The sequence below is a fragment of the Podarcis vaucheri genome (genome assembly GCF_965113315.1).
Source record: "Podarcis vaucheri genome assembly, chromosome: 15".
Classification (NCBI taxonomy): domain Eukaryota; kingdom Metazoa; phylum Chordata; class Lepidosauria; order Squamata; family Lacertidae; genus Podarcis; species Podarcis vaucheri.
In genome coordinates, this window is record NC_138753.1 from 11703836 (window position 1) to 11775924 (window position 72089).

The 72089-nt window shown below is 46.8% G+C and overlaps 1 long non-coding RNA gene across 1 annotated transcript; it reads left to right on the plus strand.

Annotated features, from left to right (window-relative positions):
• The first annotated feature begins 38205 nt into the window (after positions 1 to 38205).
• Positions 38206 to 57959, plus strand: LOC309519986. The gene is made up of 2 exons (XR_014214107.1): positions 38206 to 39172; positions 57889 to 57959. It is a non-coding gene; the product is annotated as an uncharacterized lncRNA (long non-coding RNA).
• The last annotated feature ends 14130 nt before the right edge of the window (positions 57960 to 72089 follow it).

Genomic DNA, 72089 nt, shown 5'->3' on the forward strand with positions numbered 1-72089 from the left:
CAGCCTCTCTCTCTTGACTCCTACAGCAGCAACCTATAATGCAAGAAAGTTAGAGGAGGATGCCCTTCCCCCTTTAAAAGGCGAATGAATATAAAGCCTGCTTTTGTGAAGAGCAGAGCCTTTTTTTAAAACGCAAGCCCATTTACAATTAAGATCTAACTGCTTCCAGACTGTGACGCCAGTTGCCAAATTGCAGCATGGTTCAACTTTCGTTATTAGCCCTGGGGGATCTTTAGAGAGAGAAATTCTTTGGGATACAGGCATTTGGCAGGATTTCTGCCTTCCCTTTCTGCAAAGGGGTCAGAGCATATGCTTTTATCATGAGTTTGAAGCAAATCCTTGATGGACTAGCCTTTGTTCATCTGACATTTATTACTGATAGGCCGATGCTGGCACATAAAGGGGGAGAGGGATGTGTCTGCAAAAGGAGGCTGTATATCAAGACCTGACACGTTAAAATTAGCAGGGCTGCACCAAACCCTATTTTACTTCTAGAAAATCAGAGGCATCACTGCCTTTCTTTCTCATGTTCCTCCCCAAAGAGTAAGTGAGAGGTGTTATAGGAATTCTAAGGTCTCAAATGTAGAATAAAGGTTGATAATTGCACGAGGTAAACACACATACATAAGTATATAAACTACATGTCTAAAATAGTATAGGAGAGCAATCCAAGAGCCATCTTGGCTTTCCTAAAGACTCTAAATATTTCCTCTGCCTCCTTAGTCCTCCTTGCCTGAGAACACATAGGCAGATAGCAATCAGGGGAAGTTCCTAAAGGGATTCCTCTCCTATATCTATGAACCTCCTTTGTATTAATTGCTATTGTTTGCCCGATGCTCTGCATTGAGGGATGTCTGACGGGCATCCAGATTGTCTTATCAAATGCTAATGTTTTGTGTAAACTGTGTCTGGAACTATGTAAAACTTGCTAAATCCTCAGGAATATCACACCTTGGCCTGCCTGAGCCACAGTAACGCCATCTTATGTGTGATGTAATTTCTGACGGTTTGTAGAGGGGATGTCCTCCTTCTCCATGCCAAAATGTAAATCCCTAAAAGAGATGTTGCTTCTTGGTTTGGGGTCTCACTTGCCTCCTTGCTAGGAGGGGAGGGAACTCTGTTGCAACAGAAAAATAAAGATCTGCCTTGCTTTCCACTGCATCCTGCCTCCATCCATTCATCTCTGACGGATCATGGACTTAGGGGACTCAGTCCCTTGGGGAGTTGGGCAGCAAAAGCCAACCACCCCTATTTTTTCTGTAGCAGAGGGGAACCCAAAACTAGTCCAATGAGAGGCTAATGGGGAATGAGCATGCTCAGTTGCATGGAATGCTGGCAAAGTGTGGCGAGAAGAACATGGGAAATGATGGTGGGAAGGTGAATGGAACGGGATAGCTCATTCAGTAAAGCCTAAGACTCTTAATCTCAGGGTTGTGGGTTTGAGCCCCACGTTGGGCAAAAGATTCCTGCAGAAACAGAAGCAGGAGAGGAGGGAGGCCAAGAGGCAGAGATGAATCAGGCTGCTGAAGAGTCATGGACACCTCCCCCCCCCCTGCTGTAACAAGCTCCCCTCCCCCCCCCCATGTCTCTCAGAACCAGGAGAGGCATGAAAATTGCAGAGGAGAAGTTAGCTCTATGTAGGCGCAGTCTCAGATTGCTTTGGGGAAATCCTGGAGCAGAAGGAACTTAGGCAGTTGTGGGGAGGTGGGGGCCTTCAGTCTCAGCAACTGCTTCATGGGGACAAGACCTGCTGGAGATGAGCTGCGTGCTCAGCAGGCCTGACACTTCTGTGCAGATCCTGCTTTTGCTAATCAAGAGTTAACTCCACTCGCTCAGTGTGATTTACTGTGGCCTCCTGGCATCACATGGCTCCTTTGCCAAATGTCCACACAGGGAAGGTGTGTCAACAAGGACGCCCAGCCTCCTCACACCTTAAGTAGCCCTCCCATTACCAGGTGCGGCCACAGGTGTGGTCCACCTTTTGCCCTCCGACCTGTGAACAGCCATACAGGGCTAAGTCCACCTGCTTGTCACGAGGTGCCCCATCTTGCAAGCCTTCTCCCACTTGCCTCCATGTCTGTCTTTCCCTGACTGCTGGGACTCTCCCCAGCTTCCTCCTCCTCAGACCAAGAATGGAGTGTGGGGGCATTCCATGACCCTTCTTAATTTACACAATAACTACTTAAAAAAATAGATGAGGGTGGGGCAAATGACATGGAGTGGGGTGGAATTTTGCAGCTCAACCATGGCACAAAATTTATTTTAATAAGGGGGTGCAGAAGATGACCCCCCCAAACCTATTAAACATTTAGTCAGCCTCCATTTCAAGTTGTAATAATGTGAGAGGGAATAATAAATTCAACAGACCTTGATCTCTGAGTGCTTTTCTTCATTCGTATCACTATTAATCGTCATTTATTCATGCGCCTCACCCCTCAGAGGGGTTTAAATGTTTCACTGCCTCCGTGTAAACGGACATGACTCTATTAAAGCTATCTGGATTGTGGAGAGATGCATAAGGGGCAAAAAGATACACTGCTTAGGTGAAGCCTTTTTGTGTGTGTGTTCTGGTGCTCTAGTAACCTCTAAACTGGACTGATGCAATGTGTTATATGTCGGAAACTTCAGCTAGTGCAAAATTTGGCAGCCAGGTTGCTCGCTGGTGCAAGATGGTTTGAGCATGTTACACCAATCCTGGCCCTGACTGCATCGACTGCCAATTAGCTTCCAGGCCCAATTCAAAGTGCTGGTTTTGACCTATAAAGCCTTAAATGACTCAGGGCCATCTCTCCCCATATAAGTCATCCTGAACTCTGTGTTCATCATCTGAGGCCATTCTTCATGTGCCTCCTCCACAAGAGGCCTGGAGAATGGCAACACAAGAATCTTTCCCCACTGATAATGCTGTTACAAGCATTACTGTTTGTTAATTGTTCGCCTTTTTCTGAAACTCAAGCACAATTCACAGACACATAAAACCTGCCAGTTGGCACCTACTTCAATTGCATCATGTTTTGTGGATTTGATTTTCCATAACTAAAATAAGCATCCTGCCCCTGCCCCCATGAACGAGGTTAGATGGAAGCTTTGCAGTGGGCATGGCAGAAACTGAGTAAGCCCTGGATCTGTTAACAGTCTTAATTCTATTTTTTCCTCGGATACAACATCTGGCGGCTTTCTGTCACCTTCACTTGATGTTTCCTTCCAGCTTTGCATTGTTATGCGTGCCACGCTGACACAAGCAACTGACAACACATCTGCCTCAGCGACCCCAAAGTGCTGTGTTGTTGCCTCCCTTCAAAGCGCCATCGTGTGGTTTCGGTTGTGATCTTAAGCTCATCTATTAGCACAACCTACCTGGCAGTTTCAGTGGGACTTGCCTGTAGAATTCGAAACAGCTACATTCAGACATCTTTCTTATTCTGAACTTAAGAAGAGTGTAGGGAAGACCTCGGCCGTAATTGGCTTCTGTCTAAATCAACACAGCCAAAAGACTTAAAAACCAGGGATGGAAACGCCGCCTCGTTGAACCTCATATCGCACAGGGGAACCGCTGGTCCTCTGTCCTTTCCCAACCGCACATGCCCTCATATTGAAAACCCGCAAGTGGTCATGCCAGAACATGAGACTGGGGAGCAGGTGCCTCATATCAATGATGTGAGTGGAGCAAATAGATCCAGATGACTCAAGGAGGAAGAGCCAAATGATGCATTTGAAAGAGAATAAAAAGCAAAAAACAACAACTTCAGAACAGCAAAGGCTGATCCATGAGGGTGAATGGAGCATTGCCCCCAACTAAGCTCAGCCTTCCCTCAGCCACATCCTGCCAGCCTGTCTGCTTACAAACCAGCCCAGAAGATGGCCCTGCCTGCCAGCTTCTTCTTCCTTGATGTTGTTCTTGTAAAACTCATCTGGGAGGCGAATGAGGCCAAAATGTTGGTCTCCCTCTCATTGGCTTGACCAGCCCCAATGGGCACCAGCCACCACTGCTTTCAGATCAGAGCTCTGCTATCTGTTTCAATTTCTAGACTGTAATCCCACCGGAGCAGAGACTTGTCCTCTCCGCCTTTAGTAGAACACCCTATACTTTATGATTCTTGGCTTGTGGCAACATGGAGGTGGGCTTTTCCACTGACGGCGCAAGTGTTGTGGAAATCTCTCCCTGCAGAAATGCAAGAGGCTGTTCAAGACACTCATTCTGGCAAGCATCCCCCTGATTCCCTGATTCAAACCTCTTGTATTAATTGTTTTCAATTGCTGCATTAACTGTTTCGATGGTGTTGTTTTGAATGGGCTCGTTTTTATTGCGGATGTTTGTTTTAGTGATTCAGTGGAATTCTTTTATTGTGCATTTTAATTGTGCATTTTTGCAGTTGGTTTTACACTTGTAAACAGTGCTTTTTCTGGGGGGATACAGGGGTACGCATACCCCTAATCATTTTGTGACTCTAACAGGAGAAGAAACTTTTAAAAATTAAAAAAAAAAGGTTTCTTCTCTAGCATGGTGAATCATCAGTTCCGTTGCTACCCCTGATAGCGGCCTCATTTCCTGTCACGGTGTTTCCTGATTTTCAGACGGAAGCGGGCGTTTAATGTGTGAAGTAGGAGTTGGAATCTAGCATGGTGATTGGTCAGTTTCGTTGTTACCACCTCCAATGGCGGCTTCATTTCCTTCCCCTGTGCAATGCATGTTCTTTGTACTTTTGTCCTTTTGCTGTGTTTATTTTTTGCGATTTGAACTATAAAATGGTGATTTTTTTTATTAATCAAAATGAGAGTACCCCTAAACATTTTTTTAGGAGAAAAAAGAACTGCTTGTAAACACCACTTAGAAGCTGCATTGGCAACTGAGTGGCATATAAACAAATCGCTAATCACTGTGACCCACGGATGGCGGAATAAAAGAAATGTAATTTTAACAAGGGCAAGTTTTAACCTCCGAATTATCCTCCCTGTATTTCCATCTCCACCCATCTCCAGGTCCTCCACTCAATCTTAATTGCAGCAAATCTTCTTTTCCTCCTGCTCTGGAGCACATGAGTGCCGCTGTATCTCTCTGCCACTCTTCCTGGAATTGATGAGCCGCTAGGCCAACCCTGCACTCTCCTGGCTTCAAAAGCAATTTGTCCCGAGCCTGAAATTTAAACAATAGAGATTCATTTAAAGCTAGATAATATACCACCTCTCTTACCGATTTAACATGCTCTCGCGGCAGACAAAGATGGAAATTGAGAGTGACACGCCGTGAATAAACTATCCCCAAACGTACAGTTGGCAGCTGTAATTTTATCAAAAGGCTTTGCGGTGAATATAAACAGTGTTTCTAAAAAATGCGAGCTCTAATAACTGTTGTCCTTTATGCCTACAGCAGGCTGTGTTTTACTAGCAGTTATCATACTATCGGCTCAGCAGCACCGATGCAGGACAATTGCTTTAACCACGCAGGGACTTATTGACTGATACTTCTCCCGAGTCGGGCTCATTTGCATGGAGGAGAGCAAGAAATTGCCTGCCCATCTTCAACATCTCAAGATGCCCACAGGGGGTTGTGACCAGTGGAGGCTGGTGCCTTAGGGCACAGGGGGCACTGCTCCACCCAAAATCAGGCTGCCCTCAGCCAGCCTCCGCCTACCTGCCTTCTTGTTTATATCCGGTCCAGGGGGGCTGCCCTAGCTGTCAGCTTCTTCTTCCTCCTCCTCCTCAGCCTCAGTGTTGCCCTTGTAGACTCAGCAATGAGGAAGAGGATGAGTCCAAAAATATAATTAGTTGACTCTGTCCAGGCACACAAGCTACAGGGGACCAAAGGGTCTTCAGCCCCTTCAATATCTGGGGGCAAGGGGCCGGGCCCCTGAATATTGAGGGTACACAGGAGGGCAAGTGCAGAGGATCCTGCCAACAGTTGGCCTTCCCAATGCGCCAGGATCCAAGGGTCACACTGGAGGGCTGGATCTTCGGCATCCTGGCACAACCCTGCTGACGAGAGCACCGGTGCTACACGTTGTGTGTGTGTCATCATGCAACGGGCCCCCTCAATGTTGGGCACAACTTGGTGCCTTGGACTGAAGCGATGATCCCCCTTTCACACAGTCCCTTCAGACATTATTTTGTTTTATGCACATTCAAGACTTTCAAAGTGTCCACCTAAAGTGCAAACGTAATAAATCTTCTTCTTCTTCTTCTTCTTCCTCCTCCTCCTCCTCCTCCTCCTCCTCCTCTTCCTCTTCCTTTTCTTCTTCGGCGATTACTTGTAGCCGAGTAAGATTGTCTTCCATGAACATGATCTTAACGGTGAGTCCGTAAGTGACTGTGGAGGCCAATTCTGGAACCACACGTCCTTCCACAGTGGGGACATTGGTTTCCAAGCGGGAGTTGATCATGGTGTGGATTTGCCAAGTGTGTCTTCCTCTTAGCACGTTTCTCCCTTGCATCCTGAGTTTGAGTGTCTTCAAAGCCCATGACACCTTTGGTCAAGGCTGTTCTCCAACTGGAGCGCTCGCAGGCCAGTGTTTCCCAGTTGTCAGTGTTTATACTACATTTTTTTACATTTGCCTTGAGAGAGTCTTTAAACCTCTTTTGTTGACCACCAGCATTATGCTTTCCATTTTTAAGTTTGGAATAGAGTAGTTGCTTTGGAAGACGATAATCAGGCATCCGCACAACATGACCAGTCCAATGAAGTTGATGTTGAAGAATCTGAACAGTTTGCAAGCACATGCAGACATCAGAGTTTCAGGTCTGGCAAAATTCTCTGGGTCATAACGAAGATCACTACCTGGGCCTTGGTCCTTTGGAAAGGCTGCAGTTCCATGGTATTGATCTTGCATTGCATGAGGAAGGGCCCAGGTTCCATCCCTGGTGTTGCCAGGTATGTAAGGCTGAGAAAGACTGCTTGCTGAGACCCTGGAGCAGAGGTGCCATCTTCCAAAGTGTGTTGAGGGAGCCCAATGCAACGTCCAAACATCACGCATGCAATGTCTCATGATGCCCTGACGTTGCTTCACACCCGGCTCAGCATTCGGCGTCAACAATGGGTGGGGGGACCCCTAAAAAAATAAAAGATTGAGAGTGCCCAAAGAGCATTAGCCCCCTGGAGCTGGCTTCAATTTAGGGAGTTAAGAAGGCATTGGCTTCCGCTCCACCTTGTGTTCATCACATGCAGTGCTGTTTCCATTCTGCTGCAGTTCATCGTCCGCCCAATCATACATTATTTGTCACACTGTCCACTGTAGCAAAGTTATGTGACCACAGAATCAGTTACGTAAAATTAGATAAGTTAGGTTGTCATTACAAACATTAATCCACCCCATTTGTTGCAATGGGAAACACCTTGCAAATGGGGGTATGTAATCAATTGTGTCTCCTATGTGCACTGAAAGCAGCAGCGACAGCAAATACCTATTGCAGTGTTTCCCAACCTTTTTTGGGCAAAGGCACACTTGTTTTATGAAAAAAATCTCGAGGCACACCACCATGTGGGGCACGTTACAGCCCCGTGACGTCAGCACGCAGCGTCACGCCGGGAGGGACGCACGAAAGTGTAAGTTTCAATTTTTTTTCCTCCCCCTTGCCTTCCTTCTGTGCCAACCGCCAAAAAGCCAAGAATCGCGGGACCGCCGGCAGAGGGAGGGAGGGCAAGCGGAGGCAGCGGCGAGCCCCGTTCCTCCCCATCCACCCCTTTCCGTGCAAGGAGTGCGAACAGGTGTGAGAAGGGGGTCAAACCTGCGGTTCGGCGCCGGGGAACCTCCAAGCTTTGGGGGTGGGGGGGGAGGAGGCAGCAAAGCGAGGCAGGAAGGAGAGCGCGGCTTGGCTGGGTGAGCTTTGGCAGGGGCAGGGAATGAGAGCCGCGAGGCGGGCGCTGCGGACGGAGGCGCTGCCCGCCGAGCTCGCAGGCAGCCAGGCAGGCAGACGGCGAGAGCCCCGCGCTGGGCGGCCTCTCCTCGCCGCCGCCGCCGCCCCGCCTCTCGCCGCCCGACTCGCCCGCCTCCCTCCGGGGACGGCGCCCCAATCGAAAATTTGACTTAAAAAAAAAAATCTTTCGAATTTTTTACTTTTTCCCACGGCACACCAGGCAACATCTAGTGTACCGCGGAACAGTGGTTGAAAAACACTGACCTATTGGAATGATTTCCATTCTAGACACTGGAGGAATATGAGAACATCAGCTGTTTCTGCTCCCGCTTCTGTTTTCATTGGAATTTTTCAGCATTGCAACCTCTGTTGCAATCTAATGTATACGTACCAAGGCATAACTATTGACTTACTTCTGAGTAAATGTGCTTACATTGAATTTTAATCCGCTCTTCCTCAAAGAGCTCAGAGCAGTTTGCAAGGCAGAGCAAGGGAACCGGCCTAAAAGAAGCCAATTTCTCCAGGGCAAGAATCCCATTTGCATTGTCTATAGGGATGGGTTACGTTTTTTATCTCTCCCTTTGTCCAGAGGTGTACCGTGACACCTTGATTTATCCTAGCAATAACTCTGTAAGGTATTTTGGAGAGACTGCCCCAGTAAATCTGAATTTGAATTCTAACCTGGATGTCCCAGGTTTTAATCCAGAGCTCTAACCACTACAGCACACTGCCTTAGGACAAAGCTGTTAATCAGCAATCAGGCAGATCTCTGATTTACAAAAGCACACAAGGAAGAAGAAAGAAAGGGAACAGCAGCTCACTGAATATGCATACAAATAATATGTGACATGAATATAGAATACCTGGTTAAGTCATTTCTCCGACAATTAAATAAGGCCCATGGGTTACATCTATTTCAATAGCTTTGATCAGAAACTTAAGGAGAAGAAAAAAGCCCTCCAAAGCAGCATTTAATGCAGTTTGTACCTGACAGCTCTGATGTGAACGAACCAAAAGAGCCACATTTAATCCTGCTCAGCCACTGATGCAGGATGTGTCAGGTGGGCTGCAGTCCGTGGGGAAATGGCCAGGGGGGAGGAGATGGTTTTAGCCAAATAGACCAGTTACTCAGGATCCCAAGGGGAAGAGGACTATGGCGCTCATGCTGTGCTTCCAGGTTTCTGAGGAGCATCTATTTCAGGCATAAGCCTCCAGATATTTGGGGACTACAACTCCCATCATCCCTAGCTACCAGGACCAGTGGTCAGGGATGATGGAAGTTGTAGTCCCAAAACATCTGGAGGGCTGAGTTTGCCTATGCCTGATCTATTTGACAACGTGAGAAACAGGACACTGGACTAGATGAGACTTTGTTCTGATCCAGCAGAGGTCACTTTATATCAGGGGTCAGCAAACTTTTTCAGCAGGGGGCCAGTCCACTGTCCCTCAGACCTTGTGGGGGGCCAGATTATATTTTTTTGGGGGGGGGGAATTCCTATGCCCCACAAATAACCCAGAGATGCATTTTAAATAAAATGACACATTCTACTCATGTAAAAACACGCTGATTCCCAGACTGTCCGCAGGCCAGATTTAGGTGGTGAGTGAGCCGGATCCGGCCCCCGGGCCTTAGTTTGCCAACCATGCTTTATATGTTTACGAAGGGGAGGCATGCAAGAAAGGTAGTATGGCGCAGTCACTGGCAAAGGAAGGGGGTGCGGTGGGTGCGGCCCACCCCGGGTGTCATCCCTGAAGGGGGTGACGTCACCACGCCGCCTCCCTGGAACGCTTGCCATGGACAGCACCCCTCCAGGACGCTTGACGCGGGCAGCACCCCCATGGGCACAGCATGTGCGCCGCTCCGGGTGCCAGCGCAGCTAGCTCTGCCTCTGGACACAGTCACTTCAGGGATCTGAACAAGAAACAAATGGCCCCATCTGCATTATACATTTAAAGCAGTATCATGCCACTTTAAGCAGTCGTGCCTTTCTCCCAAGGAACCCTGGGAAGTGTAGTTTGTTTGGTCTTTTCCCAAATTTGTTTATTTGATTTTCCATATTAGTATTTACACTCATACCACAACATATTATATAAAAACAAGATTCCCACGAATCTCCTAGACTTCCCTCCTCCCCTTGGTGGGTCTTATTTTCCTGCTGCATCTTTATCCATTTTTTTATATCTCCAATGTATCCATAGTCCTCGATACATTACAAGTGTTATTGCAATCCCGCCAATGATTTTAACTGTTTACAGTGGTTTTTAAGATGAATTATAAATTTCCCTCATTCCTTATTAAAGTTCTGGTGTTCCTGAGTTCTGAGTTTTCCGGTCATTTTTGCCATTTCAGCATAGTCCATCAAGTGTACTTTGTTGAGGGTGCTCAGAGTTGCTAGAAGACCCCTATATTCCCCTCCCAGAGCTACAATTCCAAGAGTTTTCAGTGAAGAGGGATTGGTTCTTAAGTAGCTCTGGAAATAAGGGTCTCCTGGCAACACTCTAAACAAACTACATTTCCCAGGATTCTTGGGGGTGAAGCCATGGCTTTTGAAAGTAGTAAGATGCTGCTTTATATTCATTGGTTTTATCAAGAACTGTGCACATAGACAGATACCTCACACTGAACTGCTGCAAAGGAGAGGAATTGCAGGAGCTGAATTTTTTCCCAGGGGGAGGGGGCAGCGAGGAAGAACAGTAAAGTTTTATATATTAAAAACTCTCCTTCAATATCTTGTCAACAATTCAGTGTTGCAAGGCCTGTCACAGTGATCTATAGCCCTCGGCTAGCACTGTAATATAGGCTAAATTGCCCAAGTCAGAGGCAGCGACAGAGTCGTTCCACAGGAAATTGGAAATCAATTCCTGTCATCAATGTACATTAACTTCTTTATCAGTTTCCAGAACATCCTTGTAACACAAGGGACTGAAGCTGTGGGCTGGCAAATCATGACGAGGGCAATTCGCGGTGGTGAAGAAATGGGCACGAAACACACAAAGGAGTCATCCTGGAGATATATAGTATCTGAGTGGATCGCAGGCTAGGGAAGTTATCTCACACCTCGTTGTCACTGAAGGGTGCCAATTCCCTGTGCCAATTCAGACTGCAGGTAAGAGCTCAAGATCAAGGGAAGTCACAGTACCGCTCCTCTGTTCTGCCTTGGCCAGACCCCACCTGGAGTCCTGTTTCCAGTTCTGAGCACCACAGTTGAAGAGGGATATTGACAAGCTGGGAGGTGCACAGAGGAGGGCGACCAAGGTGATCCAGAAACCGAGCCTTATGAGGAACGGTTGAAGGAGCTGGGTATGTTTAGCTTGGGGGAAGAGGAGATATGATCACAACCTTCCAATATTCTCAAGGATTGTCCCACGAAACATGAAGCAAGGTTGTTTTCTCCTGCTCCAGAGGGGACGACTTCAACCAATGGATTCAAATGACAAGAAAGTTCAATCCGACGAGACATAAGGGAGAACGTTCGGACGGTGATTTCTGTTCAACATGGAACTGACTACCTTGGAAGGTGGTGGTTTCTCCTTCAATGTAGGTTTCTAAACAGAGGTAGGATGGCTGTCTGTTGTGGGGGTTCACTGTGATTCCTGTATTGCAGAGAGTTGAATTAGATGATGCTTGGGGTCGCTTCTAAATCTACCATTCCTGGTCCTATGATCCTATGCGTCCAGGGCTTGACAGTGGTACCTCGGGTTAAGTACTTAATTCGTTCAGGAGGTCCGTTCTAAACCTGAAACTGTTCTTAACCTGAAGCACCACTTTAACTAATGGGGCCTCCTGCTGCCACTGCACCACCAGAGCACGATTTCTGTTCTCATCCTGAAGCAAAGTTCTTAACCCGAGGTACTATTTCTGGGTTAGCAGAGTCTGTAACCTGAAGTGTCTGTAACCTGAAGCGTCTGTAACCCAAGATACCAGTGGCGTAGCGTGGGGGTGCAGGGGGGCCAGACGCACCGGGCGCAACATCTGGGGGGCGCACTTGCACTCGCAGCTCTCTGCCCCTACTAAAATCCACGGGTTAGGGGGTGCAAATTACTTGCCTTGCCCCGGGTGCTGACAACCCACGCTACGCCACTGCAAGGTACCACTGTATTTGGTAGGCTGCTGTTTTGACAGTTGGGCAGGTGATTGGCTGCTGGGACATGGGCGGGGCTTATTTGAGCAGGAGATTGTCTGCGGTGGCGCTGTTAGTGTGGGTGATTGGTGGCGTCCATGGCTTTATCCAGCTGCTGCTGTGGCAATTGGACCTTAGTTTGGTGGCTGCCCCCTCCCCCCCAAAATCTCAATAAGTGAGGAGGCTATCCTACGCAATAAAAAATAGCTGAACAACTCTTGGGTTGGCGTTGGAACAGTATTTTGGCATGTGTGCAGTAGCGGAGGTCAGATGGGTGAGCGTATTTGGCAACATTTCCCCTAAAAAAGTCTCAACAACTCAGGTCCACCACCCAAAAAAGCTCAACAGCTCTGGGCAATTATCCCCCCTTTTTCTTAAGTTGGAGTCCCCAAAGATAGGGAGCATTTTATACATGGGGGTGTGTTATACATGGAAAAATACAGTAAATTAAAACAGGCCACAGAAATCCACAGAAGAGGCTATCATGCTTCTAAAGAAAAGATCCCCCCCCCCCCGCAAGGCATATCCTGGTGCTCTCCGTCGCCACAAAGCAAATTTCCTTTCCACATCTCTGGAAGCCACAGCTGGGAGTTCCCCCAGGTGATGAAACCCATGCTGGACTCACATTTGCCAACGTTTCTGTCTAGCTCGAATGAAGGTTCAGCGGCAATTGAATGCCGGGGAGAGAGTGTCAGTAGAATTGAACATTACAGTTAGCAATGAGGATTTATGTAAAGCAACAGCACCATCACCTGGTGGAAAACAGGTTGCGACAGTGGCAGTTTAACAGCATTTTATTGCCACAGTGAGGAGCAAGGGAGTGTGGTGTCTTTTTTGTTATCTGTTTTTACAAGTGTAGAAGCATTGCTTAAATAATGGGGGCAACCTGGAGCATCGTTTCACTACATGCCGTATTTTCAAAAGAAATAAACAATCAGGCTTTTATATTCATTCATTTCATTTCACTGATGCAATGCACAATAAAATGACTGAAATACAATAGCACCCGGCTGAGGGAGAGGATTAAAATATTCTAGGGACAGTCCTGGATTTACAGAAGCCATCCTGGTTTCTGATTTGATCCCAGAATCCCTATTTTCATTCAAGAAATGTTGGAGAGTATGGAGTTATGCACACCAGACAAAGCATTGCCAACTGATGACCAGCTGTGTAAGAAGCAGCCAAAGACATGGGAGCCTGGCCAAACCAAAAAGCTGGCTGACTCTAATGAATTCCTGATGCACTCCCTTTTCTCCAGGACATTGTCAGGCTTCAGGGAATCCCTCCCACGGTGGCAGCCAAGAAGTAGATAAACAAAAAGAGTTCTTACCAATTCTTTTATTCAATATTCACAGAGAGAGAATGTAGAAATACCGTCTCTCTTAGATAATGGTGTTGTTCCGAGTAAATTCCCACCCCCTCAGCCCCTCCTATTCTATGTCACCCTTGAGCCGGCTGGTCTGTGTTTTCTGCCTCTGAGCTTTCTGTTCTTCTACCCTCAATCAATGGCGTCACAATGGGGGAGGCAGTGCGCCCCAGGTGCCATGTCTGGGGGGGTGACAAGAAGGCACCCCGCAGGGGCGCAAGCAGCCATCACGCCACCGCAGCCGCAGCTGCATGTGGAGGATCCTCTGTTGCGGCTGCAGCCGCAAGCAGAGGATCCAGGTGCTGGCGGCAAACCGCTATGTACAGTGCATGTGCAGCGTTGCACACATGCGCTGTACATAATGATGCTGCACATGCACTGTGCATAGCAGTTTGCCCCCGGCGCCACTCAAGTGCTATACGGACGGCAGTGGGATCCCTCTGTCGCCACTACAGCCACATGTAGAGATCCTCCATTCACGGTTGTAGCAGCGACGGAGGGATCCTGGTACCATCCATACGGTGCTGGAGCAGCGTCACCGGCAAACCGCTGTGTGCAGCACATGTGTGGTGTCACTATGTACTGCACATGCGTCGTACGTAGTGCTGCCGCACGTGCGCTCTATGTAGCAATGCCCCGCCCTGGGTGTCATGACGCCTTCATTTGCCCCTGCTCTCAATGCCCGCCTGGTCCTGGGAGAGGGGGGTCAGTAATGCTTTCTAAAGACACTGAGACTGTCAGTTGTCTCTCCCCTAGTGCTTCTTCTTCTTCCTGCTCCTCTTCCAATATTTCCCAGCTTCTCCCCTCTGCAGCCTCTGAACTATGACCTTCCACAAACCACTATTCTAAATCTATACTGTCCTCTTCTCGGGAGGAGGGGGCCGGTCCCCACCATTCCTCCTCAGTCCGGCCCCTGACAGACATTTCCTCTCACACCTTTCGCTTGAAATATGAAGGAAGGATTATTCTCTTTCTCCTGGGGTCATTAAAGCTCTTGCTATGATATACAGGCCATGCCCTGAATTTGCAGAGGCCATCGAACCTTCGCGTAGCTGGAGTTTAATATGTATCAATCATCTGCTTTTAGAGGTACTTAAATTTTAGTGATCCCAAGCCAGCGCTGCCGTTTTGCTGTCTCCATTCGTTTCCACCTGGGCTGTTAATACAAATTTAAACAGGTAGCTCAGAGATCAATACTGCCCGACAGATCGGGGATTGAACTAAGCTATAGATCAATACTGTAGAGCCTAGTCGGCCGGCGGGAGAACCTGCGTTCCCCAACAGGCTGTGGATTTATACACAACAACCTTGTCCCATTTGTAATGCACAGAAACGTTCGCGGCTTCTATTACGGCCCAGGGTCCCCTCCCCAGCCCCCCAGCCCGCAAAAGCAATGACAGATAGACATAATAACACAAGGCCAATTAGTCATTGTGACGAACAGCCCCTGCTTGCAGTTCGGCGCAAACTTAAGTCAGGTGGGGAGCTCGATGACTAATGGGCCACTGGGAAGAAGATGGCAGGTCCTGGTAGGCTTGCAAAAATAGTCGTGCCGGCGAATAATTCTCTCTCCTACCTAGGACAAAGAAGGACAGAGAATCTGAAAACACCTCCTCAAGGACTCCGGAAGAGGGGACAAACTTGTTTTCTCCTGCTCCGGGGGGTAGGGCTCAAACCCAAGGCTTCAAGGAGATTCCGACTAAACATACGAAAAAACTTTCTGATAGTCAGAGCTGTTTGACAGTGGAACAGTCTCCCTCCGGAGGTTGTGGACTCTTCTTCCTTGGAGGTTTCTAAGCAGAGGCTGGGTGGCCATCTGTCATGGATGCTCTAGCTGAGATTCCTGCATTGCAGGGGGTTGGACTAGATGACCATTGGGGTACCTTCCTACTCTACAATTCTATGATTCTTTGTTAAGGGCTTTAGATACTAACACCTAGAAGACGTTTATGGATTCCAGCTTGGAGTTTCAAAACTCTCCCTGAATTTAGAGTTCCAAATTATCTGGTTCCTGACTCCAAAGTGGACCGACCTTCCTTCCTTCCTTCCTTCCTTCCTTCCTTCCTTCCTTTATAGCCCACATTTTCTCCAAGGAGCTCAATGTGACACGCATAGTTCCCCCTCACCCTGTTTCATCCTCACAAGAACCCTCAAAGGTAGGTTAGTAGTGACCGGGCCCTGGCAGCTCAGCTTGTCTCTTGGCCAAGTGGTGGCTTGGAACTCTGGTCTCCCCCCAGTCCATGTCCAACACTCTAACCACTAGGCTGCAGCCGTTCACATCAAGAATCCGAGACCAGGGGCATCATCAGTGGTTGGCAGCACTGGACTTCGCCAGAGGCCCGTGCCCCTGTCATGGGTCTTGGTACTGCTCATTCTTCCTGCTGCCACCTGTTCACCTACCCAGTGGTGGCTGCTGCCCATTTGAGCTGGTGGGGTGCAAGATAGGGAGATCAACAGTAGGTGGAGCTAGAGGCAATGGAAGGCAGAGCCACCCTCTGATTGATTGATTGATTGATTGATTGATTGATTGATTGCAAGTAAGTGGAGATTGGTTGTGTCAGGGTCAGCCCAGGATGTTTTCCCATTTGAGGCGACATCTTGCTGCCTCTGCTGCTCCTGCCTCCTCTACCCTGCCCCCATACTTCAGGCCATGTACAGAGCAGGGTGGCATTCAGTTAAACATACAGCAGGAAAACTCCCTCAGAACTACACAGCCAATCAGAGCACTCTGCCTGGTTCCTAAGCAATGCCTCCCCACACACACACACACCCTCCTAGCCAGTTGATTTCAACGCCAACAGAAGTAACACCAAAGTTACTAACGGAATGAGCTCTGCTGTTGAACTTTGAACATGCACACACAGCTACAAGACAGAGAAACACACACACTCACAAAGAATTCAGGCAAAGATACCTGACTTGTTTCTGATTTTAAAAAACAACATGCGGAGATTTGATTACAGGTTAAATCTGAAGCCACATCTAGTTTTACCCAAAGCAAATAGGCCAGCTTAGAATGCGGGCAGGAGTTGCTGGCATAGTAACCTAAACTGGGGTGAAGGCCACATTTCCCTCAAATTTTGGCCACTCCCTTGAAACAACAGAGGCTCCTTTTTCTGCCAAGGCCCTGTTAGATGAGCTTCCAAGTTGGCACCCGCCTCAACCTTCCACACTGCTGCAACAGACCAATCTGGATCAGCAACCTCTTCCAAAATTATGCTGTCCATGCCTGGTGTTGTTTTCTGTGGAGAAGCCCATTGAAGAACTGGAGTTTTCAGACACACTCCCTGCCTTTGGGAGCAGGTTCGAGAGCTCCGACCAAACACACACACACAAACGTCGTGACACTACTCTGGCCCACTTTCATGCTCCTGACAAATGCATTTAATGCTCTACATAGCCACCTGGCTGCCATTCGCTTCCGTTGCCAGCTGTTGGGATGGCACCTTCCCAGCTCTGTCCATGGGCACTGCCTTGTGTACCTCATGCCCGGAACGGCAAAAGCAACATTCCATGGGTAGCAAAATGACATATGGGTTGCAATCTTACAAGCAAGCGGCATACAAAGAATGCAAGGTGAAGACAGACAAGACCTGCTCAGAGGACACATATGGGGCCAAAGGGAGACAGAAGAGCAAGGCAACTAAACCAACACTGCCACCACCCTGGAAGATCCCCACCCAATCTGTTTGCAGAACCAAGAGGCCTCTTGTACCCTGACCCAGCCAGAACCCTCCAGGACCAGGGATGGAAGTGTTTTGTTTCTTTTGGTTTGTGTCTGGCAGTGAAAACGTTCCATCTTGTAGCCCTCTGGGTGTCAGGCTTCAGGGAATCTGATCCCCCTCCCTCGCGGCAGTAATGGAAAGACAAGAAGCTCTTACCAAAGTATTTTATTCAATATTCACAGAGTGAGATGTAGAATGCCATCTCTTGGATAATGGCGTTGCTCTGAGTTATCTCCTCCCCCCCCCTTCCCTTCTCAGTCATCAACAACCCCACCTCCCTTACGGTGTCTGCTTAGGGACAATTGCCTCTGGGCTCTCGGCTCTCCTACTTTCATTGCTCGCCATGTTCTGGGAGAATGGGGGTCTGGAATACTCTCTAGTGATAATGTGTCAGCCAGCTGTTCCTGCTCTGCTTCTCCCATTATCTCCCAGCTTTGCCCCTCTTCTATCTCTGAGCTGTGACCCTCTGCAAACCACCGTTGTTAATCTATACAGTGGTACCTCAGGTACGAACTTAATTCGTTCGGGAGGTCCGTTGTTAACCCAAAACCGTTCTTAACCTGAGGCGAGCTTTTGCTAACAGGGGCTCCCACAGCCGCCGCGCCGCCGCTGCACAATTTCCGTTCTCATCCTGGGGCAAAGTTCTCAACCCGAGGTACTACTTCCAGGTTAGCAGAGTTTGTAACCCGAAGTGTTTGTAACCCAAGGTGTTTGTAACCTGAGGTACCACTGTACTGTCCTCCTCTTCTCAGGAAGGTTCAGGAGAAAAGGGAGGCCATCTCCACCATTCCTCCTCTGATGTCCAGTCCCTGGCACTGGGAGGAGCCACCCTAAACCAAAGAGTTCTATCTACATGACCCTTTATTGTTTCTGCAGCAACCTCTTGTCCTGCTCAGCATCTAGGTCTGCAGGAATCCTCAGCTGGAGAGCTGAGATTGGCTCCTTGCCATGTTAACAGCTCCACATATTCATTATGAGCAAGAAATAAGGCTAAGTGGTGTCTAGCAACCCCCCCTCTAGGGCCCGGAGGGGGGGAGAGTGCAATCTCCAAAGGCTGATCAATTGCCAAATGACTAATATTTGTGGAATACAGTTTATCTGCATTGCAATATTGCAAACAGTTTTGCCTAACAATTTAATAATAATAATAATAATAATAATAATAATAATAATAATAATAATAACAATAACAATAAATTTTATTTATATCCCGCCCTCCCCAGCCGAAGCCGGGCTCAGGGCGGCTAACAACAATAAAACAGTACAAAAGTACAGCACAAACAACACTCTAAAATCATTCATTATAAAATTAATTCGTATCAAGCCACTGGCAACCATTGGGCCAGAGCTCCGCGAAGATTGCCAAGGGAGGGAGTCAGGCTGTGCCCTGGCCAAAGGCCTGGTGGAACAGCTCTGTCTTGCAGGCCCTGCGGAAAGATGTCAGGTCCCACAGGGCCCTAGTCTCTTGTGACAGAGTGTTCCACCAGATCGGAGCCACAGCTAAAAAATCCCTGGCTCTAGTTGAGGCCAGCCTAACTATTCTGTGGCCTGGGACCTTCAAGATGTTTTTATTTGAAGACTGTAAGTTTCTCTGTGGGGCATACCAGGAGAGGCGGCCCCGTAGGTACGAGGGTCCTAGGCCGTATATGGCTTTAAAGGTTAAAACCACCACCTTAAACCTGATCCTGTACTCCACTGGGAGCCAGTGCAGCTGGTATAGCACCGGGTGAATGTGATCTCGCAACGAAGACCCCGTAAGGAGTCTCACTGCAGCATTCTGCACCCGCTGAAGTTTCTGGGTCAGTCTCAAGGGCAGCGCCACATAGTGCGAGTTACAATAATCCAGTCTGGAGGGGACCGTCGCGTGGATCACAGTGGCTAGGTCAGGGCGAGAGAGGTAAGGAGCCAACTGCTTAGCTTGGCGGAGATGGAAAAATGCCACCTTTGTTATAGCTGCAATCTGCGCCTCCATGGAAAGGGAGGTGTCAAAGATTACACCCAAACTCTTAACGGATGGTGCTGGCACTAATTGCGCCCCCACAAGAGATGGGAGTTGCCCCCCCAATCCCATATCGTCTCGTCCCAGCCACAGGACCTCTGTCTTCGAAGGATTTAGCTTCAACCGGCTCCCACGTAACCATCCAGCCACAGCTTCCAGACATCTGGTCAGTGTGTCTGGGGCCGAGTTAGGATGGCCATCCATCAACAGATAGAGTTGGGTGTCATCGGCATACTGATGGCAACACAGCCCAAAACTCCGGACAAGCTGGGGGAGGGGGCGCATAAAGATGTTGAACCTTAACTTGGAAGGTACAGTGGTACCTCGGTTTACATACTCTTCAAGTTACATACGCTTCAGGTTACATACGCTTCAGGTTACAGACTTCGCTAACCCAGAAATAGTACCTCGGGTTAAGAACTTTGCTTCAGGATAAGAACAGAAATCGCACAGCGGCAGCGGGAGGCCCCATTAGCTAAAGTGGTCTTCAGGTTAAGAACAGTTTCAGGTTAAGAACGGACCTCCGGAACGAATTAAGTACTTAACTCGAGGTACCACTGTACTGGTTTAATAAAGCTGAAAAGGAAGGTTTGGACAATTAATGATTGGGAGTTGCTGCACCATTAAACTTCAGATAACAGACTTGGACAACATCCCAGATTTGAATGGAGTCAGAGGAAGCTGAGCTGATAAAAAGGCAGTTGGAAAAATCTATACTAATAAAATTGTATTCGGCGGATGAAAGTATATGATGTTTGACATGATTGAGAATCGTGGACTCAGGGATGGAGAATTATAAAGCGTCAAAATCGAGATGTGGAAAATATGGAAACAACAAGGAGAGGCAGGACTGAGATGTGGAGATACGCTTCAGAGATCCAGACTGTGGGGAGCTCTGAAAAATTAATAATTATAATTTGGACTATAATTTGGTCTTTTTTATTTTAGTTTTTTATGATAATTGGAGTGTTATGATTTGATGTATTAATTGGATGTTTTTGATTGGAAAATCAATAAAAATGGTTTTTTAAAAAACAGCTCCACAACCATGCCGATAAGATGGTGAATCCAAGCCAGCAGGCACAAGATACCACCAGAGGTTCTTTAAAATAAAATAACCTGAGTTGGCAGACGAGGATGGGGATGATGGGGATTTCCTTTTCCCCTCTTGTATTTTGAAATGGACGGACCTTATTTGCATTTCCTGTACTGATGCAAATCGCAACACAATTTTCCTCCCCCAGTTTGCACGATCTACACCTTGAATCAAACCTGGCGTTCAACAAATGCATAAACATTAAACATAATTTTCGTGCTTTAAAAAAAATAAAATGCAGCAAATGGGATGGAACAGACTTGCAACCAGACACATGTGGCTAAGCTCTGCTTCCCTGGTCAGAGGAAGCAATACTTCTCAATACCACTTGCCAGAAACCACAAAGGTGAGAGGGCTCTGGGATTTATGCCCTGCTTATGAGCTTCCCACAGGAATCTGCTTGGCCACTGTGAAAACAGGATGATGGACTGGATTGCCTTATGTTCTTGAAATATACTCGGAGTCCTGTAGTGATTTCATGCTCTTTATTGCAGCTCTTAGAAACGGTAATTGAATTGCCCCCTCCCCAAACCTCAGGCTTTTATATACATTATTTACACAATGAGTCCCGTCTGATTGGCTGATTCTGCTTCCCTCCTGGAGTCCGATTGGTCTTTTCCTGCAGGCCAATCAGTTGTTGCATTCTACAACCCTACCAGCCTAACAGGCTGATCAACTTCCTCCTGGACCCTGATTGGTCTTTTCCTGCAAGCCAATCAGTTGCTTCATTCTAGGATCCTACTTGCCTATTGTTCTAGGATCCAAGCTCAGTACATAACAGTTCTTGAGCTAGCAAGAGCCAGAAATCAATGAATCCATCCATCCTTTACTGCAGCCAGGAGTTTTGCAGCACTTCCGATCACCCCAAGCATCTTTCTTTTAAGATACTTCAGAGTCAACGCACAAAGAAGGGGAAGACTTTGGCAAGAAACTCCTGCACCCCAATTAGTTCGGCTGGCAAACTTGCCAATGCCGCCACCGCCCCCTGCCCCCCCTTGGAAGCATGGGAGTGACTTTTTTAAAAAGAAAAAAGAAAGAATGAACTTTACAGCCATTCCCTTCCCAAAGGCACATTATGGCCAGATCAATGGACACAAACTGAGATCATTATGTGTGACTTACCTTGCCCGTTTCTTCCTCGTTTCTGCCTCAGAGGTTCTTTTGAATGCATTCATTGGCTTCCCGGGGAATTTCATTTAATATCTTGGCAGCACACTCAATTCTTCCTGTCATATCCTTGAGGCAATCCTATAAATAAAGGCCAGCGCATCTCATTACGCGACTCAGCAAAAGAGCTCTGTGAACAAGCTGCCTGGACGCTTTGGCCCCATCGAGGACGCAAAGTATTGTCTGGGGTGTATCGCTGAAGGTTTCAGTGGGGAAAACACAATTTGGGTGAAGTCTCCTCCTTGCACAACACTCCCCGCACCTAGAAAAGCAGCACATCAAGAAGAGCTTTGAGTCTAGCTTTCTCTCGGGCACATTTGTTGCCCACTCTGCACAAAACCGTTCCCTGCACTTAGAAGATTAGTGGGGCAAAAAAAGAAGCGTTTGGATCTAGCTTTCTCATAAACTTGGTCAGTTGCTCCTACATATGGAATCATAGAAAACTAGCTGGTCAAGGCAAAAGATTGAAGCCCAGCCTTCTCCCTTGGCCTCCTAGATTTAGCTTTAATACGCTAAGGTTATAATTGCACATTGTCTGAAAACGCCGCCCAGGGGAGGAGGTGTTTGTTAATTGAGCGGTAACAATTATCATTCCCCGCAGGGAATGCAGAAAATAAATAAATAAATCCTAGTGAAATGAGGGTTTTTTAGTGGGGAGGTAGTATTAAGAAAATGAGCATTTTGGCCCTCTGTGGAAATTGTCCTTTGGGAACAGTATACCCTCCAACATTTCTCTGATGGAAATACAGGCATCCTATCAATAATAATAATAATAGTAATAGTAATAATTATACCCTGCCTGTCTGACTGGGTTGCCCCAGCCACTGTGAGCAGCTTCCAACATATACAAAAAGATAAGAAAACATTAAACATTTTTTTAAAAAAACCCTTCCCTATACAGGGCTGCCTTCAGATGGCGGGGGGGGCAGTCTGAAAACTCCACACCCTCCAACATTTCTCCAATGAAAACAGGGGCATCCTAAGGAAAAGCTAAGGGACGCGGGTGGCGCTGTGGGTTAAACCACAGAGCCTAGGACTTGCCGATCAGAAGGTCAGCAGTTCGAATCCCCACAAGGTGGTGAGCTCCCGTTGCTCAGTCCCTGCTCCTGCCAACCTAGCAGTTCGAAAGCATGTCAAAGTGCAAGTAAATAAATAGGTACTGCTCCGGCGGGAAGGTAAACGGTATTTCCGTCTGCTGCTTTGGTTTGCCAGAAGCGGCTTAGTCATGCTGGCCACATGACCCGGAAGCTGTACGCCGGCTCCCTCGGCCAATAAAGCGAGATGAGCACCATAAGCCCAGAGTCGGCCACGACTGGACCTAATGGTCAGGGGTCCCTTTACCTTTAAGGAAAAGCTGGACATTTTGGGATAAAATCAGAAACCAGGACGGCTTCAATGGTGTTTTATAGAAGGTGATTGTTTGACTGATTATTTGCATTTTATTTTTTTTACTGATGGTTTGTTAATTATTTTGTAAGTTGTAATTGTGTGATGTTCTACTATGTTATTATTTATTGTATGTGAGCCGCTTTGTGATTCCTGTGAGTACAAAGAGGCGTAGAAGTATAATAAATGACATGAGATGAGATGTTGAAGAAGCAGTCAGGAGGAACAGAGAGGAGTCCCCTCCACCCTCAAAATTCCCCCCATGACCACAAAGACACAAAATGCGTCCCTTTTGTGACCTGCTAATGGAGCTGCAAAAGCATAAGTGTGCATAGGATTCGCACTTGACCCCGTGTCTTGCTCTCTGCAGCTGCTTCCTCTCCAGCTTGGCGGCTGACTTTCGTTAGCGCTCGGACCCCTGAAGCGCCTTGGGAACCCATCAATTAGAGAGGTGCCTTCCGAGAGTCGCAACATTTTTAAAAATGCAAACAATCAAAACTCCATTATATGCATTAAAAATTGATCAGCTGTGTTCTTTGCCCTGCTTTATGGCGCACTAGGGGGCAGGAACTGAGATGTGGGCTGAGGGTCCATTCATCAGTGGGAATGAATCATACCCCACCTCTCTTGGAGCAGTTAGGGGTTTCGTTATGGACGCAGGTTCTTGTCCAAATCAGCATTGTCTCGTGCATAGTTATTTGTGCACACGCTCTCATTTTGCAAAGAGCGCTAATGGCTGAGCCCAGATAATATGCTGTCGAAACAGGCAGCCGATTTCTGCTCAATAACCTTGGATCTTGGAAATAATTGGAAAGGGCACTGGTTCCCAAAGGGCAAGGTTTGCTGCACAGCCAGGTCTTAGGGGTTTGTAAGAGGTCTTAGAGGTGGATCTCCATCTCTGTATTTTTTTAAAAAAGTCAAAAAATCTATTTTCTCCCTCCAACTTGATTTACCAGGTTCTGTTCTCAGAGTCAGGAGCCTGGGGGTCTCGGAGACTGTCAGAGTCACATCATGTTCCTACCTCGACGACGGCTGGAGATTTCCAGTGCAGGAAGCAATTACAAAGAGCCTAGCTGATGTGTCATTCTCCCCAAGTCAAATGTTGAACTCTGTGTTACAGGGCTTGTCAAGCGAGCTCAGGCTCAGACTTAGCCAGAAAGCAAGTTGTCACAGGAGAGGGATTTTAAAAATATAAAATATAAAAGTCGAGCTCACCTGCTGCTAGGCAGGTGAAGTTTTTGACAACATTGACGGATGCCGCACTTGGATAATGACACATCCTGCAGTTACCACCATGGCATACTCTCTTGCCGGCTCTGAAACCAACAAGTAGAAAGTTGCCTGAGAGAGAATGGGGCCTTTGGATTGAAAAGGGTTCCCCCTCCTTGCTCCGTTCTAAAGAGAAGGACCCCATAAAACAATTAAGTCCCAAGTCAAAACATACTTCAGTGCCAGTGGCATAGCTTGGGTTGCCAGAGCCCAGGGCGAGGCAAGTATTGCACTCCCTGATCTAACACTGTCCGAAGCCTAGGGAGGTGAGGGCCTAAGGCACAACCCGTATCAGTGACCCCCGGGGGAGCTCCTAGATGATGAGCATCAGCAGGACTCCCTCTCCTGGTGGTTAACTCTTCCCGGACTCCCAGCACAAGGGCTGGAGTCAGATATAGTCGGTTAGATCCAATGCCTAAGCCAATACCACTCATCATCTATAACCAATAAAGTTGTGGCCCTTTTTAGCCCATTAACCTTAAATATTTGAGTCATGTGTCTTTATTCAACCAAGGGGGGAGGGGTCAGGACCTTGCCACGCAACGTGGTAGTCTCATTTTGAAAGCTGTCCCAAGGAGACTGATTAATATATATGCCCACAGGCAAGCTACCAGCTACTTAACATGGCCTTCTGAGGCAGCATTTTGTGGACATACTGCATTACCTGAAATTAAAGCCGTGGACTTAATTGAAATTTACAGTCTTCGTAGAGTTTTGGGTCATTCCTTCTTTAAAAACGACCTGTGCGAAAATCAATTTAAATACCCTGAATTCCAGGTTCTGGGTGTTTAGTAGCTGTTAATGCAAATGTCTTGCCTATCCAGAGGAACATTTAATTTAACAGCTAATCATTAGAAGCTCCTATTGTGCTCAGCTCTTCTTTAAATAATAGAACCCAAATGTAATGAGGGACAGTCAGAGCTGGCCCGGTTCGCAGACAAAAAGAAGTCGCCTTGTTGTGATGAAGTTGTGTTCTGGTGAAGCTACAGAGACATCTGGTGGCCATAGAATAGCAAAACACAAGAAAACTTTGCACTAGAAAACTGTGGATGCAGGCAGAGGTGCATGGATGGATGCAAACACAGACATATATTTCCCAAACAGTACACATACAGAAAGACAGCGATAAATCAAAACTTTTCTCTTCTCTGAATTTTGCAACACAGTTTAAAAATGCATATGCTAGGGCAACTTTTGCATTAAAATCCCTATATCAGGAGTCAGCAACGTGCAGCCCATGGGCAGGATGCAGCCCACTAAGACAGTTTTACTGGCCCATGAGCCGCCCCCAAACCGAGCACCCTGCTTAGTGGGTCTCCCACGCACTGTACTAAACCAACACAAAACATAGCTGTCAACTTTCGGATTTGAAAATAAGGGATCAGCAGCCTCACCTGTCCCGGGGACAGTCTATGGGATATCTAACAATCCGGGATAGCAGCGGGAAACAGTGCTGGAATAAGGGAATTTCCCGCAAAAAAAGGGAAGGTTGATAGCTATGGCACAGAGAGGCAGAGGGACTCGCCAAGCAGCACCGGAAATCATGTCTGCGCATGCACAGATGCTGAAAATTGCTTCTGCGCAGGCGCGGTTTTTGGCATCTGGGCATGCGCAGATGCGTTTTCTGGCATCGCGCTGTGCCAGTCTGGCCCACAGATGATCTCTGTGGGAGTGATCCAGCCCATGGCCGGTAAAACTTGCCAACCCCTAGATTTGCACTAAAATGCTGGTGAATCTTCACAAAGACTTTTTAAAAGGCATCTGAAAACTGATGTGACGATGTAAGACTGGGAAAACGAGAAACGGAGTGAAACCAAAATACAGTGGTACCTCAGGTTAAGAACCTAATTCATTCCGGAGGGCCATTCTTAACCTGAAACTGTTCTTAACCTGAGGTACCACTTTAGCTAATGGGGCCTCCCGCTGCCGCCGTGCCACCGCCACACAATTTCTGTTCTCATCCTGAGGTAAAGTTCTTAACCCGAGGTACTATTTCTGGGTTAGCGGAGTCTGTAATCTGAAGCGTCTGTAACCCGAGGTGCCACTGTAGACAGATTTGCCATTCCCAGATGGAGAAGAGTGTGTACAGCAGGTTCACCCCAGTTTTAGAGGGGAATCTCCAATACTAGGATCTGGAGATCTGTGTGTGCTCACCTTCTGCACAGCTGAAAAGATAACACCTTGAAACCCAGACGACACAATTGGCTGCTCTGCAAACACCATCAAGAGCGTTATCATCTTATCAGCCGTAACCTAAGAGCAGTCAAATGGCTGGCTTTGTCCTTCTGAAAATCCCCTTCCATATCTAGAGGCAAGCAATGTAGCGGCAGATACCAATTAGTCTGAGTCAGGAAGGCCTCCTGACTATGGGCAGGTGGTATGGCAAGCATGCTGTGTTTGCAGTACATTAGTGTTGCACCTATGCTCAAAATGCCCTGCTTCAGTCAACTTTACAAGTGGTGATAGAAGTTGACTCTGGGTGTCTCAATGTTCATCCCATAAGTACAGTGGTGCCCCGCAAGACGAATGCCTCGCAAGACGGAAAACCCGCTAGACGAAAGGGTTTTCCATTTTTGAGCTGCTTCGCAAGATGATTTTCCCTATGGGCTTGCTTCGCAAGATGAAAACGTCTTGCGAGTGTTCCGATTTTTTTTCACTACCTCCCCCCTTTTTTCTAAGACGTTAAGACGCTAATAGCCTTTTAGCCGCTAATCCGCTAAGCCTTTAATAGCCGCTAAGCATTTAATAGCTGCTAATCCGCTAATAGCGCTAATCCGCTAAGCCGCTAATAGGGTTGCTTCGCAAGACGAAAAAACCACTAGACGAAGAGACTCGCGGAATGGATTAATTTCGTCTTGCGAGGCACCACTGTAACAGGACTTCCGACAGCCAAATGCTCAAATTTAAAGTTTCTAATGGCTGTGAGTTAAACCACAGAGCCTAGGACTTGCTGATCAGGTCGGTGGTTCGAATCCCTGCGACGGGGTGAGCTCCCGTTGCTCGGTCCCTGCTCCTGCCAAGATAGCAGTTTGAAAGCACGCCAAAGTGCTAGTAGATAAATAGGTACCACTCTGGCGGGAAGGTAAATGGCATTTCTGTGTGCTGCTCTGGTTCGCCAGAAGTGGCTTAGTCATGCTGGCCACATGACCTGGAAGCTGTACGCCGGCTCCCTTGGCCAGTAAAGCGAGATGAGCGCCGCAACCCCAGAGTCGGTCAGGACTGGACCTAATGGTCAGGGGTCCCTTTACCTTTTACTAATGGCTCTGGACAAATGTTGGGAACCGTCACACGAAAGGATGGACCATGGCTAACTTTTATAGCTGTAATTTGGAATGGTTTTGAGTTTTTAAGCAGTCTGGGAGGTGAGTACAGTCATACCTCGGGTTAAATATGCTTCAGGTTGAGCGTTTTCAGGTTACGCTCTGCAGCGCCCTGGAAGTAACGGAGCACGTTACTTCTGGGTTTCACTGCTCGTGCATGCGCAGACGCTCAAAATGACATCATGCACATGCGTGGAAGCGGCGATACGCGACCCACGCATGTGCATGCGCAGACTCGCAGACGCATGTTACGTTCTACTCAGGATGTGAATGGGGCTCCGGAACGGATCCTGTTCACATCCAGAGGTACCACTGTATCTTAGAAATGTAAAGCTTCTTGTTTTACAAACCATACAAGGTAAAGGACCCCTGGACAGTTAAGTCCAGTCAAAGGCGATGATGGAGTGCAGTCTCATCTTGCTTTTCAAGACAAAGCTGTCCACAGGCAGCTTTCCAGGTCATGTGGCCAGCATGACTAAACAGCTACTGGCGCACGGAGGTCCGTGACTAGTGCCAGAGCGCATGGAGATGCTGTTTACCTTCCCATCACAGCAGTGCCTATTTATCTACTTGCACTGGTGTGCCTTCGAAATGCTAGGTTGGCAGGAGCTGGGACTGAACAACGGGAGCTCACCACATCAAGCGGATTCAAACTGCCAACCTTCCGATCAGCAAGCCCAAGAAACTCAGCGGTTTAGACCACAGCGCCACCCTATTCAAACCATACACCTGTTAGTATTCCATGCCTCCGATGCTGCAGATGAGATTGTAGTAAATCACATGCCTGTCTGAGAAGAGCGTGAGAAACGGAAGACAGTCTTATTTCTTCCGCTGTAATGTACTTTCGCTTTCACTTGTTTTGTTTTGTTCTCTCGGAGCTGGAGAGAACAGACGCCATTATGCCTTTGTCTGTATATAATGTGTAAATAAATAGTAGATCATAGTAGACCTTTAATGTCTCGCTCTTCTTGCTGTGTTGTGCCAGAAGATTAGTGTGCATTTATCAGCTGGTATATGTCGCTGAGCACACTGGAGAGGAGGGGAAATGCCTTTCCAGGGCTGTGCATACTGGAGGATGATGAGAGATTCGGGGGCTTCTAGGCACCCCCAGGGCATTTTTCCAATAACACCCACCGCTAGGATCACAGGTCAGTTGTAGCAGCAAATTTACTGGGTTTTGCAACTTCCTCTGAGTAAGCAAGCAAGAGTATACTATCCTTGGTAAACTGGAGATGATAAAATGCCATCATCCCTGTTGTGCAACTGCCTCCCAATTAAAGATCCCCTCCCCCAACCGTGCTTCTGTCAACACACATGCAACATTCAAGTTCATGAAAACACATAAATAACAACACAGGGAAGCCTTGTAATGCCTTGCCACTTATTTGTCATTCTTTATTTTGATCATTCATATGAACCACTTAGTTGCAATCTTCGCTAAGCAGCATAGAGCGAGCTTAACTAATAGAGATAAAATTAGTTGAAAAACTAACGATACAGACACTGAATCAGTAAAAAGCAAACTATAAAAATCAGAAATAGTCTTATAATGCCTGCTGAATGTGAGGATCAGAGATCTCCTAATAACTCTCAGCACTCTTAACAAAGTACACACAGGTCCCACAATCCACTTGCTTGCTATGTGAAAATTCACTTATCTGAATGTGAATTCTGCCCAAACCTTGATGTACACTCCAAAAATTTAGATATCCAAATAGCCAGAGTTTGCCCCCTTCCTTACTTGTTTGTGTCTTGCTGGTCAGCTGCAGCCATTTTCAGTAAGAAACCATGCAGGCAGGGAGGGATGGAAACTGGACCAAATAGAGAGCAGGAGACATCAAACAAACCTCCTTTTCCTTTGTCTCTCTTTTGCTGGTTGGCTGCAGCCATTTCAGGAAGAAATCATTGAAAACAGGGAGGCAGCAACCAGACAAATCCCAGACTATAAATGTTTCCTTGGGAATCAATGGGAATCATGGGCTCGTTATGCAAACACTCGCCCAATGAACACTTTCCAGGGAACCCATTGCGTTGGTAAGGGGGACTTGCATGTACAGCTCCCAGGATTCTTTGGGGGAAGCCATGACTGTTTAAAGTGGCATGATACTGCTTTAAATGTGCAGTGCAGATGGGGCCTTGGTTTTACTCACAGTAGACCCATTGAAATTATTGGACCCAAGTTAACCAAGTCTATAGCTGGTACCCATTGGAAATGGTAGGATGAAAGGCAGTGAGCCAAAGCCAATGGCAGGTAGAACCAAATTCAAGTTTCATCCTCCTTCTCCTCCTTGTTCAGTTATCTCCCACTTGGACTACCGCAATGCGCTCTGTGTCAGGTTACCTTTAAAGGTGCCCCAGAAACTACAACTAATCCAGAATGTGGCAGCTAGACTGGTGACTGGGAGTGGCTGCCAAGACCACATAACACTGGTCCTAAAGGATCTTCACTGGCTCCCAGTATGTTTCCGGGCACGATTCAAAGTGTTGGTGCTGACCTTTAAAGCCTTAAACAGCCTCGGCCCAGTATACCTGAAGGAGAGTCTCCACCCCCATCGTTCAGCCCAGACACTGAGGTCCAGCTCTGAGGGCCTTCTGGCAGTTCCCTCCCTGTGAGAAGTGAGGTTACAGGGAACCAGGCAGAGGGCCTTCTCGGTAGTGGCGCCCGCCCTGTGGAACACCCTCCTACCAGATGTCAAGGAAATAAACCACTACCTGACTTTTAGAAAACATCTGAAGGCCGCCCTGTTTAGGGAAGTTTTTAATGTTTAATGTTTTATCGTGTTTTTAATATTCTATTGGGAGCCGCCCGGAGTGTCTGGGGAAACCCAGCCAGATGGGCAGGGTATAAATAAATTGTTGTTGTTATTGTTGATGATGATGATGTCATTGTTAGAAAAGCAACACTGAGGAGGAAAGTGAGACCATTGTAAGTAAAAAGGAAGCAGCACAGTGGGGGGCTGGCTGAGGGTAGAGGTTGGCGGGGACAATGCCCCATTTGTCCTAATAGACTAGCCTGCACTGCTTGCCCATTATTTTCAATGGACCAACTCTGAGAAAAAGAGCGCTGTAGAATTAGCTTCCTATTCACAGTTACCTGGGAGTGAGCCTCGTTGAATTTAATGGGACTTGTTTCCTAGTCGACATGGATTACACTGTAAATATTTCCCATCAATTAATCCAACCCAGCCATCTATTACTTGTTGCAGAGCAGGGCAGAGCATATGTCAGTATTATACGAAGCCACAAATCTGCGTGTCTGTGGAGTGTGGGGGAAAAAACCAACAAGCAATCTCTTTCTATAAACAGACTTGCAAGGTTGCCAAGGACGAAAATGGAAGTGGTGGTGATGGAGTACAACAGGATTATTAATATCCCGGAACTCCATCTTTTTCACCAGCCACAAGACCAAACTGCAGCTTTGTAGGAAGCTCCGAAGTATTTAGATTTAATCTGCAGACTAATGGGAAATTAAACTGGCACAGAAGGCTTAGCACTGATGCTAGCAAAAGGAGGGCGGGGGAGAGAATTTCCAAAAACAGATTGGCTTAGCAAAAAAAAAACACAGAGAGAGCATACAGCATCTGTGGGTTTGTTGAAACAAAATGCAGAAAGGGGCCTCTTCATGCTCCATTCTACTCTTCCTTGCTCAGATCACATTTGGGCTTTTCTTTGATTTTTTTAAAGCATTTTTTTAATTTAAAAAAAAAATGCCCTACTTGCCATACGTCCAGGTTTTCCTAGACATTTTGCCAATTCAGCAAAAATCCACCCGGACACCATTTTTGCAGCCCAGTTTCCCAGATGTGTCCAGGAAAACCTGGACGTATAGCAGCCCTAGGCATATTGTGTCCAGTTCTGGGTGCCACAATTTAAGAAGGATGTTGACAAGCTGGAATATGTGCAGAGGAGGGTAATCAAGATGCTCAAGGGTCTGGAAGCCAAGCCTGATGAGGAACAGTTGAAGGAGCTGGGTATGTTTGGCCTGGAAAAGAGGAGACGGAGAGGAGATACGATAGCCATCTTCATATATCTAAAAGGCTGTCACATAGAAGACAGAGCAAGGTAGTTTTCTCCTGCTCTGGAACCTAGGACCAATGGATCCCAAGTTACCAGAAAGGAGATTCCAACTAAACATTAGGAAACACTTTCTGACAGTAAGAGCTGTTCAGCAGTGGAACAGACACCCTCAAAAGGTGGTGGACTCTCCTTCCTTGGAGGTTTTTAAGCAGACGTTGGACGGCCATCTGTCATGGATGCTTTAGTTGAGATTCCTGCATTGCAGGGGGTTGGACTAGATGGCCCTTGGAATCTCTTCCAACTCTATGATTCATGCAAATAGAGCCATTGTGTGGGGGGTGGAGGGGACTAGAAGCAAAACCCTGTGTGATTTCTTGTCCCATTCTGGCTGAGTGGAGATGAGCTTGTAGGACACAAGAAAAGGGACACTGAGTAGTCATTGTAAATTTTGAAGGGGAGCAGCTCCGCCTGGCAGCCCCAATATCTGGAAGTTAGCCTCTTTCCCTGGTGTTAAGAACAGAAAAGGGGCCCTCTTGGTAGTTGCTGGTCTCCTCCCACCCCTAGGGAAGAAATGGCAATGACTGTCTCCTGGCAGAGGTGGTTATAGGGTAGCATGAACAGAGCGTGAGAGGCAGAGGCACGCTGAATTTTAGAGTCACACAGGGTGTTGCTGGAATTTGAGAGTCAAGTCCACCACTTCTCCTGGGCTTCTGCCTGATTCAGAAAAGGCTGTTTTACCCACCCCACTCACTTTGATTCCCACTTCAACCGTTGAGTAAGGTTGATTTGATTTCCACCGTTGTTGTGGACTGGCTGGACGCAGAGGGATGCTGGGAGGCAGGAGCCAGGGAATAAAGCTTTAAGCCCGGAGATTGTTGGTGGGACGACAATGAGTGGCCAGAGAGAGTCGAGGGAGGAGGAGGAGGCGTCAGAAGCAGAAGTGGTGGCAGGATTTAGCGGGCGGGAAGAGGCTGCAACAGAGAGCAGTTCAGACTCCGAGGCAGAAGCAGGGGCTGGAGAGAGGTGGAGCCAGAAAATAGAGAGACAGGCTGCTGAAGAATCCAGGGAGTCTTCCCCTTCTGCTGCGACCAGCTGCCCCCCTCCTTGGTCTCCTCACACAGAAATGAAATGGGCAGAACAGAGGGTGGTTGCTGAGATCACTAGGCCAGAGCTGTGGTTGGCTCCCTTGAATAGAGTGTTGAGTTCACTGGCCTGGGTGATTTATTGTGTTATTGATGAACTGAGCCTGATTCCAGCTCTTGACACTCCTTCTTCCCGATACAAACCTTTATCCGCCCCCTTCCCTTGTTCCCGGTGTAGATCTTGATTTACCCCTTCTTCCCTGGCGGTGGGACACCATTTTGCGATTCGCCTCAGGTGTCAAAACGTCTTGAGCTGGCCCTGCACATAGTTTTCCAGCCTTCAGCCATGACCGAGTCTGATACAGTTTTCCAACCTCTGACAAGAGCGAAGCAGAGTTCATTGAAAGGAATTGCAGCATCGCATGAAAGGTGAAAAGACACAGCCATGGAAGTTGAACCCACAATGCATTTAGCTTCCAGTTTGAAGGCTGGCTGCTGCTAGGTCTGTCTAGAAAGTCAGAAGCAATAGGACGATCGTTGCGTGTCGTGCAGTTAGTTACACCGCCTCTAAGTGGTGTACGAAAATCTCAATACGGTGAAAATAAAATTATGACATCGGAATTCAGTTAAAATGACTGCTGGGGTTTTTTAAAAAAAGTTTTCAGTAGGTGCTGGATATACAACAGAGAAAAGGCTTGTCTGATTTCAGCTGGGAGGGAGTTGGATAAAACCAGTGCCGGATTTATGTATAAGCTAAACAAGCTATAGCTTAGGGTCCCACTCTCTTGGGGGCCCCAAAAAAATTTAAGGGGGGGGGAACTTGGATGTACGTTTCAAAATATAAGATAAAAAACTAATAAAATAAAACCTACATACAGCAACAGGGTTTTGTGTTGTGTAGGCTCCTATGATGTAAGTAATGGGCCCCGCGTGCTAGCCTGCTCCCTAAAATATCACTGGTTTGCTCATTTCTATATCAATTACTTTGATAAAATACATATTTTTTTATGTGCAAATGGCTTTAGATACCTATTAGGTCCATAAATTACCATATAGCATGTATTCAACACACACAAAAGTGACAATTTGTTGTTGACAAAGGATAGCTGGACATAGAAAGGGCCCCATTACCTTCAGTAGCTTAGGGCCTCATCAAACCTAAATCCAGCCCTGCATAAAACTGGTCCCACAATACTGAACGCAGCACACCTCCAAAGTTGCACACACACCACATATATAAGGCACACTCCTCCTCAAGGAATCCTGGGAACTGTAGTTTGGTAAGGGTGCTGGGAATTGTAGCTCTGTGGAGGGTAAGCTTCAGTTCTCGGGGGGAAATGTGCTTTAAATGTACCGTGTCAGAGTCTGCTGTCACCCTCTTCCTACAGTACAGGAGCTCAAGTGATGTTGACCATAGAGAAGTACCGGTAGCTTTCTTTCCCGGAACACAACTAACTCAACACGGCTGAAATTTCCAGAGCAGGCGAGAGAAGCTAGCACAGACCCGAGGCGAAAATAAATAAATAAAATGCTTTCTCCATATTCCTCTCCACCCACCTCCCAACTTCATTGCCGGTGGTATTCGAACAAAGCGTCGTGTTTCGTCTTCCATTCGGCCAGCTGAAAGATCTCTCCACAAAAGTCCCTTACAAAAAGGCAGAGGAGGGGGTGTAAATATTGCAATGGCAGCTATTTGTGGCTAAAAGGCACGTCCTGTGTCTGCTGTCACACACACACTCTCCCCTGTCCCGAGCTCCAAACCAAAATGTCAGATGTGGGTGTTTGTGTGTTATGTTGTTGTGGGGCTGACCCACAGGAAGTGACAATCTACTACTCAGTAAGTTCTTTGGGACCAACTGTCAGAAAAATGCACATAGGATCGTAGCCTAACTTTAGGTTTGCAAAATTAGGCTTGTGCACACTAGAAAGCACATTGTTTCTGGGCACTGTAGTTCACTCCTCACAGAGTTACAATTCCAAGCCACCCTTTGTGAACTACAGTGCCCAGAATTCTTTGAGGGAAAGAATGTGTTTCAAACCTGCTTTAAAGGTATAGCATGTCTCTGTCGCTCTAGTGCAAAGTTTTCCAAACTTTTCATATTGGGTGGCACACAATTTCACGACACTGTAATTCAGTTTTGCTAGCAAACTGGAGGTTAAACTAACCCCTTTCCAGTCTTCGGCGGAGCGTGGGGAGCATTTGCGCAACACACTTACACGCTGCAGCTGACACACTAATGTGTCTCGACACACATTTTGGAAAGCTCCGCTCTACTGCAACAAATCTACTTTTTTATTTTATTTTATTTTAAAGGACTTGTTGCTGGTTGGAAAGCGACAGGAAAATGCACTGGAAAGTGTTGGGTGAACAAATGAGTAACAGGAAAGGTGTATAAACACCAAACAAGCAAATCAGGATGAGGGCAGTGGGAACAATTGTGGCTATATAACCATCCCACAAAGAAATCAGAACAAAACTTGGTCCAGCATCACCTGATGCCTTATATCTCTGTCTGCTTCCCAAGGTCTTTGGGGGAAGTCACTGTTAGTGGTTCCCCATGGCTTGGACCAGGGGTCAGCAAACTTTTTCAGCAGGGGGCCGGTCCACTGCCCCTCAGACCTTGTGGGGGGCTGGACTATATTTTGGGGGGAAACACACAAATGAATTCCTATGCCCCACAAATAACCCAGATGTGCATTTTATATTAAAGCATACATTCTACTCATGTAAAAACACGCTGATTCCCGGACCGTCCGCGGGCCGGATTTAGAAGGCGATTGGGCCGGATCCAGCCCCCGGGCCTTAGTTTGCCTACCCATGGCTTGGACTGAGGCATAACTCGGGAATGGTGGAGCTTCATTCCGTTCACAAATTCTCCAAAAAAACAACCACCACCAAAGACCCATTCCAAAGCTTTATACTAAATTAAAAACATAATAAGAACTTTCCGGATCCGGCCAATGACCCATCTAGCCCAGCATCTTGTTCTCACAGTGGTTGAACAGATCCTTGTGGGAAACCAGAGAGCAGGATTCGAGCACATGAGCACACACCCCTCTTGTGGTTTTCCACAACTGGTATTCAGAAGCACTGCTGCCCCTAGTTGTGGTGGCAGAGCCTAGCCATTGTGGTTCGTAGTTATCAGTAGCCCTCTCCTCCATGTTGTTTTCATCCAACTGTCTCTTTTTTTCCTTTTCTTTTTTGATAACATTTTATTAATTTTCCAAAAATATCAAAAATAAAAACAACAACAAAACAAAAACAAAGCAAATTGACTTCCCCCTAGTTGTCCCTTCCTTGGTTCTATTATTTATCAACATACTGCATGTCCATCATTAAATTTAGAACCTATTTAAATTACCTATTTAAATTACCTATTATCCATTAATAACAAAATTACAAGTAATCTTAAAACCCTGCTAATGTATTAACAAAGATAACAAAGACGAAGACAACAGGCATATAAAATGAAGACAGGAGTGCCTAGCATGCTCTGGTCCATGGGGTCACGAAGAGTCGGACACGACTAAACGACTAAACAACAACAATGTATCAACCTGTGTACAATGCTTCTGTAAATATGCAATAAACATCTTCCATTCTTCCTTAAATTTGTTATCGTCTCTTCCTCATTTTCAATTTTGCCATTTCAGCATATTCCATTAATTTAACTTGCCAATCTTCTTTAGCTGGGACACCTTCTTCCTTCCAATGTTGTGCTAATAAAGTACGTGCGGCCATAGTTGCATATATAAACAAATTCTTTTGTGGTTTTGGGAAGTCCACTCCTGTAATACCTGGTAGGAAAGCTTCTGCGTGACAAAGGTTGTTTTAAACATCTTCTTCATTTCATCATAGATCATTTCCCAATATTTCTTTATAATTTTACAATCCCACCACATATGAAAAAAAGTCCCTTCTATTATGGCACTCATCTGTCTCAAAAGACAATGGAGTGCACTGCCAAAGGTCAAATCACTAGTGGAGCTTTCCCAACTTTTCATGTTGCTGACATGCTTTTTTAGACATGCATCATTTCGTGACAGTAATTCAGTTTTACTAGCAAACCAGAGGTTAAACTAACCCCTTTCCTGCCCCGGGATGAGCACGGCAATCATTTGTGCAACACACCCACACACTGCAGCCAACACACTAACATATCAGCACACACTGTTTAGAAAGCTCTGTGCTAGGGAATCACAGCGCCAGCTGTGGCTGCAAAGACTGGTAACTCGTAACCGATGCCTCCCACATTGTTTGTGGAGCATTAGAAGCACCAAAGTGACTTCTCCAGAGCGCAAACCTGGGCAGTGTGTATGGAGGTCCTGGGCTGCCCAGATGACAAGACCCTTCTCTCATCCTTGCTGATGTGGTTCAAAGGAAAGCAGAGCAATACATTTGGCAGCAGCTTGGCTGCAGGAGTTGCTGGAAGGAGGCGCACAAGGCACCATCCAACCATCTTAGGGACTCTGTTATGTACTGAAGTTCTCACCCTGGGCCAGCAGGGGGTACTGTAGATAGTTCTCACTCAGGTCCACATATGCAAATAAGGAATTGAAAGTGGCGTTCAGTGATTGGATAGTTACAGAAAGTTTTTACTGTTGCTTTGTAGTTGAGATCTATATAAGCAGGTTGGCTGAACCCTTCAGCCTAGTTCTGTTCTGGCCTGTGAATAAACAAGAGCTGTCTGAAGAATTGCTGTGTCGTCTGATATGTTCACCCACAACTTAACAGGCTCCACTCCAGATTTGTGCAGGGTCTACTCCTTAGACTTTTCTTCTCCTGAAGATGTCCCGCAAGGCATCAGATTGCTCCTCAGGGTTTGCTCCTGAAGCCTTTCTCACCAATAAATAGAGCTGCAAGGCAGAGGAAGGTCAGTTAGGATCAGAGTTTTCCTTCTCCTAGAAGACGGGCTACCTTCCTAGGTGGACAAGCCCCACCTGCCCCTCTCCTCCACGGCCATCACTTCATAAGAACTTGTTTTGCAGACCGTATTCCATTCTATATTGTCTCCCTGCTTATTTAACTTATATGCAGAATTTATCATGCAAAAGGCTGGGCTGGATGAATCCCAAGCCGGAATTAAGATTGCCAGAAGAAATATCAACAACCTCTGATATGCAGATGACACAACCTTGATGGCAGAAAGTGGGGAGGAATTAAAGAACCTTTTAATGAGGGTGAAAGAGGAGAATGCAAAATATGGTCTGAAGCTCAACATAAAAAAAAAACGAAGATCATGGCCACTGGGCCCATCACCTCCTGGCAAATAGAAGGGGAAGAAATGGAGGCAGTGAAAGATTTTACTTTCTTGGGCTCCATGATCAGTGCAGATGGTGACAGCAGTCACGAAATTAAAAGACGCCTGCTCCTTGGGAGAAAGGCGATGGCAAACCTAGACAACATCTTAAAAAGCAGAGACATCACCTTGCCAACAAAGGTCTGTATAGTTAAAGTCATGGTTTTCCCAGTAGTGATGTATGGAAGTGAGAGCTGGACCATAAAGAAGGCTGATCGCCGAAGAATTGATGCTTTTGAATTATGGTGTTGGAGGAGACTCTTGAGAGTCCCATGGACTGCAAGAAGATCAAGGAAGGAAATCAGCCCTGAGTGCTCACTGGAAGGACAGATCCTGAAGCTGAGGCTTCAATACTTTGGCCACCTCATGAGAAGAGAAGACTCCCTGGGAAAGACCCTGATGTTGGGAAAGATGGAGGGCACAAGGAGAAGGGGACGACAGAGGACGAGATGGTTGGACAGTGTTCTCAAACTCAAACATGAGTTTGACCAAACTGTGGGAGGCAGTGGAAGACAAGAGTGCCTGGCGTGCTCTGGTCCATGGGGTCACGAAGAGTCGGACACGACTAAACGACTAAACAACAACAACAACATTCCATTCTAAATCGTGGTATCATTTGAAACGCTTCGTTTTGTAAAAGCCAAGAAGATCAGCTGAAAGAATTGTCTCTGTTTGCAAGGCACCCGGACGCCTCGCCAAGGACTCTTTTATTTTGGAAGCACCTCACGGAGGGGGTGGGAGGGGAGTCCTTAAAAAATAAACAAGGCAAAAACCCCCAACTCCTGATCCGTGCTCCGCCCTCTGGACTACACCTCCCAGAATGCTCCGCGCTCCTGCGCATGCCCACTTGCGGGCCCCTTTGACTGGCAAGTTGTTTGTTACATTGAAACTGCAGCCGCTTTTTCTGCGCTCTGAAGCTCTCCCCTCTCCTTCCAGCTTCAGCTGTTCTTTTCTCCCCTCCTCTTTTTTCTTTCTTTCTTTCTTTTTTTTGTTGGCTTTGCTTCTTTCTTTTCTCTCCTTCCATCAGCGCCACTTCTTTAGTTAGCAAAAATCTTCCCTCTCCCCCCCTGCAACCAACCGCCTTGTTAATTCCATGACAAATAATATCTTCTTCTTCTTCTTTTTCCATCCCTTTTTCAAAGTCATTATTTTCCTCCTCCTCCTCCTCCTCCACTCTCTGCCTGCGTTGGAGACGTAAAAGGAAGAGGGTGGGAAAATACCCCTTTCGGACAAAGAGGAAGACACCCCCCCCCATCCTCATCCTCCTCCTCCTCCTCCTGCTCCTCCCCACCCCCCGAAACCTCCCAGGCAACAAACAAGAGACTCCCAAAACTGATGAACTACAAATGAAAAAGAGGAAAAGATGGAATTGCACATTTTAGAGCACCGACTAAAAGTAGCTAGTGTCGCCAAGGAGAGAATCCAGTTGTTTACCTACGGGCTGATCAAGCTAGCATTTCTCTCCTCCAAGACCAGGTAACGGGGGACCCCCTTTTTTCGGGGGGGTGTTGCTCAGCAGCCTTGCCAGCTTTAACAAGAGGCCAACGAGACGAAGCACTGCTGTAAAGGGGGGGGCAGGGGCTTGACTAATTCCCAAACAGGAATCAAGGTTGTGGGGAGGGTTAGGGTTAATGGGTCAAACCCCCCCACCACCCGACCACCCCCACTTCTTTTCCTATTGCTATCCTTAAATGGTTTCGCCGGTCCAGCGAGAGCTTTTCGTTTTATTTTTTTGGTGAGTTTCTGCACAAACACGCCCCTTCTTCCCCTCCCCCCCCCCCCATATAGTCTTTTTTTAAAACAAAAAACCCTCAAATCTGCTTTAAAAGATGCTGATGGATTTAAACAGCTGCCGGCAGGGGTTTTCTTTGCGTGCATTGCTAAGTTTAGGCGGCGGTGTGTGTTTTATAAAAAGTGAATTAAATGAGGGTTAAGTGGGGGGTTCCCCCCCCAAAGAAAAACTAAGGACTCGGTCAGAACAACAAAGGGCAGCCCTGAAGAGGGGGGGAGGGGGCAGAGGAGGGCTGTATTGGTGTGTATGTGTGTTTTTATTTTCTGTGCACAGAATTGTGCTAGCAGTTAAGACCATGTAGCGTTTAGTCAAAAAGGTACGTTTATTGCTAAGTATGCAGGAGGCGACTTTCATGGGTTTCCTGCAATATCATGTTGTTCATATTTTTCTTTCTTCCTGTCTTTTTGGAAAATGAAGGCGGGGGAGAAATGAAGTCAAAGGTTCGGCTTATAAGATCCGTGAATATATCGAGTTGCTGTTGTTGTTGTTTTTAAGACTGTATTATTATGTTTACCAAGAAGTAAAGCGAATAGCCACCCGCCCCCCTTCCTCACCACACACACTCAATACCATTGCTTCTTGGATGGAGACAATTTGAATTGCAAATATATTGTAAATAGAGGGTTGAGTGCTGCCTCCGCCCCCCTCCCGCCCCCCCTCTATTGCAGATAGAGCAGAGATGGGGGTTAAGAGAAATAATTCCTAAACTCCACTCTTGGTTTGGAATTAAGTGTTTTTGCATTGCTGCTTGGAATCCACTTCAGAAACCAGTTTTAATAACCAAGCACTCCTGGGGCCCAGGGGAAACTGCTAATAAATTGTGTGTGTGTATTTGTTTAAAAATTGAATTGCAGATTGAAAATGAAGGGGAAGGACATGTTTCTCTACCCCCACCCCGCCCACCCCACCTTAATAGTGTGGCTGAATGAATGGGCATGTTTGCCATTTAATTTGCTTACTATCCCTTATCTCAAGTTTAAACTTCATTGCTTTGAAATGTCCCCCTGATTTGTGGCATGGCAGTTGACATTGTTTGCTGTGTAATGTTATCTGTCTTTACCTTGTTTACAGCTTGTTTACATTTCAACTTGTTTGCAGTTAAAATGCAACACAATTATTTTTAAACATTTAGTTCGTTCTTTCTCTCCCCCCGCCCCCCCCCCCCAATGGATCGTGACAGATTCCCTTTTGTTGCATTGTTAATTGTGGCACTTTTGGGAGGAATCCCAAAGGCTTTTCAGATGTCACCGATAACCTTTAATTTCTTCTTGTCTTAAAATGTGGGGTTTACACCGGAGCACAAAGTTCTATTGTATCTGTGATTAACACATTGCAGAAATCCTGGAAAAGCTTCCATAAAAAAAAGAGTTGGATTCATATGCCATGACCAGCCTCTTTGTGAAGAATTGTTGCCACCTGCCACAAAATGGCCTGTTACTTACACGGCAGGAGTCATGTACCAGTCTCCCCACTGCCAGTGATGCTCTCAGCAGCATTGGACCTATTGCCGAAAGTTCAGTGAGCAAAACCAAGTGTTTAAACACTTCCTGGGCTACACCACTTCCAGTGAAGCTTGCCTGTTCCGTGTGTGTGTGTGTGTGTGTGTGTGTATATACCTTCATTTTTCATAAAAGGCAAAGCTGAATGCTTTTTCCTGACATGCTACTTCTCTCTGTGCAGGGAGATTCCCTCCCACTCCAAAATGGAAAACACAAAACAAACCCACTTACAGTCTGATGTGGTACAGCCGGAAACTGCTGCTTTGCCACTTGGATTCTGCTGGATACATAAATTGGCCAATAGTATTTTGGGACGTACCATTTCAGTTTGTTGGCGGGTGGGTGTGTTTCATCCTTTTTGAATGCTCTCCTTTGTTTTCTTGTTTTTAAAGAAGCATACATATTAAGTATTATTACTGATTAAGGATAAGTAGTACAGAGTTCACAACTCGTTTACAAGCTCCTAGGAAATTTTTATACCATGATAACCCTGATTGCTGGAAGGCGCTAATTCTTAATGCATAGCTGTCAACTTACAGATTTGAAAATAAGGGACCAGCAGCCTCGAAAATAAGGGATCAACAATTACTTTGATAAAATACATATTTTGTTGCGTGCAAATGGCTTTAGATACTTATTAGGTCCATAAATTACCATATAGCATATATAGCATATATATATGCTCTGGTCCATGGGGTCACGAAGAGTCGGACACGACTAAACGACTAAACAACAACAACAATATATTCAACACAAAAAAAAACAGCAACAGTTTGTTGTTGACAAAGCACAGCTGGACATAGAAAGGGCCCCATTACCTTCAGTAGCTTATTTAAGGGACATCATCAATAAGGGACAGCAGCGGGACATGGCGCTGGGATAAGGGACTGTCCCACCAAATAAGGGGCGCTTGACAGCTATGTTAATGGTTTCATATTTTGACATTGGGGGACAAATTCCACTCTTCATTTAGACTGTATAGCAATCTCTTGAGTTGTTTTGGGGGAGGTGTTTCCTTACATTGCTTCAATCCAGACTCTTTCATCCTTGCCACAATCCTTTTGGGTTAAGGCAGGCAAGCAGAACCCTTGGCTTGCCAAATGCTGCTGAACTACAACTCCCATCATCCCTGGCCGTTGGCCAGCCTTTCTGGGCCTGATGGGAGATGTGGTTCAGCAACATCTGGAGGGTGAAGGGTTCCCCACAACTGGAAGTGCATGCTCCCTTGTTTGAACATAATTCTGGATTGTGGCACATGTTAACTTTCAACAGAGAAGTATGGAAGCAGGAGCATACATACATAGATACATGCATGCATAATTTTATTTGTGTGCCGCCTTTCCACAGTTCAAACCATGCTCAAAGCAGCTTACAGCATGAAAGAAAAGACATAACTGCAATGTAAAAGTAGTCATAAACACTAAACAAAACATTTTTTAAAAAAAATAGACAACCTAACTGGACAGTTTCCATACAAATCACAACTATAGATGCAAAAAACAGCGAAACAAACAACAACTGACAAACAACACCTCAGCCTAAGAGTCCGTTCAGCAACCTCAGCTTCTGTAGTTGGAGTCAGTCTGGGTCCTACCCTCCCAGGCCAGGTGGGGAAAGAAAGACCTGCAAGGCAGGGAGCAGGTCTTCCAGGACTGACAGCCCAGATGGCTGCAAAGCTTGCCCCTTAATTCCTAGCTTGTCTCACCAACACTCCCGACTACTTTAAGGTGCTTTTCTCTGACTATTCACTTCTGGTATCAGATGATGCCATTTGCTCCCCCCCCCCAATATACTACCCCCAATTTATTGCTGAATTGGCAAGTGTGTGTGTTGAATAAACATGTGCATGTGTGGTTTGGCCTTAAGAAATGGTCCAAGTCCCACGGTGAGACTGTGTGGCTGAGTAAGACATTAATGGGCAGAGTCATACCATACATTTGAAGCATCCCCAAAGAATCCTGGGAACTGCAATTTCCCCTCCCAAAGATGTAATTCCTCAACAAGCTGCAGCTCCCAGGGTACTTTGGGGGGGAAATCATGTCCTTCAAATGTGTACTGATTGTGCTTTGAATGTCTGGTGTTGGCCTGCCCTTGTTGGACAGTGTGGGTGCTATTATGGAAGAGAGTTGCAGGATCCGCATGTGTCTGCCCCATGTGACGAGCCACTGAATTGCAGGCAGTGGCTTCTGGCCCTAGATTGACTCCGCCAGCCCAGACTGGCCATTGGATTTTCTTGGAGGGGAAGGAGTGCAAAAGGGAACTTCCTGTTTCACTTGAGCACTGCTTGAGCATCAGGATCTTCCTGAGTGTGTTTCTGGATCCTTCATTGTTCTTTGATCTTCGTTTGTTCTGTCTTGATCACTTGGATTCCAGTCCTGACTAGTGACTTGTCTCACAGTTCCTGCTTCCTAGATTCTGCCCCACCTTGGGCTTCTCAGTTGGTAGAGCGTAAGACTCTTAATTTTGGGGACCATGCAAGCCCCACATTGGGCCAAACATGCCTGCATTGCAGGGGGTTAGAGTAGATGACCCTTGTGCAGGGTTAGAAACTGAGATATAAAATCCAGGAGCCAGGTGGCACCTTAAAGCTAGGATATGGTCATCACAACGCTATGTCTACCTGCATTTTTTTGAAAAACAACCAAATTACGAAGCAAATGGTTTGTGGGGCAGCGCACCAGCAAAAGATATGCGTGCGTGCGAATCACCTGGCTCGCACAGCACCAGAAGGTGTGCCTCTTTTGGTGCTTTGTGAGCCAGGGGATCCGCAGGGCACTGTGGCAACAAAAGATGTGTGTGTGTGTGTTGCTGCTGCACTGCCCCGCAGGCCAGCTGACTGGAACAGCATCACAGCCATACCCGCCCGCCAGCCAGATGGAGATGTTAGGTGCCAAACCTGGCAACCAAACACCTCCACTTCCTCGCAAAAAAGGCCAGTTGCCCTTCTCAAAACGTGCCCAGCACTCAGCTAATTTCAAATGCTGCCCCTGTGGTCCCTTCCAACTCTACAATTCTATGACTCTGTCCATAGCCCAGCCTTGGCAATGCCATGCTGACTCTCAACCACTTGCGCTACAATTGCCTTCTGTGGTAACATCCAAACAGAGCACACCTGTGTCCTACTTGTGCGATCACACACTGAGATCATGTGGGTTAATTTCTGGAAGCTGCTGAGTGAATGGCCTTCTCATGTCCTGCTCTTTGACACTTGAGATGTGTATTTTTAGGAGCCACCCAATTCTTGTGATTGTAATTTGTTTTAATGTTATATTTTAAATTGTTGTGAGCCGCCCTGTTGCCTTAGGGTAAAGGGCGGGTAATGAATTATTATTATTATTATTATTATTATTATTATTATTATTATTATTATTATAGCAGGCGTTTTTTGCCTACAGTGAGATTTGTTGAGTTTAAACACAACAGAAGCACAAATTGGCTCCTGTTAGGTAAAGATGCATCCTTGTTGAACGAGAGGGACTTTGCGCATGCTTAGGAACACTCTGTTAACCTGAACCCCAGATCCTAATCTCTTGCTAGAGCTCCTCCCCTAAAAATAGGTCACCATCTTCATCCCACTCAGTCTGCATACTTGCAAATAAGTAGGTTTAGGATTAAGATGTGAAAATTCATTTTTGCAGAATGGAGATCGGCAACTATGTCGCCCAAGCAGTAAGGCCTGCCCACGCCAAGCTTTCTCTCCTTTCCATTTGCCATTCCAGAGGCAGAGAAAGTGGTGACTGTTGTGGCACACTTTGGGGCAAACCAAAGAAAGGATTCTTTTTATTTTTATTATTATTATTATTTTACATCTCCTAAACCCTGTCTCCATTTTTTAATGTTTCTCACTCGAAGCCATAATCTCCCCATTCTTTGTTGAGAAGTTGTGTTGAAGTAAGTCGGTAAAGGTAAAGAAAGGCAAAGGGACCCTTGACCATTAGGTCCAGTCGTGGCTGACTCTGGGGTTGCGGCGCTCATCTTGCTTTATTGGCTGAGGGAGCCGGCGTACAGCTTCTGGGTCATGTGGCCAGCATGACTCAGCCACTTCTGGTGAACCAGAGCAGCGCACAGAAACGCCGTTTACCTTCCCGCCAGAGCGGTACCTATTTATCTACTTGCACTTTGATGTGCTTTGGAACTGCAAGGTTGGCATGAGCAGGGACCGAGCAACGGGAGCTCACCCCGTCGAGGGGATTCAAACCGCCGACCTTCTGATCGGCAAGTCCTAGGCTCTGTGGTTTAACCCACAGTGCCACCCGCGTCCCGACGTAAGTCAGTAGGGAATAGCAAAACTCTTAACTATAAACCAATGCGTTTTTTAAAAAGTTATGGGCAAGTTACACTATTCCGCAGCACCTTTGCAACTTAGTACCTTCTGCGCTATGAATTTAAAGCACTATGATACTCCTTACCCCAAAAAAGAATCCTGGGAACTGTAGTTTGTAAACGGTGTTGTTAGGGGACCACCATTCCCCTCACAAAGCTCCAATTCTCAGGATTCCCTGAGAAGAGGAATTGATTGTTAAACCGCTCTGAGAATTGTAACTCTTTGAGGGGTCAACTCACAACTTTCACCACCTTAAACTGCAGTTCCCAGGATTATTTGTGGGATTCTATGACTGCTAATGCTGTTCTTGGTTAATGCTATCCTAGGCTGAATCAACAGAAGTACAGTGTCTAGAATCTAGATCAAGAGAAGTAATAATCCCACTCTATTCTGCCTTGGTCAGACCACACCTGGAGTACTGAGTCCATTTCTGGGCATTATAGTTTTAAGAACGATGTTGACAAGCTGAAACGTGTGCAGAGGAGGGCAACCAAGATGATCAAGGGTCTGGAAACTAAGCCATATGAGGAATGGTTGAAGGAGCCGCCCTGGGTATGTTTAGCCTGGAAAAGAGGAGATAGGATCGCCATCTTCAAATATCTGAAGGGCCGTCACATGGAAGATGGAGTAAGCTTGTTTTCTCCTGATCTGGAGGGTAGGACTTGAACCAGCGGCTTTAAGTTCCAAGAAAGGAGATTTTGACTAAACATCAGTAAGAATTTTCTGAGCATAAGAGCCATTTGACAGTGGAACAGACTCCCACGAGAGGTGTTGGACTCTTCCTTCCTTGGAGGTTTATAAGCAGAAGGATGCACTAGTTGCAATTCCTGCATTGCTGGGGGTTGGACTAGATGACCCTTGGGGTCCCTTCTTCCAACTCTACAATTCTATAATAGCTTTCTGTCTTTTGCTAGCCCCTTTCGCTGTGGGGAAAATGCTGGAGACCACGAAGACACAGCTTCCAGCGGAGCAAAGGCTTGAGTATTCTGAGAGTTCTTTCTCTCTCACACACACACACACACACCCCACTAGCAGAAGCAAAACCCAGCAAGTGCATTTCCTTAATCTGTATAATCCAGGCTGTCGACTTTGGTTTATCCTGGCTTGGAATTTGGAGAATTTGCACAATAAAAAGTGAGGTGGCAGATGAGGAGATCTTGCAGCGATTACATTTTGAAAACCCCCCCCCCCCCGGTCAGTATTCTTCCTCTCCCTGTTGTCCTTTATTGTGCCTTTTCATCTCCCATTTTTACTTATCTGGTTACAGCCACACCATGCAATTAAACGTGTGGTGTCTGGGTGCAGCCTCTGTTACTGAAGCTCTCCTACTTTGGGGTTCAGCTCTCCCCCATGGGGCTTGCATACCCTTCCAAATTTCTCCAATGAAAATAGGGACGATGGCCCATCTGTACTATATATTTAAAACACTACTATTCCACTTTAAATGGCCAGGGCTCCCTCCAGAGAATCCTGGGAGGTGTAGTTTGTTGAGGGTGCTGACAGGTGTTAGGAAACCCATGTTCCCTTCCCAGAGCTGCAACTCCCAAAAGACAGATTGATGGTTGAGAATTGTAGGACTCTGAGAGAAACAAGGGTCTCCTAATAAATCTCAGCCCCCGTAACAAACAAAAGTCCCCAGGGTACTTGTTTAAAGTGGTATCATAATGTTTTAAATGAATAGTGTGGATGTTGCCTCGAGAGTAGACCCGTTGAAATTAATGGACCTACGTTCGTCATGTTCAATAAGTTCAGTGGGTTTCCTCTGGACCCAAGGAAAACATAGTTGTAAAATGTTAGCCACTCAACGCGTCTGTCTGATGTGCAGAGATGTCATAATATTCTGACAGCCTCATTGCGCTTGCCTGCCACAAATGCATCTCTCCGAAACAAGTGACTCATTAGCTACCAAGATCTGAAATTCCAAAGAGTTTATATCACTTAATGTTTTAGCTTCTACTGTTGCTCTTCTCAAGGAGGAACTATTGCGTGCGGTGAAATCTGCCTGAATCCTCGGCGGCCCTTTGTGAGCCACAAGGTGGGGCGGAAAGGCTTCTTTAAATTACAACGGCCATAACAAATCTGTTAGTCATTGGAAGCAGCTTCCACTGCGTCAGACCATTGGGTCCATCTAGCTCAGTATTGTCTTCTGACAAGGTGGGAGTTGGGATAAGGTCAGCAAGAACTCACAATGTGGCTGTGAAGTTAACTGTTTATTCAAAGAAACAGCTCAGGTCTAGTGAGCACAGCAACTCTTCCCAGTAGGACTTGCCCCAATGAGACAGTTGTGAGGACTGAAGGTCCTTGCCTTCCCACTGCTCCCTAAGTCTCCTCCTCCCCTGGATCCTTCCCTTGAAATCTGAGACTTCTTCGCCTTGTCTTTGCTCCTCCATCTTCATACCTCTCCTGCTCTTGGGAGACCATGAAAAGGGTAGCAGGAGGGGGAGACTCACTGGCTTCTTCAGCAGCCTGATTCATCTCGGCTTCTTGCCCTCTTCTTCTCCAGCCTCCACTTCTGCCTCTGATTCTGGACCTCTCTCTTTCACAGACTCTCCCTGCTCACTAAGCCCTGTTACCTCTCCATCTCCCAACACCTCCTCTTCCCAGACTTCTCCCTCTGACTACCCGTCATTGTCCCACCACCACTCCCCAGGCTCTGAGACTTCTTCCCTTGGGGGTTCCCATCTGGTTCCTCCCACCAATCCTCTGCGTCCAGCCCATCCATGACATTCAACTTATTATCATCTCTTACTGTGCGTAGGTCTTTCAGCCAAAATATTCGAGGAAGCATTAGGCTGGGTTGCTTACTGGCCCCTTTTGCATTCAAATTTTATTCATGCTTCTCAATCAGAAAATCATTGATGCAGCAAGCCCTTGGGCTTTGCCAAGCAAGAGGGAGCTTCCACCAGCCTCAAAAGTGGCTTAGATGGGAAGTCACTGGTTGGTCACTGCCTTTGGTCACATCCATAAAGGTAAATGGACCCCTGACCATTAGGCCTAGTCGTGGCCGACTCTGGGGTTGCGGTGCTCATCTCGCTTTATTGGCCAAGGGAGCCGGCATACAGCTTCCAGGTCATGTGGCCAGCATGACTAAGCCACTTCTGGCGAACCAGAGCAGCGCACAGAAATGCCGTTTACCTTCCCACCGGAGCGGTACCTCTTTATCTACTTGCACTTTGAGGTGCTTTCGAACTGTTAGGTTGGCAGGAGCAGGGACCGAGCAACGGGAGCTCACCCCGTCGCTGGGATTCGAACTGCCGACCTTCTGATCGACAAGTCCTAGGCTCTGTGGTTTAACCCACAGCGCCACCCGCGTCCCATGGCAGCATCCATACCTTACATCTAAAGCACTGTTATAGCACTAGCAGTCATGATTTCCCCAAAGGAATCCTGAGCTCTGTGGTACAATAAGCAAGCTGAGAGTTGTTAGGAGTTGCCTATTCCCCTCACAGAACTAGAGTTCCCAGAGTTCCCTGGGCTTGATTGTTTAAACCACTTTGGAAACTGTAGCTCTTTGCAGGGAACAGGGCTTAAAAACCTAGAGTTGCCCATCTGCACGGTACATTTTAAGCACTATTACGCCACTTTAAACAGTCAGGGCCTCCTGCAAAGAATCCTGGGAACTGTAGTTTGTTAAGGGTGCTGACAGTTGTTTGGAAACCCCTCTATTCCCCTCACAGAACTTCAGTTCCCAGAGTTCCTTTGGAAGGCAGAGTGACAGTTGACCACTCTGGAAATTGTAGCTCTTAGAGGAGAACGGGTCTTAAAAAAACAAAACCCAATCCTGTCAGCACCCTTAACAGACTGCGGTTCCCAAGATTCTTCGTGAGAGACCATGACTTTTAAACGCATGGCCTGTGTGGGATTCTTTTTGCAACAACTGTCTATCTCCACTTTAATATGTTATCATTTTTAATATTGAAAGCTGCTCCGTACATCTCCTGAAAGGAAAGCAGGTCAAAAATAACAAATCGAGTCGGTTTTTATCTCCGACCTATGCTAGGATTTCAACATCACATTTAAAATGGGAAAACAAGGCGGCTGATTGGGGGGTGGGGGGTGGCAGTAAACTGCCTCAAGTGTCCAGCAGGACTGCTGACAACGCTCAAGTGTGTCTCCTGCCAAAGGTTGCGGCTTTCTGCCTTGAAACGCCTTTTTGTGGGGTTCCTTTGCGCATAAAGCAAAGTACATATTTGACCAGCTTTTGCGATGACCTCCTCCCACCTTTCCTGCCTCTGCTCTCTAACCCACACTTAACCTGCGCCGAATACTCCTTTTACACAAGACTTTGCACATATTGACCCGAGAAGCTGTGCCACAAATAAGTTTACTCTGGACTCTCGAGCTAAGAACGAGAGAGACACAAACATCGCTTTGCACAGCCTGTTCTTGCTTCCCCTTGAAAAACAGGGCCATTAAGAGAGAGTCAAAGGGCCAAGACATACTGGGATTGGGGGGGGTGAGGGGGGTCACATAGAGGTAATATCTGAAGAGCTTCCAGAGTCCCAGATTGCCAGCAGGCTGTGGAAGGAGACTGGAACTGGGTTCTCAGAACCAAACTCAGCCATAATCATGGAACCATAGAGTTGGAAGGACACCCCCCCAGGGACATCTAGTCCAACCTTCTGCAATGCAGGAACCTCAGCTAAATCATTTGTGATCATTTTGACATTATTATTATTATTATTATTATTATTATTATTATTATTATTATTATTAAAATTTGTGTTTTCTTGATCTTTGGTTACAAATGAATTAAATATATAAAAGGAGTCCAGAAAAAAATATTGACAACAACAGGTGGGAGTGCAGTGTTTATTATTATTATTATTATTATTATTATTATTATTATTATTATTATTGCTATTAATGGTGATGCACTTAGAAACTACAGTGGTACCTCGGGTTACAGACTATTTCAGGTTTCAGACTCCGCTAACCCAGAAATAGTACCTCAGGTTAAGAACAGTTTCAGGTTAAGAACGGACCTCCAGAATGAACTAAGTTCTTAACCCGAGGTACCACTGTACAGGGTGAGTCTTTTAAAAGAGGCCCTGTGGAACATGTGTACTCTGTATCCACGGGGCCACTTTTAAAGGACTCACCCTGTACATAATACTAAGGGCTATCACCCGATTCACTTATCAACCCCACAAACTCCTTCGCCCTTGCCACCAGTGGCGTAGCGTGGTGGGTGTAGGGGGGGGGCCGGCCGCACTGGGCGGAACATCTGGGGGGGCGCGCTCGCACTCGCAGCTCTCTGCCCCTACCTGGCTCACTCACTCTCTCTCACTGCAGTGCTGGCTGTGCGAATCCGATCCGAGCCGCTGGGTCGCCGCCCAATGTGGAGGGGGTGGGTGCCAGGCGTGCGGTGCGGAGAGAGAGGGAGGGACTATCTGGGGGAGGGACAGTGCAGCGGCCGCCCAGCGCAGCGCTGAGCACGGGAGAGAACCACACCAGACCAGACCAGGCAGCAGCAAAAAGAAGCTGGCAGCGGCGGCAGGTTAGGGGTTAGGGGGCGCAAATTACTTGCCTTGCCCCGGGTTAGGGGGCGCAAGTTACTTGCCTTGCCCCGGGTGCTGACAACCCACGCTACGCCGCTGCTTGCCACACACCTAACCAACCACTTTCCTTTGCACCTCTCTCACCCCCTCAAGCATCACACCCCCCTCCCACAGCTTGCCCCACTCTCTCCCTCCCCAAGCCCCACCCTTGGGGAGAGTTTGCTTCACAAAGGTTGCCTCTCCAAGTGGATTGATAAATCTCCATTAAGCAGCTCAACTGAGCCTTCCTGCCACTCGTGTTGTAGTTGACATGGCTGCCTACAGGTAGAGCATTTCTATGCTTAGGGGATGCGTGGAAATTGAGGTGGCTCAGTTGGTTAGAGCGTGGTGCTGATAACGCCAAGCTTGCAGGTTCGATCCCCATATGGGACAGCTGCATATTCCTGCATTGCAGGAGGTTGGACTAGATGATACTGTACTAGGATCGCTTCCAAACTCTACAGTTCTATGATTCTAAGAAGAGTTGTAATTCGATTGATACGGTATTATTTAATATAATATTGCTGGCTGTGCCATTGTGTTGGGGTGGGAAGTTTCCCCCCCAAAGTTTTGCTGCTGGAGGGACTGAGTTTGTTTATGGGATTGGCAAAGCTGCCCATTGCTTCTAGCCAACTTATTATTATTATTATTATTATTATTATTATTATTATAGCTTCAGAGGTCAAAACCGGTACTTTGAATTAGGCCCAGAAAGCCAGTCAGGCCAGGATTGGCTTTATATGCTCAAACAGTCCTTTCTCAGTGAGCAACCTGGCTGCTGAATTCTGCACCAGCTGAAGTATCCAAACAGTCTTCAGAGGCAGCCCCACGTATAACAGAGTGTGGTAATCTATCCTAGATCTCCCTGTCTTCTGCCCTACCAGTCACTTCCCCTCCTCCTCTCCCTGCTTCTTCCTCTGCCTTCCTCCCTCTTCCCGCCCACCCAGCAACCAGAAGGGGAAATGACAGGTCATTCTTGCCAGAGCTTCCAGAGCATTTTTGAAATTAGCCTACAGGCCATTGGACTTTCCAGCCTCCCACACGGCTGTGCACCGTTTTCATGTAGTCCGTAATACATACTTGCATGCCCTGCTTAACTTCCTGTGAACCGTGTGGTGGTTTGGACATTGCTTAGAGCCTGGAACCTTCTCAAATACAAACAGTAAGGCTTGGAATGGTGGTTGATTTTGTTCATTCCTTGGTTTTGAGCTGCCTCTGAGTTATGTGAAACATGTGCAGGACTGGGCTCCTTTTTAGTTTTACTCTGTAGGACCTGTGTCTCTTCCAAGCGCTGGGGCTTAATTAAGTAAGTTTCTACTGCATATGGAAGCAGCCACTTCTTGGCCACCTTCACTTGTAGCGATAAACCAAGAACACCAACTTAAGAAAACTGGTGTGCACAGCTCTGGCTGACCCAAGCCAGAGTTGGAAAGCATCTACCCAGGAAGCAAACCAGCTTCTTGGGAGATCCAGATGTCCTGATTTGTTCCTCCTTATCAAGCCAGAATCGCAAGCCAGATTTAAACCAAATTCTGTTTGGACAGGCTTAGCCGGAGGGATGTTTTCCAGGTGGACTACAAGTCCCATTAGCTCCAGCCAACACGGCCAGTGATCAGGAATGATGGGAGTTGTAGTCCACTAACCTCTGAAAGGCACCCCATTGACTACTCTGAGAGACTCGGTCAACATTCTGCAGGCAGCTGGATGAGGGAGCTGCTCAATCTCGATTGGTTGAGTTATATTGTAAAGCAATGCAGTAAGAAGTACAGAGAAGGCTTAACGTTCTTACCCAAGAACTACCTTCACTCATGTCAACCTTCCTGCCTTTAGAAATCCTCCAAGAATTTGCCCAGTCCTCTTTTAAAGCCACCCAAGTTGTTGGCCATCACTGCCTCCCACTGTGGGAGGGAGTTCCACAGTTTAACTAGGCACTGCATGAAGAAGTCCTTTCTTGAATCTTCTAACATCCAGCTTCATTGTCCCTTGTGGTCCCTTCCTACTCTACAACGCTAAGCCATTTCGGGCTTTATGCTGTAGTTTGTAACACCTTGCATCCATACCTTATATCCAAAGAACTGTTACAGCACTAGCAGTCATGATTTCCCCGAAGGAATCCTGAGCTCTGTGGTACAATAAGTGTGCTAAGAGTTGTTAGCAGTTGCTTATTTCCCCTCACAGAACTAGAGTTCCCAGTATTCCCTGGGCTTGATTGTTTAAACCACTTTGGAAACTGTAGCTCTTTGTGGGGAACAGGGCTTAAAAATCTACAGTGGCCCATGTGCTCAGTACATTTAAAGCACTATTACGCCACTTTAAACAGTCAGGGCCTTCCGCAGAGAATCCTGGGAACTGTAGTTTGCCAAGGGTACTTGCAGTTGATTGGAAGCCTTTCTATTCCCCTCACTGGACTTCAGTTCCCAGAGTTCCTTTGGAAGGCAAACTGATAGTTGACCACTCTGGAAATTGTAACTCACTGGCAGCCGGCACAGGGCCTTCAGGACCGGTGGTGCATGATGGTCCCATCGAACTGCCCCATTTACCATCCCAGGAGCTGCATAAATTTGTTTGTTTGTTTGTTTGTTTGTTTGTTTGTTTCCCACCCATCTGGCTGGGCTTCCCCAGCCACTCTGGGCGGCTTCCAACAAAGTATTAAAATACAGTAGTCTGTTAAACATTAAAAGCTTCCCTAAAGAGGGCTGCCTTCAGATGTCTTCTAAAAATCTGGTAGTTGTTGTTCTCTTTGACATCTGGTGGGGGTGCGTTCCACAGGGCGGGTGCCACTACTGAGAAGGCCCTCTGCCTGGTTCCCTGTAACTTGGCTTCTTGCAGCGAGGGAACTGTCAGAAGGCCCTCGGAGCTGGACCTCAGTGTCTGGGCAGAACGATGTGGATGGAGACGCTCCTTCAGGTGTTATGCACCAGGTGCAGCCTCCAAGGGCAGCCCCTCATGCATCTCAGTCCAGACGGCAGGTTGTTGTGGAGGACTGTCGAGGGAGGACACCCGATTGCCCATAGCAGGAGACCTCACACTGTGCATGAGGATCTCCACACACTCATCCACCACATGGCTGGCTTGCGTGCAAAATTCCAGAAGGGAAGAGTAATTTAGAAGGGGAGATGTGCGTTCAGGAGAATTCACGGCCTACTGGGTTACATGGCATTGGGGGTGGGGGGCTTCTCTCTTTTATTGCTAAGTCAGTTGGCTGCCTCGCTTCCCCCTCAATATGCCAAGTTTGCAAAAAGCGAGCCGCCCAGCTGTTCCAAGATACAGATCTGTTTCCTCTGCCACGGTATTAATTACATGCCTGCTCTTCCACGCCAGCCAGTCCAAACATCTCCTGCGTCCAGTAACTTCTAAGGAAATTTGGAATTTGCTTGGAAACACTTGTCAGGGTGATCATCTAGCCCTGGGTGGGTTGTTCCTGGACAGATTTCTTGTTGACACAGGAATATTCATTTGATTCGAAGAATGATTTGTGTGCCATTTTCCTTGGCCCACCCGCCATAAAATGGCTTTCCAAAGTGGATGGCTGTTTTGGTATAGTCATACCTCGGAAGTCGAACGAAATCTGTTCCTGAAGTCCGTTCGACTTCCAAAACCAAGCTGCCGCTTCCAATTGGCTGCAGGAAACTCCTGCAGCCAATCAGAACCGGCGGAACCTGCGTCGGACGTTCGAGTTCAGGAGCCAAAACCTTTGACTCGCAAGGCATTTGACTTCCGAGGTACAACTGCATATAAAAACAAAGCCAAACAATACCCAAAATATGTGTCTCAGTCGCACCTGCAACAGCAACACAAAAAAAGCAAGCTGTTGGAAGAGTGGCAGGTGCAGGTGTCTTTTCTGTGGCCGCCCCTAAGTTGTGGAAATCCCTGCCAAGCGAGGCTTGTCTCACCCCTCTCTTGATGGCCTTCAGTACTACTGCAAAGGTCTGTTGTTCTTCAGGTGGTAGCCTGGACTTTTGGGGTGCTGTTAACTTAGGTCAGTGGCTAAGGATACAAAAGTAAGACCAGCAACAACCTGTTCCTGTGTGGGGTGTTCTTAGTCAAGGCTCCGGCCAGCCCCTTTTTCCAGGATCCGTCCAGTGGTAAAGCAGGAGGGGCGCAGAGGGGCATCGTGGCTTCTCACTATGTCATGCAGAGTTCCAAATTCTACAAATAGGAAAAAGGAGCGGACCTTTGATATGGCAACCCTCAAGCAGTAAATTCTTTTCCTATCACCTTCCACATACCAATGACCTTCCTCTAAAGGGAAGGGTTTTTTTAACGTTTAATGTTTTTATATATGTTGGAAGCTGCCCAGAGTGGCTGGGGCAACCCAGTAAGACGTGTGGGGTATAAACAGTGCAATTATCATTGTGGAATGGGACATCCCTATTTTCATCGGAGAAATGTTGGAGGGTATGTTATGGGCCACCCATCTGACTGGGTTTGCCCCAGCCACTCTGGGCAGCTTCCAACAAATTAAAAGATCAAACACAGTAAAATATCAAACATTAAAAACTTCGCGTTACAGGGCTACCTTCAGATGTCTTCTAAAAGTCAGGTAGTGGTTTGTTTCCTTGACATCTGACGGGAGGGCGTTCCACAGGGCGGGCGCCACTGTTGAGAAAGCCCTCTGCCTGGTTCCCTGTAACTTCACTTCTCGCAAGGAGGGGGACCACACGCTGGACTTCAGTGTCCAGGCTGGGTGATGCAGGTGGAAAGGGAATCCCTTCTAAACCTACAGTGCTGTGGTTCTGTGACGCCACGACAGTTTTAAAGTGGCATTGTTGTTGTTTAGTCGTTTAGTCGTGTCCGACTCTTTGTACCCCATGGACCAGAGCACGCCAGGCACTCCTGTCTTCCACTGCCTCCCGCAGTTTGGTCAAACTCATGCTGGTAGCTTCGAGAACACTGTCCAACCATCTCGTCCTCTGTCGTCCCCTTCTCCTTATGCCCTCCATCTTTCCCAACATCAGGGTCTTTTCCAGGGAGTCTTCTCTTCTCATGAGGTGGCCAAAGTATTGGAGCCTCAGCTTCAGGATCAGTCCTTCCAGTGAGCACTCAGGGCTGATTTCCTTCAGAATGGAGAGGTTTGATCTTCTTGCAGTCCATGGGACTCTCAAGAGTCTCCTCCAGCACCATAATTCAAAAGCATCAATTCTCCGGCGATCAGCCTTCTTGATGGTCCAGCTCTCATTTCCATACATCACTACTGGGAAAACCATAGCTTTAACTATACGGACCTTTGTTGGCATTATTAGGGCATTAAATGTGCCTCATGAGCCCAGCCACTTTTTCTGCAGTTGGCAACAGCATGACCACATTGAGGTGACCACTTCAGACCTTCCTACTAAATCCAGGGAGGCTGAGCATGGCCTGGTCAGGGCTGGCTCATGTGGGGACATTGGGGTGGGAGTGAGGCACACCCCACTGCGCCATCTCTGCTCTCCACTTGTGTTGGGAAATCCCCTTTCAGACAGAACGCCTGAACAGTGTCTATGTGGTTCGTCAGCAGATTCCCTAACCCTGCTAACTCTGAGCTGAGCTTCTCTGAGCTAATATTTATCCATGCGCTGGTAAACTCCAGATTAGACTGTCCCAAATGTGTTGTGTGCAAAGCCTTAAAAAAAAAAAAAAGCCATTCACTGACTACAGCAAATTCAAAATGTAGCAGGGGACTTGCTGTTTGGGACCAGGAGGTTGGAACCATATCTTGCCAATGTTTAAGCGACTGCACCAGCTTCAGTCTGGTTCTGGGCTCTGTCCAATGTCATCTCTTGTTGTATCTCACCATGCCCACTGGTGCGACTGCCATTTAGCGCGACACGCCAGAGTATCGGTCAAAAAGCCTCTGTTCCACAATGCAATAAATGGACAAAAGCACTAGCAGTATAATCTGGAAAAGGGAACACACAATTCCTCGTATCAGGATGCATGCTGTATATCAGAGCAACATCATCTGTGTTGGTTCCTTGCCTGTTCCTGGCTGGATTTGACATTTTTAATGCCTTTAGGAGATTGGAGATTGGGTTCCCTGAAGAATGGCCTCTTCCCATTCTTGACCTTGAGATCATCTTCAAAGGCCTCTTTTCTGGATGCCCAGGGTTAAAAAAAGGTTAAAACTCTGTGTTACATGCCACCCCAATCCCCAAGTGGTGGGAGACTCCAGGGGTTCCAAACCCTCTTCCAGAGTTTGATTTTCTTAGAATGAAGGCCAATGGTATGGTATCTTTAGCTATTTACATATACGATACGATGATCTTTATTATCATTGTCCCATACAGAACAACGAAATTGAAAAAATCTACACCAGACATTCAGAAACCAACAAGCCTGCTATCCCATCCTGGTTAACCCCCTAAAAACTCTGATACCCCATAATTAAATACAATATACTCCCATAGAGACTACCTTACACTGCGTTTAAAGCCAAAATCGCATTTGAATAGAAACTGTTTCTCAGGCGGCTAGTCCTCGTCTTTATAACCCTGTACCTTCTTTCCAGAAGGTATATATACAACCGGAGCATAGGTAAGAGCAGGGGTCAGCAACCTTCTTCAGCAGGGGGCCAGTCCACCATCCCTCAGGCCATGTGGGGGGCCGGTCTATATTTTTTGTGGTGGGGGGGGGAATGAACGCATTACTGTGCCCCACAAATAACCCAGAGATGCATTTTAAATAAAAGGACACATTCTACTTTTGTAAAAACACACTAATTCCCGGACCGTCCAGCGGGACGGATTGAGAAGGCAATTGGGCCCCATCCAGCCCCCAGGCCTTAGGTTGCCTACCCCTGAGCTAGAGGGTGTCACACCAGAAGAACCTCGACAGACTTGCTTCTGCGTTTGTTTCCAGAGAAGCCCCAAAGTCTAGCTTAGGTTTGGCACAGAGCAAGGCATGTCTCTCTCTGCGGCTCCCAGCTTTATCACTCAAAGAGATGTTCTTGTGTTGTTGCTGTTGTGTTGACCTCTGAAATGTGTTCCATAAGCATGCTTAGGGTTTCATGGTTCTGCCAGATGCTTAAAGCAGTTTCCCCCCCCCCTCCTCTATTTCAGGTGCAAGTTCTTCAGTTTAACAGAGACGCCAGAGGACTATACCATCATAGTGGATGAAGAAGGCTTTCTAGGTGAGCACAGCGATGGTCACCTCATGTTCCTTCCTTTATCAGTTCAGTTCAGTGTTATTGGACCCCACCTGTGCAATACATTTAAAGAAGGATCTTGCCACCTTACAAATGTGTCTTCCCTCTACACCACAAAACCTGTGCGCTGGCTGATGTTGTCCCTGTTGTGCTATTTTTGTATAGATTGCACAAATATTTTTTCTTTAAAAATGGGGGGGGGACCCAACCACTACACAAACACATAAAACCACCCCAGCCCAGTGAGGAGCGAACATGCTCAATGGGCCCCGAATGCTCATTGATGGAGAATGGAATGGAGTAGTTGAAAGATCGGACAGCTGGCTGGTGCACTGATTTGAATCACTGCACACAGCAACATTTTGTTACAGTCCCAAATTATTGTATGACACTGGTGGGGAGACTGGCAGACCAGATTGCTACCTCCCCCTCCCACTGTGGGCCACGTTTGTCAGGCGGACACGGCTGAACTCTCCTGTGGGATGTTTAGCTTTTCAACAAGCTCCAGTTCCATATGCTCCGACATTTCTCCGATGAAAATAGGGATTCCTATTCAATAATTATTATTATAAACCTGGATAGCTCAGTTGGTTAGGGTGTGGTGCTTATAAGAAGAAGAAGAAGAAGAGTTTGGATTTGATATCCCGCCTTTCACTCCCTTTAAGGAGTCTCAAAGCGGCTAACATTCTCCTTTCCCTTCCTCCCCCACAACAAACACTCTGTGAGGTGAGTGGGGCTGAGAGACTTCAGAGAAGTGTGACTGGCCCAAGGTCACCCAGCAGCTGCATGTGGAGGAGCGGAGATGCGAACCCGGTTCCCCAGATTACGAGACTACCACTCTTAACCACTACACCACACTGGCTCTTAAAATGCCAAGGTTGCAGGTTCGATCCCCATGTGGGACAGCTGCATATTCCTGCACTGCAGGGGGGTGGACTAGATGATCCCAAAGGTCCCTTCCAACTCTTCAATTCTATGATTCTATTGTTGTAGTTGTTGTTTTATTTATACCCCACCCATCTGACTGGCTTGCCCCAGCCACTCTGGGTAGCTTCCAAGATATATGGAAACACAATTAAACATTTTAAAAATTCCCTATACAGGGCTGCCTTCAGACAGCTTGGGGGTTGGACAACTCCATACCCTCCAACATTTATCCGATGAAAGGAAAAGCAGGGCATTCTAGGATCAAATCAGCTTCTGTAAATCAGGGAATGTCACTGGAAAATAGGGACACTTGGAGGGCCTGCAGTTCTCTTGGAAGACATGCCAGAACAGGCATAGGCAAACTCAGCCCTCCAGATGTTTTGGGACTACAACTCCCATCATCCCTGACCACTGGTCTTGTTGGCTAGGGATGATGGCAGTTGTAGTCCCAAAACATCTGGAGGGCCGAGTTTGCCTATGCCTGTGCCAGAACTTCAACTAATGGGGGCGGGGAGGAAAAGATGAGGAATGTTTGGTCTTTAACTGCTCCAGCCTGGAAAGTTAGGAGGCCTTCCTCAATGAGAGCTAGCATCTTGAAATTCTGCATGTGCATAATAATGCAAGACAAACTCCTCTACTAATTGGGTGATTTGCACTGATTGGGCACAGTCAGGTTTTGAACAAGACCATCAACCGATGGAGCATATTAAATTGCTGGCCGCGGCTGCTCCTGGTTTGACATACACTGCATTTATCAAAACGGCAAAGGTCCCTCACGTGGATTTCTCCCCCCCCCCCTTAGCCCTCCTACTTTTAAATGTCAGGGATAAATTGTGTGGAAAATCCTTCAAACTAATGGCCTGCGAAATATTCGGCAAAAGCTATTTTCTACCCTCTGTTCTAGTTGCATCTTAAACTTTAATAGCGCCGGCAACTGGAGAATCACGCACATGCTAATGTCACACTTCACTTGAAGCAATTTGTTTCATAAGATAATGAACTGTATCAGCATTAAGTCAGGAGGAAGAGGAGGAGATGGTGGCGATCGACGGGTTGCCTTGTAGGAGGAAGAAACTCAGTGGGTTTCCACGGTGGCGGTGCAGAGGCTAGGGGTTGTAACCAGTGGTACTCAGAGCACTGCCATTGAATGCACAGGCCAGGAAAACGTAGCAAAACGTCCTGGACTAGCCCTGTCTGATAGGGTGCCTCCAGTGGTCCCACAAGGGACGCGGGTGGTGCTGTGGGTTAAACCACAAAGCCTAGGACTTGCTGATCAGAAGGTTGGCAGTTCGAATCCCCGCAACGGGGTGAGCGCCCATTTGCTCTGCCAACCTAGCAGTTCAAAAGCACATCAAAGTGCAAGTAGATAAATAGGTACCGTTCCGGCGGGAAGGTAAACGACATTTCCGTGCGCTGCTCTGGTTCGCCAGAAGCGGCTTAATCATGCTGGCCACATGACTTGGAAGCTGTATGCCGGCTCCCTCGGCCAATAAAGCGAGATGAGCGCCGCAACCCCAGAGTCGGCCACAACTGGACCTAATGGTCAGGGGTCCCTTTACCTTTAGTGGTCCCACACAACCCTGAGTTTCAGCTGTCCCATATCAGGGCTGAGCCCTGTAGTGCGGTAGGCCCTGTCCTGTGGAACTCCTTGCCCGTAGAGGTTCAACAGGAGTTGTCACTGCTGGTTTTCAGACACCTTCTAAAAAACATTATTCAGGTCGGCCTTTCAACCTTGAGATTCTTTGCTAACCAGCTTTTTCCCCACCCAAGTTACATAGGTACACCTTTATTATTATTTATTTTTTGAAAACATTTTTATTTGATTTTACAAATATAATATCATAACAACCAAAATGTATATCCATATGTAGAGATTACTCTGAATCTCGAGACTTCCCCACCCCTACCCCTGCCATGGGTCCTATTGCCAACATTTAGAACTGCATATTATTTCATAGTCTATATTTTATATCACTCCATATTGTCCATAATGTTTGTTACATTACAAGTGAGATTAAAACCCTGGTAATGTTATCATCTGCTTGCACTGGTCTCCTAAATAAATTTTCCCATTCTTTTTTGAAGTTTTTGTCCTCTTGGTTCCTGATCTTTCCAGTCAGCTTTGCCATTTTGGCATAATCCATCAACTTAGTTTGCTAACCAACTTCGACTGACATTTTAAAATTGTTGTTGGTTGGAGTTTTGTTTTGTTTTTTAAAGTTTTCCTTTATGAAAGTGCATTTTGTAAGTATATACATAGATAAAAGGCATTTCTCTCCTGCCATGGGGCTTCCGAGCAGTCGCCCATGTAGTCAAAACTGACCCGACTCGGAGCTTGTTAGCTTCAGCAAGAATTGCTGCATTAAATGCCCTAAAGGCCATGCTAAGAACTGTATTCATGGTTGCTTTCCACATATGCTACTGAAATGTAAAATTGTCCTTCCCTCTAGGGTTTGAAAAATGTGCACACCGGTGAAAATCTACTTCTGCACGCCAAGGGGATAATTAGAGGGAACTTTGATAGCTAGGGCCACCTTAAAAAGATACATTTTTCCTCACCTTAGCTGGGAGCCAGTAGTTAATCATTCAGAAATTTCATGGCTTGGCTAGTGTCTGGTTGACTAATAGCATGCTTTTTGTAGATTGTGGAGGGCAGTCCTTGTGGGGGTGTTAAAAAAAGAAGAAGTTGTTGAGGGGGTTGTAAATTGCATATATTAACCGCCACAAAAGTAGTGAATTTGCTCAGGGCAATGAGCACATAGGTGTACAAGGTTAGTAGCTGACGTTTAATTGTGGAGAGAGTGCGTTTCTCCCTCCTGGAATACAGGGTCACCTAATGAAGGCGAAAAGGAGGGAGAGACAAACAGGCAAAAGTGTTCTGTTTCTGAAGCACCTGCCATTAAAACATCCCGAAACATACAGTAAAAAAAAAAGGAAAAACATCAGCAACATGAACATTTCCTTACAAAAAAACACAATTCCATATGTACGATCAATGAAATACAGTTCCATGGAATGGAAATGGTTTATTGAGTATTTACAGATAAATTGTAAACAGATAAGAACATTGGCAGGGTTGTTGTAATAACCTGCAGTTTCAATAAGAGTATATATTTAAAGTAGGTGAATAAATGAACAATTTGAGTTAATTTGGATATACAGAAGATATTGAAAATAAATTTAAGGAACCGCAGAAAGAGGGGGAAGGAAGCCAAGTTTCGAAATGTCAAAATGACTGTAAAATTATTGAAATGCTATAATCTGAAAATCATTAAAAAAAATTGGGAGGGGGAATACAGTTCTGTGTATATATATATAAAAAAATTAAAAACCATTTTCTACGTGAAAAAGTATTTCAGAGCCAACCAAAAACCACAGACTGGGGGGGGGGAGATCTGCTTTTAAAGGAAGGTCTTCATTTGATGGCGAAAAGGCAAAATAAATTGCAGCTATGCATTGGAAAGGTGTTCCAGAGAGAGCTCTGATAATGGAGAAATCTGAGGGCTCCCTTGGACAAAAACAAGGACACCATCCAGGAATACCAGAGCAAAACAGCAGCCAGTAGGCTTGGTCTTTATTGAAGACTGTCGCGACAGGACTCCTACCTGCCACAAGGTGGAACAAGATGGAAGCCCCGAACAAAAGAACCCCCAAACTTTTATTAGCTGCTAATCCCCATGTTACAACCCCCCCAAACGACATCACTAATACATCATGGTTACATCATGAAAGGGGAGGTCTGGTGGCAGTAATCTGAGCATCCTGGACCCTGCCCTATGGTTCTTGTCCTCCACCAAACACCCATCAAGTGTAACAAAAGAGATATTTACATTTCCCTGTTTCCCAGTCAAGTTAATCGCACCCTTTTGTCTTCATCTGGGTTTGTTATTTCTGGAATGGCTACCTGTCTGGCACTCAGGTATCAGGATGCCAGGGAATTATCACTCAGCTGAGTAGCTGAGCTCACATATCTATATGAATTTCTGAAGTTTTCCCTGTGAGCCAGTGCACAGATACATTTATCAGTGAATTGTTACATTTGGTATCATGCAGAAAAGACCCTTTGAATAGATAGGAAGAAACTGTGATGAAGTGTTTTGTGGGGACAAATCACAAAAGTCACAAAAGTGATTGTGCTGATTTTGGTAGTGGGCTGCATGTGCATGATATCTGCTGGAGGTGCAACCCCCCCCCCCAATCTATACATAAATTCCTGCAACAGCCTCCCACCACTAACAGCCCAGTTCCTTTCTTGCATAAAGGGGGCCTCTTCTGGTTACACAGCTTGTTTATATTTTGTTCCATAAGAAACATAACAGTTACAGCAAAGAGCAATGATGTATACTTATCTTTGCACACGTTGCAAATTAGTGGCACAGCATCCACGGTATACGATAACAATACTTTTCGTTGCGTAATACAATGGAGTGGACCGCTTGGTGAAGTGCTATGGGGAAGTGGCCAGTCTCCTGCAAGGTGGCTTCAGAGAGCAATTCTGAGAGAAGTGGCTGAAATATACTCTGAGTCAAGAGTAGATTTCATGCTCTTTATTCAGCTCATAGTGGTGAGGAGGAATGGAAGTTCCCACAGAATGTCTGCTTTATATACATTATTTACACAATGGGCCGCACGTGATTGGCTAATTCCGGGATTCTCTTGTAGGCCAATCAGGTTGCGGATTCACTTCCACCTGGAGCTGGATTGGGTGGCTCCTGTGGACCAATCAGACTGCTGCATTCTGGATCCTATTGTTCTAGGGCCAATCAGACTGCTGCATTTTGGATCCTATTCAACTCAGTACACAACAGTGGCTTTGAATGGAAACCACGTCCCCCTCCTTGAGCACCCATCAGCTGGTGGGCAGGTAGGGACACGCCTTGCTCCAGCAAAGGGACCATTGGGGAACCATTCTTGGCTCCTCCTTGTTCCTTTGAAGTGCCAACCTTACCCACTTCACACCTGATGTGTATTGCGTATGGCATGGGTAGGCAAACTAAGGCCTGGGGGCCGGATCCTGCCCAATCGCCTTCTAAATCCAGCCTGTGGATGGTCCAGCAATCGGCGTGTTTTTTTTAATCGGCCCTTTTATTTAAAATAATAATAATTTATTATTTATACCCCGCCCATCTGACTGGGTTTCCCCAGCCACTCTGGGTGGCTTCCAACAAAATATTAAAATACAATAGTCTGTTAAACGTTAAAAGCTTCCCGAAACAGGGCTGCCTTCAGGTGTCTTCTAAACACATCTTTAGGTTAATTGTGGGGCATAGGAATTTGTTAATCCCCCCCCTCAATATAGATAGATAGATAGATAGATAGATAGATAGATAGATAGATAGATAGATGATAGATAGATAGATAGTCCGGCCTCCCACAAGGTCTGAGGGACAGTGAACTGGCCCCCTGCAGAAAACGTTTGCTGATCCCTGGCATATGAGCATGACTTCCCCCATATAGCCTGGTGGTCCAAGTGTGGCCTGTGAGGTTATAGAATCATAGAATCATAGAGTTGGAAGAGACCACCAGGGCCATCGAGTCCAACCCCCTGCCAAGCAGGAAACACCATCAGAGCACTCCTGACATATGGTTGTAAAGCCTCTGCTTAAAGACCTCCAAAGTAGGAGACTCCACCACACTCCTTGGCAGCAAATTCCACTGTCAAACAGCTCTTACTGTCAGGAAGTTCTTCCTAATGTTTAGGTGGAATCTTCTTTCTTGTAGTTTGGATCCATTGCTCCGTGTCCGCTTCTCTGGAGCAGCAGAAAACAACCTTTCTCCCTCCTCTATGTGACATCCTTTTATATATTTGAACATGGCTATCATATCACCCCTTAACCTCCTCTTCTCCAGGCTAAACATGCCCAGCTCCCTTAGCCATTCCTCATAAGGCATCGTTTCCAGGCCTTTGACCATTTTGGTTGCCCTCCTCTGGACACGTTCCAGTTTGTCAGTGTCCTTCTTGAATTGTGGTGCCCAGAACTGGACACAGTACTCCAAGGTTCCCCACCTTTATTTAAATACTAGGCTGGTAGGAAGGCAGGCAGGGTGGGTGAGTCTAAGGTACCTTACACCCAGTCAAAGCACTGGTCCATCTTCCTCTGTGTTGTCTAAACAGACTGGCAGCACCTCTCGGTGGTTTCAGGCACAGGATAGTCCCACCATCCCTACCTTGAGAAGCTGGGGGTTGAACCTGAGACCTTCTTCATTCCACTGAGCTATGGCCCTTCCAGCCTTTGCCTGCCTGCCTGCAGTCTCTCTTGTAGTTCTCTTCATTTCTGCAGACGGGGGAGGAAGAAAGGAGGCTTTAGAGAAAGGCATTTATTAGGCAGTCATCAGTAGCAGCTCAGGAACTCAGCCATGGTACAATAGCAGCTTGTTTGCCATTGGGGCATGTGGTTGGTCCGGGGAGCTCAGGGAGGCCTGCAGAGACCACGGCAGTCCAGATTTTGAGATCTGGCAATCCAAACGTGGACCATTGGTCTGGAATTTCCTCCCACCCCGTGTTAAGGGATGCCCAGAGAACCTGGAGAAAATGTTCTACAGTAAGTGGAGAATTATAGTGCAAGAAGGAAGCTCTCTTCCTCCTTCCCCCCCCAACTCCCCCTATTTTTATCGTGGTGAGGAATATTTTCCAGCCCTTTCCTTTGCTCGCATCCACAATGACTGTTATTCAGGGCTGGTGACCTTCACGTTGCCCTTGATGTTAAGAAATTACATTTAGCAAGGATTCTATTTATTTATTTCTGTCTCTCAGTCGTCTGCCCAAGTAGCCAGCCTGAAGTGGGGAGAGTGATGGGGGGGCACGCGCGCACACACACACACACACACACACACACACCCAAACCACCTCCCTCGATTACAGCCTGTTTGTTTGCCAGTTGATTTTGTTTGCTGTGAATGCAAACAGAGATCTTGCTGTTCCAACTGCTGTATCTTGTTTTATAAACAGCAGCCAAGCAGCATGTTAAGCTGTTGGTATCTGAAGAGGACTTGCCTTATAATTTATTTGGGGTGCATTAATAAAGGGGACGGCGAGGCAGGATATTGCAGGATATTTGTCTGCTTAAAGCATAGATCCCTGGACTCTCTTCCTGCAATTAGGGCTTATTTATTAATTTTGCTAATTAAGGACGCCCACAAAGCATTGGCCAGAGCATATCGCTGAGCCCTGAAGCAGATGAAACATCAAAGTATAGCAATCAAGAAGTCAAACCGGTTCCAGTTCAAGCTTCCAATGGAGGAAGAAAAATTTAGCTTGTTCCATTTTCAAGCTCAGCCTCCGTTTGACTCCCATGTCGAACCAAACGTGGAGAGAAACCCAGAAAAACCTGAACTGTTCTTTGAATTCTCTCTCTCTCTCTCTCTCTCTCTCTCTCTTTTTTTAAATCTCCAAAGCAGCTTACTGTGAAAGCTACCCAAATAAAGCAATAGAAAGTGAAAAGAAATAGAACAAGCATAAAACTGCAGAAGGAGCAGTTTACGGTCAGTAAGTGGATCTTCCCCAATCTGGTGACTGCCAGGTGTTGTTGAACTACAATTCCCAACAGCCCCAGCCAACATGCCTTAATGGTTGAGGAGGATGAGAGCTGGGAGCCCAGCAACTTCCAAGGGGCACCATATTGGCGTGGGCCTCTGTAAATAATTTCAGAGGACAAATTAAGAGAGCAGATGCACCTTTTGAGCAATTTAAAAGTCTTGGTGAGGAAAAAGCCTTCTCTAACCAAGCCTGTGCAGATGTGCTTAGGAGTGCATCCCGCTTGTTCAGTATCCCAGATAAGCCTGCCTAAAATCTAAACGCAATTTTGACCACCTAGCATTGGTTTGGGAAGCATGCTTCATAAATAAGGAGCCACCACTGAAAAGGCAATGTCTCTCAAGTTACCATCCACGTTACCTGGATTAGTCCCTGGGAAAGGAACCTCGGAAGAGGATCTTAAATATATTACATGGTGATCCTTCTCTTTTAATGTTTGTACAGGCAGGGAAGGAGGGATATCCCTTTATTTAGATCTGATGGTTGGCATCCCATCTGTCCCGGGAGGCAAAGGAGAGCAAAATGGAGAGCAAAATGCTGGTTTGCCAGTTTCGTGCTCTTGTTGAAAAATGGCCTGTGTCCTGGGGAGACTGATATTCTCCTCCTGTTTGTTTCCGGAGGCTAGGTAAAAGGTAAAGGGCCCCCTGACCATTAGGTCCAGTCGTGGCCGACTCTGGGGTTGCGACGCTCATCTCGCTTTATTGGCCGAGGGAGCTGGCATACAGCTTCCAGGTCATGTGGCCAGCAGGACTAAACCACTTCTGGCGAACCAGAGCAACGCACGGAAATGCCATTTACCTTCCCGCCAGAGCGGTACCTATTTATCTACTTGCACTTTGACGTGCTTTCGAACTGCTAGGTTGGCAGGAGCAGGGACCGAGCAACGGGAGCTCACCCCGTCGCAGGGATTCGAACCGCCGACCTTCTGATCGGCAAGTCCTAGGCTCTGTGGTTTAACCCACAGCGCCACCCGCGTGTTCGTCTATTTTTTCATACCAGGCTCATACCTGTCTCCTGTGCCAGAATTCTATGGTTCTGCTTTCCCTGTTCTCCCTGACAATTAGCTCTGTGTTACTAGCAAGCTTGCTCGCCCTTTTCTCTGTGGTCACTGGCCTGCTGGACGCATCTATCCCAACAGGGCACAAAGCTGCAGACAGGGTAGGGCAGGATTGTACATGTAAAAGGAAGTCTGCCTATTTTATTTTATTTTGCTCCCTGACAAAGGGAGGGAAAGTCTGCTGCTTCTCATATGATACTTCCCCCCCTTCCCTAGCACCTCTGCCACTGCCTTTTTTCTGCCTCCCCCCGCCCCACCATGGAACTAGCACCTATGTCGGAAATAGAACTGACCCTGTGTTAAGAAGAGTTATAAAAGTCATGCTTAGTCACAGTGCTGTACTTGAGCTGTGAAGCCAGTGTAGCCAAACCGTTATCAACAACAGCCACGGTGGTGTCATCTCATCAGTGCAGTAATAAAGTTTTGGGTATATATATATGTATATATATATATATATATTTGCTTTCGTAGATTTTCACGGGTACAGGAATGCAGGTTTTGGTGTCTTCGGGTGTCTTCCCGTGTAAGAGTCGGGGTGTCTGGGCGACGTTTCGACGAGGTCTCACTCGTCATCTTCAGGCTGGTGCTTTCGGCTTCTTGTTACTGGAACAGAGCTCTGTTCCAGTAACAAGAAGCCGAAAGCACCAGCCTGAAGATGACGAGTGAGACCTCGTCGAAACGTCGCCCAGACACCCCGACTCTTACACGGGAAGACACCCGAAGACACCAAAACCTGCATATATATATATATCTCCAAGGCTACATTGGCAGTGATGTTCCAGTTTGAGGAGGGGATGCAGCTCAGTAGAAAAGGTTCTGGGTTCCATTCCCAGTGCTTCCAGGTCAGATAGGGGGAAACTCCCAGACAGCAGCTGCCAGTCAGTGCAGACAATAGGCTGGATAAACCAGTGATCTCACCCAGTCGAAGATAACTTCCAGTGATCCTCTTTAAATTAGCCCCTTATTCAAAACCATGAGGACTAGAGTCCTTATTTGTAGCAAAGGGACTGTCATAAGTTTTACTCGTCAGTGGTTCTTTAGATACCCTGCATTTTACCTGCAAACTACTCTGTGTTCTTGAATGAAAAGGAACATATAACTGGAATATATATATATTAGATATTAAGACCTCCAAGAAGGGAGCTGGGGTGGCAGAGCTTCAAAAACCCCATCCCATCTTACTGTGATTACAGTGGTACCTCGGGTTACATATGCTTCAGGTTACAGAATCCGCTAACCCAGAAATAGTGCTTCAGGTTAAGAACTTTGCTTCAGGATGAGAACAGAAATCGTGCTAAGGCGCAGCGGCAGCAGGAGGCCCCATTAGCTAAAGTGGTGCTTCAGGTTAAGAACAGTTTCAGGTTAAGAACGGACCTCCGGAACGAATTAAGTACTTAACCTGAGGTACCACTGTACAACCTTGGATAAAGAGCAAGGAACTCTAGCACAGATAGATGCCATGAGCCCCTGGCCAGCTGCTTCGCCAGTGATGGCAAACAGCCATTTTAATTTCCCACAATGCCCTGGGTCACACTTATACACCTGACACTCTGGTGCAAGGAGGGGATTACGTTCTTGATGCAGCAGCTAGAGAAGTCTGTGGATGTGGATGTGGCCCCACCAAAATATGAGACACACACACACACACACACACACACACACACACACGGCTTGTTGCCAAGACACCCACCCTGCCAATCCTGGAGCTATCCCAGAACAATCTGTTCTTATTTTGTTGCACTCCTGAATTTCCAGTATGGTGTGGTGGGCAGAGAAGAGAGGGTTTAAATGATACCCCTTCCCCTTTGTGTGTTCTTTTGCTGAGTGCCTGAACTCCCCTGATGTCAGTCTTTGACTGGAAGAGCCCTCAGGCCCCCCGTTCAGCTGCTTGTAAGCCATTCGCTGCCTCTCCGCCGAAGCCTACCCACAGGGCTGCTGTAAGGATGAAATGTTGAACTATAGGAGCTCCCTCTTCTAGCTCGGCGCTAGGTCCACCACGCTGTGCAGAACCAGGGAGAGGGCCTTCTCGGTAGTGGCGCCCGCCCTGTGGAACACCCTCCTTTCAGATGTGAAGGAAATAAGCAGCTATCTCCTTTTTAAAAGACATCTGAAGGCAGCCCTGTTTGGGGAAGTTTTTAATATTTAATGCTGTATTCTTTTTAACACTCGATTGGCAACTGCCCAGAGTGGCTGGGGAAACTCAGCCAGATGGGCGGGGTATAAATTATTATTATTATTATTATTATTATTATTATTATTATTATCATCATCATCATCATCATCATCATCACAGATTCGGCCTTGGCATCTCTAGCGAAGCCAGCTTGCTCAACAAAGCCTTGCCGCAGACTCTAGGGAATGGCTGCCAGTCAGAGCCTGGGAGCCCTGGGTTAGATCAGCCCAACAGTCTGGCTAAATATCAAGCCACTTCATGTGCTCATGTGAGAGGTAACTTGTTTTGTAGAAGATATGCAACAACAACACCACCATCACCCCAGAAAAATGAGAATGATCTCAGCCTGTCCTTCAAAAAAATAAAAATAAAGCCTTGCCAATGTATGGCCCATTTAATTTATTTTTCTTGGCTAAAGCAAAGGAAAGCAGTTTGGACATAACGTTGCTATGCTTTAAGCGAGCCAAACAGAATGCCCATAACTAGAGTTTGTTATATAATGGAGCTTACATAATCAAGTGGCAACTAAAAATATACTCCGGTTTAACTTCTAATGCAGTGAAGCATGAATAGATGATTCCACTTCTAGGAGGAAATGAATCTCTCTCTTTGTGTCTGTTTATGTCTTGCAGAGGGCCAATATATTATATATCAATTTTGTGCAGCCCAGATCTTTTGGTCTAAAAATTCCTGTCATCCTCAGCCTGATGGAACTTGTTGTTTGAAAGACCTGGAGGGCAACAGATTGAAGAAGACAAATACACAGTGGTACCTCAGGTTACAAACTTAATTCGTTCTGGAGGTCCATTCTTAACCCGAAATTGTTCTTAACCTGAGGCGTGCTTTCGCTAATGGGGCCTCCCACTGCTGCTACGCTGCCGGCATGCAATTTCCGTTCTCATCCTGGGGCAAAGTTCTCAACCCAAGGTACTACTTCCGAACTTTGCTTCAGGATGAGAACAGAAATTGTGTGGCGGTGGTGCGGCAGCAGCAGCAGGAGGCCCCATTAGCTAAAGTGGTGCTTCGGGTTAAGAACAGTTTCAGGTTAAGTACAGACCTCCGGAACGAATTAAGTACTTAACCCGAGGTACCACTGTATGTGGGACACGGGTGGCGCTGTGGGTTAAACCACAGAGCCTAGGACTTGCCGATCAGAAGGTCAGCGGTTCGAATCCCTGCGACGGGGTGAGCTCCCGTTGCTCGGTCCCTGCTCCTGCCCACCTAGCAGTTCGAAAGCACGTCAAAGTGCAAGTAGATAAATAGGAAACGCTCTGGTGGGAAGGTAAACGGCATCTCCGTGCGCTGCTCTGGTTCGCCAGAAGCGGCTTAGTCATGCTGGCCACATGACCCGGAAGCTGTACGCCGGCTCCCTTGGCCAAGAAAGAGAGATGAGCACCGCAACCCCAGAGTCGGCCACGACTGGACCTAATGGTCAGGGGTCCCTTTACCTTTACCACTGTATGTATCTGGCACAAGGGAACAGCGTACACCCTGATAGTTTTCTCCCTCCCTAGGAGCCAGCTGTGTTCCACCTTTTCTTGCTCTCTCTTACCAGCCCATTTTGGCATTGTTTACCCACATAATTCCCCGGGCACCTTATCAGATTAGCAGGACTTCGAAATGCGGAGCGGCATCTGTGCTTGGAAAGAATGCTTGCAGCTGGCTGTCATCCAGCTGCCCTGTTGGCTTCTGCGGGCTCAGATTTTGATGTAAACACATTCTTGATACGCTGAAGCCAAACGTGAGACCTGCCTCCTCGTGGCCTAATTATAGAGACACGAGGACCTGTTTGGCAGGTTTTGTGGCTACTTTGGCAAATCTTAGTGCATCCTGTCCCCGGGCCAGGCATTCAGGAGGGCTGGGCGGGGGGGGCAAGGAGTTGTTCACACCCAGGATCTGGACCTCCTGTGACCTCGAGGATGCAAAGAGTTGGAAGTGCAGCAGCAGAGATCATCCTGTGTGTACCTTAAGGGTTAATTCTCTTCTGGTTAAAATCAGCTAGCCAAGGGGAGGATGGCTGGAGGCAGCCCTGTGTGGAAGAGGAGCCTGCAATGGAAAACAGATTAGTCTAAATAAAAATGAAAAGGGGAAATAACAAAAAGAAGGAGGAAAGATAAAGAAAAGATATTACTGTAAATTCATGGAAAGTAATTTTGTATCTTTGACCTTACTTCCATGGAAGGAGGAAGAGAGGGGGAAACTGGTGCTGTTTATTTACACCAGGTTTTTTGCAAATCCCATTTTCCAAGGAAAGGTGCTGTCAGAAACTTGTGTTTATGCATGTAAATGTATATTGTTTTGTGTTTCTCTGAAGAGAATCATGGTAGTTTTCTCCTTCCCAGTTCATTTGTACAACAGCCCTGCCAGGTTGGCATGGCTGAGAGATGGTGGCTCGAGGGTCAACTAAAGAGCTTGGTGGGGGTT